At 39.0% G+C, this 72,089-nt stretch overlaps 3 protein-coding genes and 1 non-coding gene across 5 annotated transcripts; 2 read left to right on the plus strand and 2 right to left on the minus strand.

Moving 5' to 3' along the window:
• Positions 1-7,753: 7,753 nt before the first annotated feature.
• Positions 7,754-9,249, plus strand: LOC142168936 (uncharacterized). Its single transcript, XM_075230113.1, has 2 exons — positions 7,754-7,851; positions 8,577-9,249. The coding sequence occupies exons 1-2, from the start codon at positions 7,754-7,756 to the stop codon at positions 9,247-9,249; spliced, it is 771 nt and encodes a 256-aa protein (XP_075086214.1).
• A 6,534-nt stretch (positions 9,250-15,783) lies between these two features.
• Positions 15,784-15,888, minus strand: LOC142169313 (small nucleolar RNA R71). The gene has a single exon (XR_012699021.1). It is a non-coding gene; the product is annotated as a small nucleolar RNA R71 (small nucleolar RNA).
• A 21,924-nt stretch (positions 15,889-37,812) lies between these two features.
• On the minus strand, positions 37,813-38,172 carry LOC142168937 (uncharacterized). The gene has a single exon (XM_075230114.1). The coding sequence runs from the start codon at positions 38,170-38,172 to the stop codon at positions 37,813-37,815; it is 360 nt and encodes a 119-aa protein (XP_075086215.1).
• Positions 38,173-51,244: 13,072 nt separating this feature from the next.
• On the plus strand, positions 51,245-55,692 carry LOC107832657 (vicilin Jug r 2.0101-like). 2 transcript variants are annotated; one of them, XM_016660519.2, is made up of 7 exons: positions 51,245-51,726; positions 52,575-53,483; positions 53,602-53,777; positions 54,107-54,187; positions 54,290-54,559; positions 54,801-55,125; positions 55,244-55,692. In XM_016660519.2, the coding sequence occupies exons 1-7, from the start codon at positions 51,297-51,299 to the stop codon at positions 55,450-55,452; spliced, it is 2,400 nt and encodes a 799-aa protein (XP_016516005.2). In that variant the 5' UTR covers positions 51,245-51,296; the 3' UTR covers positions 55,453-55,692. The 2 variants fall into 2 exon arrangements, with proteins under 2 accessions (XP_016516005.2, XP_016516006.2); XM_016660520.2 differs by having other exon boundaries at positions 52,578-53,483.
• Positions 55,693-72,089: the final 16,397 nt, after the last annotated feature.

The following is a 72,089-nucleotide window of genomic DNA, read 5'->3' on the forward strand; positions in this document are numbered from 1 at the left end:
GGTCGCGAACGCGATGAGTTGGGGGTGAGGGATAGGGGAGTTATTTGGTCTATGCGAACGCATGGGTAGTTTCGCGATCGCAGAAGAGTAACTATGGGGGGCTGCAGTGGAGCCTACACGTTCTCTATAGCGGTCTCGCGTTTGTGGTGTGTCTAGCCTGGAAACCTTCGAATTCGCGAGGTGTTTTGCCGTGTTCGCAAAGGGGAAATTGAGGGTAGAAGGAAGACTGTTCTTTTCGATTGCGTGGCTTTATCCACGATCGCGAAGGGTAACACCTGGGTAGAATATGATTTTTATACGGGACATAGGCTTATTTTTCCCATTTCTCTTTTGGCTTGGGCAAGTTTGGAGCTCTTTGGAGGGGGATTTTCATCGAGCATTATAAGGTGACTGATTTCGACCTAATGTAAGTTAAGTACATAGATTATGGGTATATTGTAACATAGAAATTAGTAGAATTATGGGATTTTGTTGAGAAACCTAGGGTTTAGTTAAAATAGAATTTGACCACGAAATTGATTATGGAATTGGGTATAAGTTATATATTTGAGTTCGTAAGGTCATGAGTAATATTTATCTTCGAAAATTTCCAGAATCCTAGAGAGTGGGCCCGCATTTGACTTTTATGGACTTTCTGAGTTGGGTTGGAAAATTACTCTAATAGCTAAATTATGAAATTTTGAGCACATATTGATTGACTTATACATTCTTTGATTAGTTTCGGGTTGTTCGGCGTTGTTTTGAGGCGACTAGTGAGGTTTGAGAGCCGAGTAAAGGGCTTGGAAGCGAAGTAAGTCTCTTTCTAATATTGTAAGAGAGAAATTGTCCCCGCAGGTATTCTAATTGTTTTGTGCTACTAGTTATGAGAGATACGTACGTTTGAGGTGACGAGAGTCTGGACATAGCTAAAATCATGTTTATGTCCAGATAGGATTAGAACTTTACCATGCCTTATTTGTACTACTTGAACTGAACTTGTTAGTTTAATTACTTAAATTTATAATTAAGTTTGGATTAAAATTTATGTTAGACCGAGCCTCTTTACCTAAGTTTTGGCAGGATACTTGATTGTCGGTAAAAATTGTGTTTTCCTTATATTCCTATCCTTATGTTGTGTTTATGTGACATGTAGTTCGGATGTTCCTCTATTCCTATGGATCAGGTCGTACGCTTTGGCAGTACTATGAAATAACATTATGGATCGGGCCGTACGATCTCGGCTGTATAGTTGAGATGCATCTATGGATCGGGCCATACAACCTTGACAATGTACACTATTATTATGAATCCGTTCGTACAACTTCAGAAGAATTCGTGCGTAGTATCGCTAGGAGTCAGAATATACTATGGGTGGGTATAATACCGACCGAATCGAAAAAATTGACCGAACCGTAAACTTCGATTCATCCGGTTTTGATTTTTCGGCGTATTCGGTCAGTTTGTGGTATATGTTTTCTATAATTTTGGTGTTTGGTTTAGTGCTCGATTTTGCAACTTCGGGTTTTGGTTAAACCGAAAACCCGAAGTTTTCTAATATGGGTCATAGCCTCTGGGCTCCTCTTAAGTTGTCTAGCCTAACTTTTCCACATATTTACATTATTAAATTTGAAGCCCAAACACAAATAAAGTCCCACATTTTAAAAATTATCCCTTTTTATTTGCCAATGCATCTTTAGTCTTTGTTTGCTTGCGTGTCACCGATGTTGCTGTCTACGAGATAGTAATATTGTATGTAATATTTATAAAATAAATTTATATTTTCTACATCAACTAAATGATTTGACTAATCATATTATAAGTATCGCGTTTTCGAGTTTTAGTTGCACTAAAATATGAAATTACTCAAATGTTTAATAGAAAAAGTCTGATTTAAAAGCTCAATACGACAAGACCAAAACCAAACCGACCGAATTAAACTGAAAATCGACCGAACCAAATTAGAAAAAACCAAAGAAACCAAACTAATTTTGGTCCAGTTATTGGTGCACCAAATAGAAAACCAAAAACCGAACAAACCCAATCGAACTTCATGAAAACCGAACTGAACCGGCCTACGCCCACCCCTAGAATATACATGAGATTTCCTTCTTGACTTGAGACTTGACATGTACTTGATGTTCCTTATCTCTTTGAGATAGCACATGGTATTTGAGGATTTTACGTTATTATTATGTTGAAGGATCGTGTTAGTTTCAGTTACTTATTTCATCGCTACTTATTGTGTTTCATGCCTGTCTATGTTTCATGTACTTTAATTCTTGGACCACTAGCAAGTGTTGATGTCAATCCCTCGTCACTAATCTTTCGAGATTAGACTAGATACTTACTGGGTACGCGTTGATTTATGTACTTATACTACACTTATGCACTAATTATGCAGGTACTGAGGCAGGTACTTCAGGCGGTCATACGGATGCGCACACGCACTATCTAGAGACTTAGTGGTGAGCTGCTCTCCATGCTCCGATCTGCAGCACCCGAAGTCTTCTTCTCGTTATATTTATTATTTATGTCTATTTTATTTTAGACAATATCTATAGGGGTTTGTATATTCTACTAGATTGCTCGTGCACTTAAGACACTGGGTTTTGGGGATTTCTAGTAGATGATTGTAGTTGTACCTAATATTATCATCATTTCGCTTTATGTTTCATTAATACTTTATGGACTTGTAAGAACATAAGTATGTCTCCATGGTTTCTACACTTAATTTCATTTACTTAATGAAACCCATGATTTCAAAAGTATAATAATGGATAATTAAGTTGATGGTTCATTGTTGGCTTGCTTAACGACAGTGTTAGGCACTATCACGACCTATGCTAGGAATTGGGTCGTGACAACTTGGTATCGGAGCACTAGGTTCACATACGTTTCACGAATCATGAGCAGGCCTAGTGAAGTCTTGTGGATCGATGAGGAGACGCCTGTACTTATCTTCGGGAAGGTATAGGGTGTTAGGAAACTTCTTTTTCTTCATCCCCTATCATGCAGTTGATGTTGTGCTAAGTATTTTTCTCTTATTCTCTCACAAATGGTGAGAACGCACACGACGACATTACCTGGCGGAAGAGGGCTGCTCCCCCAGTCGTCAGAAGTAGAGGTAGAGGCCGAGGGAGGACCACAACTCCTGCTAGAGGACGAGGGCATCCTATAGTTTCTCTAGTGAATAAGTGAATCCGGTAGAGGACACTATTATTGAGGAGCAGGATGAGGTTCCTGTAGCTGAGCCAGCCCCGGCAAACTTTATGACCACACCAGGCTTTCGGGACATATGGGCCGTATGTTGTTGTTCATAGATTATATGACTTAGGCTGGACTATTTCCAGTAGATCCGGCCATTTAAGTGGGAAGGGAAGCACAGACCCCTACCGCTCACGCACCAGGGCCCGTTGCTGTTGTGTATCATACCCTAGGTGCAGAACCTGCAGGTAGGGTTCAGCCAGTTGCAGCGGTTAGAGTAGAGTCTAGACCGGTCATGACTGTTGAGGAGCACAAGTAGTTGGATAGATGGACTAGGTTTTATCCTCCTGTCTTTCATGGTGATCAATCAGAGGACCCATAGAATTTCATTGACCATTGTGGGGGTAGTGGAGTCCAATAGGATGGACTTCATCATATTCTATCTTGAGGGGAAGGCTCGCAGATGGAGGTGGTCTTATCTCCAGAACAGTTTAGCAGGTTCACCTCCCTTGACTTGGGATCAGTTCACACACCCTTTCTTGGAGAGATATATTCCACCCTCATAGCGGGAAGAGTTACAGGGTCAGTTCGAGTGGCTCTAGCAGGGTCAGATGTATGTGGCCAACTATGAGGTGAGATTCTCTGAGTTGTCTCGTCATGCAGCTATTATACTCTCCACAGATGCAAAGAGAGTGCAGAGGTTTATTGTGGGATTGCACTATGGGATTCGGGTTTCTATGGCCGGAGAGGTAGAGATGGGGACTCCTTAAAATCAGGTTATGGAGATAGCTCGGAGGATCGAGCGTATCCACAACCAGGGCAGAGAGTTCACATCGAGGGATAAGCAGCCTCAGCATTCTGGTGGATTCAGTGGTGCACCGTATGGGGGCAGAGGCCAGTTCATGAGGGGCAAGCCTGGCAGGCCCATGTATTCATCACAACCGCTTGTTCGGGGTGCTCCAGCACGGCCTTACTTCAGCACCATTCTAGAGAGAACCTACCATTCACCAGCTATTCGAGGGTCCTCTAGTGGGTATTCAGGTCATCAGGGCCACACTCAGAGTCAGCAGCTTTTCGCACTGAGAGACTGCTTCAAGTGTGGGGATCTTGGTCATGTGAGGAGGGTTTGCCCCAGACTTCGGTGCTAGGTAGCACAGCAGGGCCATCAACCTATGATTACAACACTAGTTGTCGCACCGCCTGTCCGGCCAGCCAGAGGTGGAGGGCAGGTGTCTCCCTAGAGGTGGAGGCTAATTAGGTGGCGCTCCGACTGGATTCTATGCCTTCCCAGGCAGACCAGATGTAGTAGTCTCCGACGCCGTGATCATATGTATTATTTCTATTTGTAGTAGAAATGCTTCGGTACTATTTGATCCAGGGTGTACCTATTCCTATGTCTCTTCTCTATTTTCTCCTTATCTTGATATATCTCGTAAATCCTTGGGTGTTCTTGTATATGTGTCTACACAAGTGGGTGATTCTGTTGTTGTGGATCAGGTTTACTGGTCCTGTGAAGTGACTTTTTGTGGTTATGAGACCAGAGCGAATCTTCTATTGCTCGATATGATCGACTTCAAAATTATTCTAGGCATGGACTGGTTGTCTCTTTACCATGCCATTCTCGATTGCCATGCTAAGACTGTTACCTTGGTGATGCTAGGGTTGCCTAGGTTGGAGTAGAGAGGCTCATCTATTAGTACATACAATCGGGTTGGCTCGACACATGGCAGAGAAGGGTTGTTTGGCCTATCTAACCTTTGTTTGATATACTATTGTAGAGACTCTCACGATAAATTCAGTGTCCATGGTATTGGAGTTCTCCGATGTATTTCCTATGGGTCTACCAGGAATTCCACCGGATCGTGATATCAATTTTGGCAATGATTTGGCTCCAGGCACTTAGCCTATCTCTATTCCACCTTATCGTATGGCTCTAGTGGAGTTGAGAGAGTTAAAGGAAAAACTTCAGGAGTTGCTCGAGAAGATATTCATTAGGCCAAGTGTGTCATATTGGGGTGCACCAGTATTATTTGTGAAGAAGAAGGATGGGAGTATGCGGATGTGCATAGACTACTGCCAGCTGAACAAAGTCACCATCACGAATAAGTATTCGTTGCCGTGCATTGATGATTTCTTTGATCAGCTTCAGGGTGCTAGAGTGTTGTTGATAATCTACTTGAGATCTGGGTATCATCAGCCGAGAATTCGTGCTTCGAATATTCCGAAAATAACCTTCTAGATTAGATATGGGCACTATGAGTTTCTAGTGATGTCCTTCGACTTGACTAATGCCCTGACGACGTTTATGGATTTGATGAATCGTGTGTTCAGGCCATATCTTGAATCATTTGTTATTGTTTTCATTAATGACATAATGATCTACTCGCGTAGCATGGAGTAGCAAGAGCATCATTCGAGGATAGTGCTTCAGACTTTTAAGGAATGATGTTGGGCATATTTCTATATGTTTTAATGTTACTTTACCCATGTTTTAACCGCTTTTTGGTGCTTTTTGGTGTTAAAAATGGTCAACATGTGTTTATTATTTGTTTTATGACTGACTAACTTCTGTGTGATGATTTAGGATGTTTGGAGTGCAAAAATATAAAGAAAATATGCCCCAGCTATAGGAGAAGAGGGTGGATGCGTCGCATGCAACCTTGGAAAATAGGCTATTTGGAGCACCCTTAGCAGTGAAGTCTTAAGAAGGCATCCACCTTAGCATCCACACTTGGGCGCAGTAAGGTTGAGGGAACAGAGTGTGATGCTGAGAAATTCAAGTTGAGGCGGACGCGAAGCATCCAGCTTAGCATCAAAGTCAGCATCAATCCCTGAAGTTGATTCGGAAAAAGAAAAGGAAAACATTGGCTCACGACTTTTGGACGCAATATATAAGCCAAAAACGCCTCTTTTAGGTCATCTAACACACGGGGAAGCGGGAAAAAGCCATCACAGAGATTGGAAACCACGGAATTCGCTTTGAGTTCTTAATTTTTCCTTCTTTTATTGACTTTTATGTATTCTTGGGAATTACTTGAGATTTCTACCATGACTATACGTGGCTAAACTCATTCGTTTTGGGGTTATGGGTGCTACATGAATGTTGGCATTTGAAGTTTAAATTGACGAGTTTGATTTTATCATGTTGGTTTGTTTATTTACTCATGTTATTAATTATTTTGCTGCATAGCTAATAGTGAAATACTATCTACGAATCTGGAGTTGAACTCGAAAGTGGGAATTCTAGATTGCATATAGGATTAAATAGAGCAAGTGCTTGAACTCAAGCATCGGGGAACGAATTCGCAATTAGGATAGAAATATACCTAATTGTCTTGCCTGGTTGAAATACAGGAAGTGTAAATACATTCTTGTTAGTCTTAATTCCATAGACATATAGGCACTAAGTTAACTTGAATAGGTGAGTAAGAACTCGACAAATTCTTACGACTAACATTAACCATGTCAATTAACAAACCAGATACAATTAGTCAGTTTAAGCCGAGAATGCAACAAGATTGTTAGCTAGCCTATGACCCTAGAATATCCTCTCCTATTGATTTTTATCCGAAAATGGCTACGTGTTTCAGTCAATCTCTAGTTTATTTAACTACTTGATAGTCTCTTTATTTGTTAATTAATCACCTACACATTTTGAGAAATATCTCTTGAATAGATAATTTGTTTGAGTTTGAATTAGTCAACAGTTAATCACAAGTTTTCGTGGGAATGATATTTTACTCACTACTTTATTACTTGGCGACCACGTTCTCTTTCTTGAGTGTTTGGTCGCAACAAGTTTTTGGCGGCGCTGCCAGGGACTTAGAAATTAGCTACTTGTCTGAGTCAAGCTTTTATTCGTTATTTGTTCAAGTTTTTAGAGTGCTTTATTTGTAGAAGCGCAAACAACCTCCTTCCTCTTGATCCTGAAATAGAACAAACACTTCTCAGGTTAAGGAGGAAAGTCGAAGCTAGAACTAGAACAGAAGAAGAGTTGGACATCGTAGTCCAACCACAACCACTAGAGATGGCAAGTAATAAAGAGCGACCAGTGATAGAAGCCGCAAGGCCTAATCTTGCTAATATGACTCAAGCTACTGTGAAGCCTGATATCACGGGTCACTTTGAATTCAAATAGTACATGGTGCAGTTGATTCAATCCATAGGACAGTATGTGGGTCTATCTCATGAAGATCCGCAGTAGCACATTCAGAACTTCATGGAAATTACGTACACTTACAATTATCCGAACGTTTCCAAGTACTGCGTTAGGATGACATTGTTTCCCTTTTCACTATTGGGGGAAGCCAAATAATGGTTGCAGAAGGAACCCGCGAACTCGATCCACACTTGGGATGATGTAGCACGAAAATTCATAATCAAGTTCTTACCCACTAAGAAGACAAAGTCGCTGAGGAGCCAGATTCGTGGGTTTTAACAACGGGATGTTGAGACTCTTCGTCAAGCTTGGTAAAGATAAAAGAAGCTACTCAGAGACTGCCCACATTATTGTCAGACTGATGAGGTGTTGGGTCACACTTTTGTTGATAGGTTGGACGACACATCAAAGATGAATCTTGACTCAGCTTGTGGGGGTAGTTGCATGACAAGGCCGTATAGTGAAATCCAGATCCTGCTAAATAGTTTCACTGCTAATGATAATAATTGGTAAGGAGATGTGGAATCACGAAGATCACTTAAACAGAAGGAAGCAGGTGTAATTGAGCTTGATGATATCTCGGCCATGAGAGCAGATATAACAAAATTAGCAAATCAGATGAATAGAATGACAATTCACCAAGCGAAACAGATGCAACATGTGAAACAAATATCTACTTGCTGCGAGTTATGTGATGAAGGTCACACGATTGATATATGTCCCACGAATCCTGAATCCATCTATTATATAGGGCAACAGAGCAAAGGTCCGATAAATCAACATGCACAATATGGGAACACTTACAACCTAAATTGGAAGGATGGCCCTAACTTCTCCTAGGTGGAAATCAACTGACTCAGAATTAGTATAAGCCCCAAGGAAATTATATCCAACCTCAGAAGACACCACAACAAGTAGAGCAGAGTACGAATGACCTATTGAAGAAGTTGTTTCTTGGCAATCAACAACTCAGGACTGATTTTAGAAATTTTGAGAGACAAGTTGGGCAGTTAGCGTCAAATCAAAATATCAGGCCTGCAGGCACTCTTCCTAGTGATACAGAGTCTAATCCTAAATCTCAAGTCAATGCGGTTTCATAGAGAAATGGAAGAGTATTAGAAGAATTTCCAAAGAAAAAGAAGTATACGGCTAGTCCTGAAGAAGAATCAGTTCCCAAGCAAGTTGAGGAGAATGAGAAAGAGAGTGAAAGATAAGAGCCATGAATTGTGACAAGGACACCACCTCTGTTTCCACAAAGACTGCAGAAGCAAAAAGATGATGCTAAGTACAAGAATGTCTTAGATATTCTGAGCCAAGCTCATGTGAATTTGCCTTTGGTGGAAATTTTGCACGAAGTGCCTATGCATGCAAAGTATCTCAAGGATATTGTGGCAAATAAGCGAAGACATACAGAGTTAGAAATAACTACACTTACTGAAGAGTGCAGTGTTAGAGCTCAGAGTAAACTTCCTCCTAAGTTGAAGGATCCTGGGAGTTTCACAATTTCTCAGTCTCTTGGGAAACAAGAAGTTGGTAGAGCTCTGTGTGATTTAGGGGCTAGTATAAATTTGATGCCATCATCTTTGTTAAAGCAACTAGTATTAGGGATCCTTGGACCAACTACAATCATTTTACAGTTAGCAGATAGGTCAGTAGTGATGCCAGAAGGAATTATTGAGGATGTGTTAGTTCGAGTAGGAAAGTTTATTCTTCCTGCTGATTTTGTTGTTCTTGATTACGAGGCAGATGAGGAAGTGCCCATTATTTTGGGGGGACCATTCTTAGGTACTGCTGGAGCGATTATTGATGTAAGGGAGGGGAAGTTGAAGATGAGAGTTGGTGATAAGGAAATCATTTTTAATGTGTATAAGGCACTTAAGATCCCTAAGCATTATGAGAACTTGTAAATGATTTTTGTGGTGGAATCGAAGGGGTAGAGCAGAGTCCCGATGTGAATTGTAGTGATCTAGATGGAAAAATTTAGTTAGAGGAGGTGGTGTTGCAAGATGAGTGTGTAAAGATGATTGAGAAAATAGCCAGAGATTAAAGAGGAGATCTTTCTAGAGCGTGCAAAAAGGCTAGACTTTATGGGAGAAATAAGAAGCAAAAGTGCCCAGCCTAAGCATAGCAGCAGAGTCATACCGCGACGTTAAATCAGGCGCTTGTTGGGAGGCAACCCAACATGTATTTTATTTTTTATTTTTTTATTTTTTTTATAGTATCACGTTTTGTTTTGTTTTGTGTTTGTTTGAAGATTAGGGTAAGTCTGAGTACCCGAAGTTGAAGCTGAGGAGCATGTTTGAGCTTAAGTGTGGGGTCGTCCCGACCCTTAATATTGAGGATCATGTTGCTAGCTAGGCCCTAGAGGGTCTCAAGGAGTATTTCTCATCCTTGTTTTAATATTTGTCTATGTGATCATGCATCGAGGACTATGCATAACATAAGTGTGGGGTGGAGGAATTACTTTCTGAGTGTAATTGTATAAAACAATTGTCATTAGTTTTCTTTAAACTCGTAGCTAAAAGTAGTGTAGTTTAGAGTACTTTCTTCAACAAAAAAAACAAAAATACAGGAAAAAAATGTAAAACATTTTGGACTTTTTCCGATGATGGATTTTATTGGCAGCTTTCTTGAGGGATTAAGGTCCAATAAAAAAGATTATTTTTATTTTTAGTTAGTTGTAGGTCGACAATAATCTCTCTTAGTTTTTCTTTGGGCACCGGTTCTTTGAAGGGATGAATTTTTGAACCGGATATTTTTTTTTATTTTTAAATTAGTGTAGGATATAGAGACTCAGGTTTAATTCGACATATTTAGTAACTTATTTGATACCAATAGAGTTAGACCTGAGCATATGGATTATAACTTTCCTCATGAGTTTTCGAGAACTACTTGTGCCTTGAAAAATGAAATAGCTTGTTTGTGATACTTAGGCTCATTTTCTTGTCTCTTGTATTAATTGTTGTTCCTTGTGCATTAAAATTGTGGCTTAACTTTGTACTTGCTTTGATTGAGAGTTGGAATGTAGCCATCCTAATTGAATTATGTGCTATTATGTAGTGTGATGTTAGCGTAGTTCCATGTAGTATATTTGTGTCTAGAACTTGCCCTGCATGTGAGTTAAAGCAAAATCCTAGGTTTTGCTCAGTTTAAAAAGTGATTTAAGCCTTCCTTGACCCGTTTGAGACTTTCTAGCCTACTCTATGTTATTTGACCCTAGTCATCCCTGTTGAGCCTAGTTCCCTTTTATTTGGTAACCATATTGTAAGTTTTGACCTTTTTTGTGCTAAATTATCTATCTTTTGAACCCTACATCTTTGAGCACTTATAAAAGCATAATGAGCTAATAGCTAAAGTTGAAGTGAAATATTGGTTGAACTATGAATTAAACCATTTAAAGGTGGAAGGCTAAGGAAAAACAAAGTTTATTTGCAATAAGGAACGCAAGTTGTACAAAATAAAAAGAAGAAAAGAAAGAAAAAAAGAATTTTGCATGAGAAAAATGCGTTGAGAAAGAAACAAAAGAAGGGCGTCCTTGTTGTATAAAAAAATTAAAAATAAATAAATAAACGGAGAGATTGGGTGTTGAGAAGAATGTATAAAAGGGAGGTACTTGAAGAAGAGGAAGTGTGTTGTTAGTTATTATGTTGTAAGTGCTTGGGAAGCTTAGTCACTATTATCCATATTCATCCTACCCGTCCCTTGGCTTACATTGACCCTTAAAAAGTCCTAAGTGATTTTAGACTGAGCAGGTCTACATTAGTAGAGATTTACCTAACGGACATGCCTATGGTAGCTTTTGTGCGCATGTGAACTTCTTTGAGAGAGTGAGTATTTTTTCATTGTTTGAAGTCCTTAAACAATATTCGAATCGTATTTGAGTGTGTGGACTATATCTCTTTATTTTGTGGTGAGGGCACATATTTCATGATGGATAGGTGACTTTATTAGGCTCTTCAGTCACAGTAAGTAAGTCGCCTGAAAGTAGTTATGCTAGGGAGTTAGTTTTTGAGGTTGAGATATCTCGGATTTACTATTTGATTATTTTGAACTGTTCAATACTGGGATTGGCATGCTTTTAACATAGGGAGGTAAGTAAAGAATGTATATGAAAAGAGATAATTGTTGGTATCAACCAAAGTCATGCATGCTTGAGCTTAGTTGAAAGTTATGGCTTGATAGTGATAAGCTTGATTTTGTTCGGTCTATTGTAGGTTGATTTTACTTTGTTCGAGGACGAACAAAAGTTTAAGTGTGGGATGGTGATGTTGGGCATATTTCTATATGTTTTAATATTACTTTACCCATGTTTTAACCGCTTTTTGGTGCTATTTGGTGTTAAAATAGGCCAACATGTGTTAATTATTGGTTCTATGACTAACTAAGTTGTGTGTGATGATTTAGGATGTTTGGAGTGCAAATATATGAAGAAAAGATGCTCCAGCTATAGGAGAAGAGGGTGGATGCATCACATCCAACCTTGAAAAAAAGGCTATTTGGAGCACCCTTAGCAGTGAAGTCTTAAGAAGGCATCCACCTTAGCATCCGCACCTAGGCGCAAGAAAGTTGAGGGAACAGAGGGTGGACGCAAAGCATCCACCCCAGCATCCGATGCTGAGAAGTTCAAGCTGAGGCAGACGCGACGCATCCAACTCAGCATCAATCCTTGAAGCTGTTTCGGAAAAGCAAAAGGAAAACTTTGGCCCACGACCTTTGGACGCAATATATAAGCCAAAAATGCCTCTTTTAGGTCATCTAACACACATGGAAGAGGAAAAGAGCCATCACAGAGTTTGGAAACCATGTAATTCGTCTTGAGTTTTTAATTTTTCCTTCTTTTATTGACTTTTCTGTATTCTTGGGAATTACTTGAGATTGCTACCATGACTATGCGTTGCTAAAGTCGTTCGTTCTGGGGTTATGGGTGCTACATGAATGTTGACGTTTGAAGTTTAAATTGATGAGTTTGATTTTATCATATTGGTTTGCTTATTTAATCTTGTTCTTAATTATTGTGTTGCGTAGCTAACAGTAAAATACTATCTATGAATCTGGAGTTGAACTCGAAAGTGAAAATTCTAGATTGCATATATGATTAAATAGCGCAAGTGCTTGAACCCGGGCATCGGGGAACGAATTCACAATTAGGATAGAAATATACCTAATTGTCTTGCTTGGTTGGAATACAGGAAGTGTAAATGCATTCTTGTTAGTCTTAATTCCATCGACATATAGGCATTAAGTTAACTTGAATAGGAAAGTATGAGCTCGATTGATTCTTGCGAGTAACATTAATCCCGTCAATCAACAAACGAGATAAATTAGTTAGTCAGTTTAGGCCAAGAACGCAACAAGATTGTTAGCTAGCGTATGATCCTGGAATATCCTCTCCTATTAATTTTTATCCAAAATTTCCTACATGTTTTGGTCAATCTCTAGTTTATTTAATTGCTTGATAGTCTCTTTGGTTTTTAATTAATCACCTACACATTTTGAGAAATCTTTCTTGAATAGATATTTGTTTGAGTTTGAATTAGTCAAAATTTAATCATAAGTCTCCGTGGTAACAATATTCTACAAACTAATTTATTGCTTGACGACCACGTATACTTGCGTGCGTGTTTGGTCGCAATAGAGAAATAAAGCTTTATGTTAAGTTCTCCAACTGCGAGTTCCGGTTAGATTCTGTGGCTTTCTTGGTTCATGTTATATCAAGTGAAGGTATTAAGGTAGATCCCAGGAAGATCAAGGCAGTTCAGAGTTGGCCTCGTCCTACAACGGCGACCGAAACCAGGAGTTTCTTGCGGTTAGCAGGTTATTATCGTCGGTTTATGGAAGGTTTCTCATCTATTGCAGCTTCTTTGACTAGGGTGTCCCATAAGGGTGCTCAGTTCAGATGGTCTGATGATTGCAAGGTGATCTTTCAGAAGCTCAAAAGTGCGTGACTACAACATCGGTGTTGGTTTTTCCCTCTAGTTCAGGGATGTATACTGTGTATTGCGACGCTTCACTCATCGATTTGGATTGTGTAATAATACAGGAGGGACGAGTTATTGCATATGCTTCATGCCATTTGAAGACCCACGAGAAGAATTACCCTGTGCAATGTTTGGAGTTGGTTGTGATAGTTCATGATCTTAAGATATAGAGGCATTATCTTTAGGGAGTGTCGTGTGAGGTTTACACCGATCATCACAGCTTGCAGCATTTGTTTAAGTAGAGGGATCTTAATTTGAGGCAGCGCAGGTGGCTTGAGTTACTGAAGGATTTTACTGGTGTTGAGCTTTAATTGGTAGTGTTTTTCACTTATTGTGTATTTTATGCCTTGCAGAAGTGATTCCGAGTTATGTAGGTGTTGCAGAGAAAATTCGAGCTATTTGAAGATTTGAAGTCTAAGTAAAAGCCCAAGGGATTAAGCCGAGATCATGTTCGGGGGTCGAGGACCACGTCTGGACATCAAAAATCAAGTTTGGAGCCGCACTCTGAAAAATTTACACTACTGCGGCGTGTGGGGCGGCGCAGCAGTGCAATTCTTGCTGCCTGACAGATGTTGAGCTCTCTAGATTTCTCAACTAATGCCCCGCATGGCGCGTCGCCCCACGCGGCGCGCCTATGTATTTTTCATAGAATTATTTTCCTATTTCAGCTAGAAAAGGGTGGTTTTGTATGGGCCCAACCCTACTTGGTATAAATACATGGAAAAATATTATTTTCTGGACTTTTGACATACTTTCGACCTAAGGACGCTAAGGAGGAGTTGGAAGAACACAAGCACGAGGATTTCATCATTCTTTCCTCACTCAAGGCCTGAGTTTGGATCGAAGTTATGTTTTCTTATACTTTAATTATATTTGTGATGAATTTCTCCATGTATATGGAGTAGTTCCCTTTAGAGTTTGATGGATCTGGTGTATTGATGATTGTTTGTGGATTATAACTCTAGTTTTATGTATTGAATCATTTTGGAGGATTTAATTGTTGCATCTATATTCACTAGTTCATGTAATTGATAGAGGCATAACTTGTGATATCTTTGCATTATACTGTTGGTTGAGTTCATAGGTAGTTGCATTATACTAAGTAATCAAAAGAGGCTAGTTCAATCATTGATTAAACCTAGTTAGGAGAATAATCGAAAGAGGTTTTCCTAAGGACCAATCCACTACACATTCTTGCATATATTCACAGTGCTTAATTTGGTTCATCTTGTGAGGTTGAAACTTAATCGAGAGAGGAGTTTCTACTGAATGTTTGAACTAATAATTGAGTGAATTCGAGAGACTCACCTGAACATTAGAAGTGAATTATCTAGAGTTAGATCCCAAATAATTATCTTACACCTACCTAGTCAAAACCATATCGTCTCCCACTGATAACGTTATTTGCTTATTCCTTGTCTCGATAGTCACTAGTCAATAGCTTTAGATTCTGAGTTAATTTTAAGTAGTAGTCATATAAATCTCAAATGTTGATCCTCCTGGATAGCAATCAAGCTAGAAACTACAAGAATATTATTTAAATCCAATCCCTGTGGATATGAAATTATACTATATTATCTTTGATTAGCGACCATAATTTAAGTGTGTGTTTTGCGCACGTCAAATTTTGGCGGCGTTACCGGGGATTGGCAATCTATAGTGTTTGAAATAGTTTGTAGTGCTAATTCAAAAATTTCTCTTTTTATATTTTCCCTTTTTACATTTGGTGTTCTTTGACTGTGCGCATGTTGCAGGTTAAGATTGGTGCATGACTCAAGCTTCTGCGAAAGAAGTGCTACCCTATGAGCCAGAGCTAGAAAAAAACTGCAACAGCTAAGAAATGGAGGATATCTGAACGAGACGTTAGAAAAGGTTGGGCAATCCTCAACCAAAGAAACTATGGCTGGAAACGGTAATCATAATGTAGATTTGGCTGCAAGAGAGGCATCCCAACAATGAGAAAAAGCTGCACGGGATATTGAGGAAGCAGCTATTAGAGCTGCATAGATTGTCTATGAAGAAGAGAGGGGTCAGAGAATTAATCATATTCAACCCTTGGCTGCAGACCAATTCGAAAATATAGCTCCCGAGCTTGGGAGATCACTTGGCGATTATACTAGACCGGTCTACAATAAAGGATTATCAAGTGTTAGACCACCTCCAATTGCAGCTAACAATTTCGAGTTGAAGCAAGGGTTCCTTCAAACCATTCAGAACTGTTGTGTCTTTAGAGGGAAGATGAACGAAGATCCAAACATACATCTTTTGGACTTCGAGGAGATTATGAATACCTTTCAATACAATGAGGTATCACAAGATACAATGTACTTAAGAGCATTCCCCTTTTCACTTAAAGATGATGCAAAACAATGGCTTTGAAGCTTGCCCACGGGATCGATTAGAACATGGGATGAGATGACCTGAAAATTCCTTGATAACTATTTCTCCTCAGCTAAGAAGAGCAGGTTTAGAAGAAAAATCCATAACTTTTTCCAAAAAAAAGACTGAAATTATTTTTGAAGCATGTGAGAGGTTTAAGGAGATACTTAGAAAGTGTCAACATAGCGGAATTGAACTTTGGATGCAACTCCAGGACTTTTGGGATGGATTGACACCGGCCTCGCGTAGAATATTGAGCAATGCAGCCGGAGGCCCTTTGATGAAGAAGACTCCAGAGGACATAGTTACAATTCTTGATTCGTTATCTGAAGATGCTAATTAGTGGCCCTCTGAGAGTTCTGAAATAAGAAGATCAACTAGTGTTCACCAAGTTGATGCTAATATATCTGTACATGTACAACTTGATGCTATGGCTAAAGAAATACGAAAGTTGACCTTAGCCACGATACAAAATGAGCCTCACGCAGCTTGTGATATATGTGAAAGAGGACACCCTACTCATGAGTGTCAAGCCTCAACTGAGGAAGTAAATGCTGTGAGGAATTATAATTTTAATACAATGGGTCAGAAGCACCCCAATTTTTTATGGAGTTCACCTGGGGGTACTGTAAATGTATGACAATAAAATAAGCCCATATTCCAAGGACAAGGAGCTCCTGGTTTTATGAATCAGCCGAGGCAGCAGTTTCAGCCTCAACAGCCCACTCAGTCTGGCCTAGAAGATCTTATGAAGGCCTCCATTGTGAAAACTGATGAAAGATTTCAAGTACAAGAGGCAGCAATTCGAAATTTAGAGAAGAAAGTGGGACAGATTGCAACGATATTATCTGAGAGGATTCCAGGAACTCTCCATGCTGATACTGAAAGAAATCCCAAAGAAATAGCGAAAGTTGTAACTTTGAGAAGTGGGCAAGTGTTGAAAGATCTCACCCCAATCCAAAAATATATGAGACTTGAAAACGAAAGTAGGGAGCAGCTGAAAAGAGATGTTGATAAGAAGAAGACAGGCCAGATGAAAGCTGAGAAAAAGAAAAAGGAAGAAAACTCGAGAAGGGAGGAACCTGAGGAGAGCAAGCATATGCCTGCTCTACCTTTCCCCCAAAAGCTAAGTAGAGAAAAGCTGGACAAGCAGTTTGAGAGATTTCTGGATGTACTGAAACATATTCATGTTAACTTATCATTCACATAAGTGCTCTCACCGATGCCGGCGTATGCTAAATTTTTGAAAGAAATCCTTACAAAGAAGAGGAAAATAGTGGAGACCTCACTGGTCAAGCTCACAGAGAATTGTAGCGCGATATTACTATACCTTGCTCTTTAGGAACTATTAATTTTGATAAATCCTTTTGTGATTCTGGTGCCTCAATTAATTTAATGCCTCTATCTATCTACAGGAAACTGGAGAAGGAGATTGGAGAGATAAGGTCTGCACCCAAATCTTTGCAGTTGGTAAACCAAACAACTATAATACCCGAGGGGATAGTAGAAGATGTGTTAATTTGGGTGGATAAGTTTGTATTTTCTATGGATTTTATAGTGGTAAATATGGAGGAATACAAGGAGGTCCCCATCATCCTAGGAAGACCATTCTTAGTGACGAGTAGAGATATATTAGATATACACGAGAAAAAACTCATGCTTAAAGTGGGAGATGAGACTGTGACTTTTAAGATGGATGTAGCGAAGGGGGCATAGAAGGAAAAACCAGCTCTGAGTGTTGAGTGGAAAGTAAAGGGCTCGAAAGAGAAGGCTGCAGTGAGTGAGAAAGATAAGTGTGGGGTGTACCCTTAGAGGGCCGACAAGAAGTTGTCTGCATGGATGTGTGCATTAGTTCGGGCGCGAGGAATGGAGCCCAACTTCGACTCAGACCCCGACTAGATGTTCAAGGAAGTTTCCTTTACCTTATGCTTTTTAATTGTATGTCATGAGAACATGCCACAACTTGAAGTGTGGGGTAGGGAATATCTGTATGTATGTATGTATATGTGTTTCTCTTTGTTAGTTTTAGAAGTTAGAGATAGAAAATAATTGTGTTTAAAATAAAAAATTTAAAGTTTTGATTTTTCCCGATGATGGATATCATCGACAAGTTTCTTGAGGAATGAAAGTCGAAAGAAAAAGATAAAAAGATTTTCTTTTGTTAGGTAGTGTAACATGTCCCCCTTGGTTTTTCTTTGTGCCGCGGTTCTTTTTCAAGAGTTTTGTTTGAACCGGGTGTAGTTAGTTTTTTATTTTTTCTTAGGAGTAGGAAACATTGTGCTATGATTTGAATTAAAGGCAATATTGCTTGACTTTATTATACCTTGAGAATAGTGAGTGCTTTAGTTTTGACGCTTAGGCTCAGTTTTTGACTCTTGTATAAGTACCTTAAATTGTATGATCTTAACTTTGCTTAACTGTTTGGACTAGAGTGTCTTGATGAGTCCGATCCTGAGTGAGTTATGTGCCATGTGTGTATGAGGTTTTGTGTATTTTGTGCATTGCATTTGATGTCTAGAACTTGCCTTGTGTGTTTGCACAGCGAAATTGTAGTTTAATTCAGTCTAGGAAGTGATATAGGCATTTCTTTGTTGAGCTAGTTATAGACTTTTACCCACCTAATTGTTATGTATCTTAGTTAACCCCTTGGATTCTGTAATCATGTTTCTTTGGCAACCACATTACAAGCCTTACCCATTTGTTTGAATTGACTATTTATTTGAACCGTTTACCTCTCGTGAGCACTTAAAATTGTTATGAACTTTGTAAAAGTTGAAGTTTGGGGTGTTGGTTTGGCTTTTGAGTGGAACTATTGAAATAAAGAAAAAGGTGCACTGTTTTAAAAAAGTAAGAGCCGCTTGAATTGAAAAAGAAAAGGAAAAATAGTTGTATTATTGTGCAAAATATTCCTTGATAGTGGTGACTCTTGATGTATTTATGCTTAAAGAAGTAGGGAGTTAATGTATATTGATGTGAAGGTGGAATTATAGTTTCACATAAGTGTGGAGTTTTGAACGGTTAAGTGTATGTATTAAAATGCTTAGGGACGTGTAGTCACTCTTATATCCAAATGTATCCTACCCATCCCGCAACCTATATTACAACCAAATAAAGTCCTAGTTGATACTTGACTGAATGAGCTCAATTAGTAGAGTAGTACACTACGGGAAAGTCTATGGTACATCTTTTGTGGCACATGAATGTTATTTCTGAGAGTGAGTGAATTCTTTCTATCTTGAGTTCCTAATTGTGCTTAAATTTTATTGTGTGTGGAACTACTCTCTATTTTTGTGTGAGGGCACTTGATTCATGAAGTAAAGGTAATGTCGTTGACCTCTGTGTTAGAGTAAGTTAGCGGGTTGGAAAACTGTGTGGTGCTTTTGAGTCAAATCTTGAGGCGAGGATGTTACGCTAGAGTGCTTAGTCTGTTTTAAATATTCTTGGTATGATGAGTTAGGAGGGTTGTTTAAAAAGGTCATGTCTATGTGAAGTGTAATTTGATTGCTCGAGGACGAGCAATGGTTTAAGTGTGGGGTGTTGATGGTAGGCTATAATTCTATATTTTAGTCGCTTACTGCACTCTAATTCATTGCACCTTACTAGTGGTGAGCTTTAATTAGTAGTGTTTTGCACGTATTGTGTGTTTTATGCCTTGTAAGAGTGATTTTGAGTTATATAGATGTTGCGGAGCTAATTCGAGCTATTTTGAGCTTTGAAGTCTGAGTAAAAGTCCAAGGGATTAAGTCGGGATCGTGTTTCGGGGTCGAGGACCACGTCTGGACATCAAAAATCAAGTTTGGAGTCGTACTCTGAGACATTTAAACTACTGCGGCGCGTGGGGCACCGCAGCAATGCAATTCCTTATGCCTGATAGATGTTGGGCTCTCTAGATTTCTCCACTGATGCCCCACATGGTGCGTCACCCCATGCGGTGCACCTGTATATTTTTCTCATGGCTATTTTCCTATTTCGGCTATAAAAGGGTGGTTTCGTCTGGGCCCGGCCCTACTTGGTATAAATACATGAAAAAACGTTGTTTTTTGAATTTTTGACATACTTTCGACCTAAAGACGCTAAGGATGAGTTGGAAGAACACAAGCATGAGGATTTCATCATTATTTCCTCACTCAAGACCCGAGTTTTGATCAAAGTTATGCTTTTCTATAATTTAATTATATTTGTGATGAATTTCTCCATGTATATCGAGTAGTTCCATTTAGGATTTGATGGATTTGGTGTATTGCTGATTGTTTGTGGATTATAACTCCAGTTTTATGTATTGAATCGTTTTGGAGGATTTAATTGTTGCATCTATATTCACTAGTTCATGTAATCGAGAGAGGCATAACTTGTGATATCTTTGCTTTATATTGTTGTTTGAGTTCATAGGTTCTACTAAGTAATCGAAAGAGGCTAGTTGAATCATTGATTAAACCTAGTTAGGAGAATAATCGAAAGAGGTTTTCCTAAGGACTAATCCACTACGCATTCTTGCATATCTTCACAATGCTTAATTTGGTTAATCTTGTGAGGTTGAGACTTAATCAAGAGAGGAGTTTCTACTGAACGTTTGAACTAATAATTGAATGAATTCGAGAGACTCGCTTGAACATTAGAAGTGAATTATCTAGAGTTAGATACCAAAAAATGATCTTACACCTACCTAGTCAAAACCCTATCTTCTAAAAAGCTTGACTATTGTAAAAATGACCCCGAAACAGTGTCTTGATGGCTCCAATAGGTTTGTATTGTGATTTTGGACTTGGACGTATGCCCGAAATTGAACTCTAAGGTTCCTAGGTTGATTTGGCTTGTTTTGCCGAAAGTTGGTAATTTGTAGGTTTAGAAATTCCTTAGGTTTGACTATTGTTTGACTTTATGGCTGTCGGGCTCAGATTTTAGTTTTGGGATTTGGAATAGGTCTGCTATGCTATTTTGAAGTTATTTGCAAAGTTTGGCGTCATTCCGAGCTGATTAGATAGGAATCGGACGTGTGGTTATGTTTTCAGAAGTTCTTGAGTTTCAATGTAAAATTTCATGCATATTGATGTCCAGTTCGCGGTTTTAGATGCTATTTTGATATTTTGATTGCGCGAGTGAGTTCATATGATATTTTTAGACTTGTGTGGATGTTTGGTATGGATTCTCGAGGGCTCGAGTCAGTTTCGGACGTGTTCGGAGTGTTGGAAGAGTTTCAGTTTTTGTTGCACAAGTATTGTAGGCCTCGCAAATGCGAGATTTTGTTCACAATTGCGACCTTCACATTTACGACCTTTGCATTTGCAAAGTGGGCATCGCATTTGCAAATGTGTATGGGGTCAATCAGGTTTGCATTTGCGAACATTTTGTTCGCTTATGTGATGGGGATCTGGGCTAGGCTGGATCGCATTTGCGATCATCATGGTCGCTTTTGCGATATATTCCTTGTTCGCATTTGTGAACTTTTTGTCGCATTTGTGATCTTAGTATGAGTGTGATGAGTATCGCTTTTGCAATCATTATTCGCATTTGCGGGGTTCTCAATTGCCAACCCCAAGTTGCATTTGCGACAGTTGCGCCTGAACATAAAGGCTAGAAGACGGGATTTTAGTCTCATTTTTTATATCTTTGAACCCTAAACTCCGTAGTAGGCGATTTGGAGATGGGATTTTTCACACACAATCATTGGGTAAGTGATTTTAATCAATTTCCAACTATATTACATGATTATATATGAGATTTAACACCAAAAGTTTTAGAATCAAAGTGAAATTTTTTGAATTTTTGTCTATATTTTGAAATATAAAATTTGGGATTTGAGAGTTGAATTGAACTCAGATTTGAAAACAAAACATGTATATGGACTTGTGGGGTTATGGGTAGTCACCTATATCAGTCCAGGAGTATGAATCTTTATGTTATAGATCATGTACATGTATTTTTGTATACCTTCCTTATGTGCGTAGATTGGACGGGTAGCATGTGAGTTGTTCGTGCGGATTTAAGGTATTGTTACTACTGGCACGTGAGTTGTCTGTGCAGATCTGAGGTATTAATGGTGTTGGTACGTGAGTTGTATGTGCAGCACGTGAGTTATCCGTGCACTTGTGATTGATAATATGGGCACGAAATGCCATGTGACCCCGATTCGTGATTTGGGACTCGTGATTGTGGTTATGAGGTGTGGTACCTCGAGGTGATTCTTGTGTAAACCTTGTGGAAGAACGGTTGATTATTTGGTTGTCAATTGTGTTCCTTAATTGTTTTCACTACTACTTAAACTGTGATCTGATTACCTTGCGGCATTATCACATGTTTTCTCCTTGTTGCTATTTGTTGCTTGTACCTTCCATTGTTAGCGTTATATTGTTATTCTTTCCATGTTTAGCCTGATATTGATATTCGTTCCTCTATTAGTTTTATATTAATACTTGCATAGGTTATTATGTCTAGTAGGTGTCTTGATTGTAACTCGTCACTACTCCACCGAGGTTAGTCTTGATACTTATTGGGTACCGTTGTGGTGTACTCATATAACACTTCTGCATATTTTTGTGCAGATCAAGGTACCTCTGAGCGTGCCGGTCATTAGCTAGCTGTTGGAGATTCGCTACGGAGATTTCAACGTATAATTTCCACTGTGTTCGTAGGCCTCGAAGTCACCTTTCAGAGCTTCACTTAGTTACTGTTTACTTATATTCCAAACAGTGATGTATTTGTTATTCTTAGTAACTCTTAGAAAAGCTTATAACTTTGTACTACCGATTTTGGGATATTGTATATCTACTGATGGTTGTTGGATATGTATGGCAATTACTGGTTCATGTTAAATGGTTAAATGGTTTAAATATGTTAATAGTGTTGTCGCACCCTGAATTCTTGCAAAAGCGGGTTTCGACATGTGAAAACTCTTTTAAATGGGTATTAAAATAGAAGAGCCACCACCTAACGATTTTAAGATGTGTTAGGGTACCTATTTGCAAATAACTCTATTTTAACTAGTCTATATCACCAAAGATCGGGTAAGGGCTCAAATTACCTCAAAGAGAAGGTGTTAGGCACTTTTCGAGGTCCACGAATATGGGTCCCGAACGAAATTAACGATACGTGATATTATTGGATTGTCTTATGTGATCATGTAAGTGAAGGAGGACAGGGAATTTAAAAGTTCTACTACGTTGTAAACAAGTGTAAAGAAAATCGCACAAGAATTAAACTATATACAAATGATCAGTACAAGTCTTTAGAGGTTACAAGATACAACCTAATTATTCTAAATTCAAGAAACAAGGCGCGAACAATAAACATATTAAGGAGGGGGGTCCTATATTTTTTAGCCTAAAGGATCACCCCATACAACATAAATAATACTTTGCAACTTCCTTAGGGTAGGGGGTTTGCACATATTATTCAGCGGGCATAGACTATCATCTCCTGCTACCCAATTACTATGTTGAAGTTGTTTACCTAAAGCGCTCTAATTCAATTCTAAACCGTGTCCTATGCATGCACTACCCGTCCCATGCCTATGATCCCGGAGGCTTTGGACCTACTATTTGGGTGGATCTAGACTTTACTTAGGGTGCTCAAAAATGATAAAACTAGGCGCACATTCAAAATACGTAGGACTACACATAAAGACAATAGATGGCTCAAGTTAGCCTCCGCATATAAGAAACAAAAGCACGCAGCAGATTTTGTATTAGGCAGTAGACAGTTTCAGAATTAAGGCGTTAATTCCTATAGACATGGCTTCTATGTGATCCCATCTTTAAACGTCCTACATGCAGTGCTGCTATTTGCAGATTACAAGTATTATAAAACCTATAGGCATGATCTCTAAATTATTTGTGCAATGGGACAGTGAAACCGTTTGAAAACTCAGAATTAACATCGCTTGATCCTATAGACATGCTTTCTAGGCAAGTAACAGTATCCTGTATACAGTATTTCTAATAGTTGGTGTTTTTAACTTGATTTTATCATACTTATTCCTATAGGCATGTTATTTAGGTGGCAGTGTAATAAAACAACAAAAATAGTCGATTAGTTGATTAATTAGAGCCCTATAGACATGGTATCTAGATGAGCAAAGACATATATTAGTGTGATCCTATAGGCATGTTATCTAGTAATCAAATTGCAATTACACGACTAAGCAAATAGTTGTTGATATTCGATTCCTATAGGCATATTGTCTAATATCACATAGAAGTGAAGCATGTAAACGAGTGAAACACTTAAACTCTTATAGGCAGCTTTCTAACTATGTACGGGAATAGGACATGTAAAGCAAGTGGAGTGCTTAGGTTCCTATAGGCATGTTTTCTATCAGTGTATAAAAATAGAGCATGTCAAACAAAGTAGCAAACAAAGCATGTAGACTCTATAGTCATGTTTTCTATCCCTTTATGCGAAAAAATAGAATATACCCATTTTCCCATTTCACTAACACTCCAATTGTTTGTTTACGGGCCCAAAGATAAAAGAAAAACAAGCTCAAATATTACAGAATCGAAATGACTACAGGACCAACAAATAGAGCAAGCCCAAGAGGAGATAACCTAGTACTGTCTGGGCCTTCAACAGTCTCATTCCTCACACAAGTAGCAGACCCAGACCCAAACTCATCTCAAACAATGGAGTGTATCGATTGCACAACTCAGGACCATACTTGGACCCATATCAAGCCCAGATGGAAGTCCCACTTACCCAGCAATTGCAGTTTAACAACTTAACTACATAAACTAATGAACCACACATGACAATCACTTAAATGATTCTGGAACCTACTAACAGCAACTCCCATAGAGACTAGATGGCAAGATGTACACGAAAGCATATTTTCATTTCAGAAGCAAGAGTGACAGGATTGATTAAATAAAAGAACATGAAAACTAAAAGAATCAGAATGGCTTAGTTTCAACATGGTAAGTTTGATATGGCAAACTAACAATACAGGTTCAATCATTCAGCATGTGATAGCATGATGAGCATGAACAACACATAGGAGAGTTGGGGAGGCATGCCATTTGGGGTTAGCAGGGTAAACATACTAGACACATACGAGATGAACATGCTAGGCTTTCCAGAATGAGTTCAGAATAGAGCATGATCCATAGTTAGCCTAAAAAGGATTTTAAACCTAGGAGTCTAAGTCATGAAGGTCAGACAGAGTCATAGTAAGAGAATGGCAATTACACATAACAAACAGGCGAGCAAGTAATCAATAAGAAGCCTAATCCTGCTGAGTATAACACAAAGATCCCCAAGTCCAAAGGTATCATGGCAGGAAGACATATTAACTTAAGGTTAAATAGAACAGGCAGACTCAGAACTTAACCCAGTCGACTATGCATGATCACAGGAACTAAATGTGTTGGGATTCGGCTAGAAGCATAAGCAATACCAAAGAATGCAAGAGTGACCAAACACCACATTAAGGTTCTCAACAACAAAGCAACAAGTTTGGTTAAAACATTGCGACAACAATAGGGTTCAAGTAAGCAGGTAAAAAGTAAATCCCACATAAAGGATTTATCAGGAGAAGTTCATTAAAGCAAGTTCTGGGTAGGAGATGATTCCCTAGTAATTTCAGCGCGAGAATCCAAAGCAAGGCATGAGAAAAACTCACAATAAACAATAAGTGATCAGAACAACAGAGCAGACTTAAAGATATACAAAATCATTGAAGTTGAACCTAATGAGCATGTATTAAAATCTAGGCAGGTTATGACACTAGGAGATTCAGAACTACAGAATAGCTTCAAAGCAAGTAAAATTGTCAATGAAAATAACACAATATTGAAGTCATATTGGTTCACAAAATTCAAACAACGTGGATATGCAGAGCACTGAACACAAGCAAAAGAAGATAGAATTGCAAGAGTCAAGATACTCACCAGTTTGCAGATTCAACAAACAAAATGGAAGAGAAGACTAAGTGTCAGCAACAACTTGAATATAAGTAGCAAAGAGAACAACCAAAAGACCCAAATCCTAGTGCGTCAGAGTTCACAGGAGATTCAAATGAGCCCCGAGCATTACTCGCACTAGGGAGGTCGATAGAGAGGATTCTGGTGGCCTTGGCTTTCTCCCGGCCACAATCAAGAGTGCAGAACAATATAGAAAGTGTAAGAGTGAGAGAATAATAGTATTCAAATAGTTGTAGCAATAGTTGTTTAGTCTTGGAGGGGAAATGGGGAAAGGGGGTTTATATAGTAGTAATAAATCAACACACAAATAGGGAAATACAGTAAATCGAACATAAACAAGGAAAGAAAAGCATGCATAATCGATCTAGAATCAATTTAGGAGAAAAATCGGGCAAACCCTAGTTCTAGACAGAGAACAAAATAGTCAAAGAATCTCGTTGAATCGGACCCATATAGCCTGGTAGTGAATGTATCGAGTCAAAAACATGGAGATACTACAGAATCGAAGTCGAATGAACTCCCATCGATTTAACTTCCATAAATAACTGAGTACCAAACACTATGACGTTAAGGAGATGGTGAGAATCTCCTGTGTGTAAAAAAGGAAAGAAAACATGGAAGATTCTCCATGTGATATCAGATTAGGGTTGGGATTTAAAGGGAGGAGGCTAGGGTTTCTTTCAGAGAGAAGGAGAGGATGACAGGTTTTTAGGGCGGCGGTCTCAGGGAAAATAGTAGGGTTTCAGGTGGGTTTGGTTAATTAAAGAGGGGAGATGGGTTGTGGGCCGTTGATCTCTCAAATCAACGGCTGAGATGAAAGGAAAAGTGGGGTGGGTCAATTTTGGGCCAACTTTTAAAATACTCGAATTTATTTAAAAATAAATTATTAAAATGTCTAATAAATGGTAAAAATATTATTATGCTGTGAAAATGGTTGAAAATAATAACTCAATATTATCAAAATATAAAATGCTATTTTAGCATAAATAATATAATAAACGCAATTATTTATATGATATAGGCTATTTATTGAAACAATTGTGTAAATAGCTCAAAAATACAAATGTAATTATATGAAATGAAGTAAAATGTTATAAAATATAAATGTGGACATAAATAATAAATTTGGATGATTAAATCACTCAAACATAATGTGAATGGATAATTAATAAATATCTGAATAAGTTAAATGCAAGAAAATCAATTTTAAAGTTTTACAAATTAAAGGAAATTACATAAAATATTTATATGACTCTTGTAAATTGGGTAATAATGCAAAAATGATATTTGGAAAGTGGATGGAGTGCTTTATAAAATATGAGGGAAAATTGGGTATCAACAGTTGCCACTCTTTACTCGGGAATGATGAAAGAGTTGTCGGGTAAAGAAAATGATCACAAATTTTGTCTGAAATGCGCGAGGATGATGTGTGTTTGAAAACAATGGGGCCGAACCCTAGTTCTTGAGTTGCCTACATATCCCTGGTGTTACAAAAATCAGGCCGTGTGTAGTTCTGGATCCAATGGCGAACGAAACCGATGGAGTTGTTATAAGAGTGGTCGTGTGTTTCGAAAAAGGATCTCTTGGATAGGATAGTGTCGTGAGTAATGAATAATTTCAGGTGGAGATATGAATGCGAATTTGAATGTTACGTATATTCAAGATAAATGTGTGGGCGGTTATGGAACAAAGAGTAATCAATTGCTGATCATTGGTTACGTTTGAGATAATCAAAGGATATGAACATTGTGAACGGAAATCGGAGCGAGAATTGCTCCCGTTTTTAGAACGATTACCTCCCGAGTTACCTGCAAAAATTAAAACACAATGCACGCGAATACATAGGGTTATTGGTAAAATTTAAACATGATGCAAATTCCCTTCGGACCATGAGAGTTGTCTTTGGACGATGAGGATCATGTCCTTCGACCATGACGTCCTATGCCATGAAGCGTATGATAAGGGATTCGCAGGCCATGAAATGGTGTCCTCGGTCCATGAGTATGGTTCCTCTGGACTATGATGCCTTTGGATAATGATATGCAGTTTCGAGAGATCCTCAGGCCATGGCATGATGTCTTCGGGCTATGAGGATGATGCCTTCAGACTATGACACCTTCGGACAATGTGGCGATGTTCAGCCCATGAAATGTAAAGATGCGGCGATATCGATCATTTGATAGAGGTAACAGGTGATTCTTAGTCATATACGAGAACGAGACAAGGTAGCACTTAGCCCATGTATGTGATGAGGGCGGTACTTAGCCCTATTAGAGGAAGGCAGCATTTAGCCTTATGCAATAGTGGAGGCAATACTTATCCTCATGCAATGTAATGGAGGCAGTGCTTAGTCTCATGCAAGGAAAGACAACATTTAGCCTTATGCAATAATGGAGGCAATGCTTAGCCTTATGCAATGTTATGGAGACAGTGCTTAGTCTCATACAAGGAAAGGCATCAGTTAGCCTTTTACAATAATGGAGACAATGCTTAGCCTCATACAATATAATGGAGATAGTGCTTAGTCTCATGCAAGGAAGGCAGTGTTTAGTCTTATGCAATAGTGGAGGCAATGCTCACCCTCATGCAATGTAATTGAGACAGCGCTTAGTCTCATGCAAGGAAAGGCAGCATTTTAGTCTTATGAAATAGTGGAGGCAATGCTTAGCCTCATGCAATGTAATGGATCCAGTGCTTAATCTCATGTGGAGGAAGCCAGTGCTTAACCTTATGCAATAAGGGAGGCAGTGCTTAGCCTCATGCGGAGAATGAGGGCAGTGCTTAGCTCTATGCAAAGAAAGGACAACGCTTAGTCTTATGCAATGATGAGGGCAGTGCTTAGTCTTATGCAAAGAAAGGAAATGATTAAATGTGAGAGGGAAAGTGGTCCTTAACTTGACGTGTTTGTGCTTGGTGACTTCTGTCAGTGTGAATATAGCATCCTGGTTATATATTCGTGGACATGCTTGTTATGTCCGTTATGCCTGCATCCAAAGAAAAATCGTAAGTTTTAGGGGGAAAGGTTGGTCCGTTCTTTTGATTCCTCATTTCGCCTTTGCTCCCTGTCTTGATGCCTTGTTCGAGTCACCTTAAGTAACATCTGACTAATACAAAAATGAAATTTTTGAAAATATACATTTGCGATAAATTACTTATTAGGAATGCAGTTGTTCAAAATATATGATGATGCATAAAAACAAATGATTTTGTCGAACCATAGACTATGACACGCTTTGAGACATTGCGGCCTTCTTAACTCGGCATCTCCCGGCAATACACTTCTTGTCTATCCTTAACGTAATGAGATTGATGAAAACTCAAGATTTGCCTCAGTTCCTGACCGTAGATGGGAATGAAAATTTTATTATGATGTGACCGAACCCACAGGGCTACCTATGTATCCCCTCTTAAATGGGAATCAGGTCAATCGTAGTCAGGTTACATCAAAAGAAAGTGAAAATACAATATTAAACATAATATCTCTTGACGGCATCCGAATTGATAGGTTTTGGCCATATTTCTCCATCCATCTCTGCAAGTATAAGTGCTCCTCCTGTCAGTACTCGGTGGACCATGTAAGGACCCTTGCCAGTTAGGTGAGAATTTTCCTTTTGCTTCGTCCTCATACGGGAAGATCCGCTTTAACACCAATTGCCCCGGTGTGAATTGCCTCGATCTAACCTTTTTGTTGAAAGCCCTTGCCTTTCTATTATGGTATAGTAGACCGTGTCACACTGCGTTCTTTCTCTTACCGTTAATCAGAGCCAATTGCCCATACCGGCTCTGTATCCATTCTCCATCACTGAGCTCGGTCTCCTGTATGATTCTTAGGGAAGGAATCTCTACCTCGGCGAGTATAACAGCTTCAGTACCGTAGACCATTAGATAGGGGGTCGCCCTAGTTGACGTACGAACTGTGGTACGCTACCCGAGCAAAGCAAATGGCATCTTCTCATGCCATTGCTTGTAGTTGTCCACCCTCTTCCTTAATATCTTCTTGATGTTCTTGTTGGCGGCTTCTACAGCTTCATTCATTTGCGGCCTATATGTTGTAGAATTTCGGTGCTTAATCTTGAATGTTTCATACATGGTTTTCATTATATCACTGTTGACATTGGAGGCATTGTCGTTAATGATTGACTCATGTACTCCAAATCGACAAAAAATTCGATCCCGAACGAAGTCTGCTACCATCTTCTTAGTCACAACTTTATAAGAAGCGACTTCGACCTATTTTGTGATGTAATCTATAGCCACCAAAATGAACATGTGTCCATTTGAAGCAGCGGGTTCAATTTGTCTGATGACGTCCATGCCCCAAGTAGAGAAATGCCAGGGTGAACTCGTTGCGTTGAGTTCATTGGGTGGCACCCATATCATATCAGCATGTACCTGGAATTGGTGGTACTTCTGTACATATTTGATGCAATATGTCTCCATAGTCTTCTAGAAATACCATGTCTTAGTATCTTCTTTGCTAAACCTATCCCGTTCATGCGAGGTATACAGGTCTGGCATCTATTTCTTCGAGCAATCCAGATGCCTCCTTGGCATCGACACATCGCAGCAATCCTATGTCAGGAGTCCTTCTATACAGAATTCCTCCGCTCTGAAAGAAGTGGTTGGCCAATATTCAAAGCGTGCGCTTTTGATTGTGTGTAGCATTTCCTGGGTATTCTCCTTTCTCCAAATACTCCTTGATATCGTGAAACCATGGATTTCCATCGAACTTTTATTCAACATGAGCACAATAAGTTGGCTGCTTACGAATCTCTATCAAGATAGGATCAATGAAATTCTTGTCTAGATGTTGTATCATGGAAGACAAGGTAGGCAGAGCATCTATGAACTTGTTCTGAATCCTCGGGGCTTTGTTTATTCTATCTTTGTGAGCCTCTTGATCAAATCTTGCACACAATACAAGTATGGTAATATTTTAGTATTCTTGGTATCCCATTCTCCAAGTACTTGGTGTACTAGTAGATCTGAATCTCCGATTACCAGTAACTCCTGAATATTCATGTTGATGGCCAATCTGAGTCACAAGATACAAGCCTCGTATTCTGCCATATTGTTGGTGTATGGGAACCTGAGCTTGGCAGACAACGGGTAGTATTGACTGGTTTCTAATACTAAAACAACTCAAATGCCCACTCCTTTGAAATTTGTGGCTTCGTTGAAAAACATCCTCCAACCATCATATGTTTCGGCAATATATTCCCCCACAAACAACACCTCCTCTTCGGGAAAATACGTCTTCAATGGTTCGTATTCTCCATCTACGGGATTCTCTACCAGGTGATCGTCCAATGCTTTCCCCTTGACCGCCTTCTAAGTCACATAGATAATGTCGAACTCACTTAGCAATATCTTCCACTTTGATAACTTACCCGTAGGCATGGGTTTCTGAAAGATGTATTTTAGTGGATCCATCCTTAATATGAGATATGTAGTGTATGCGTAGAAGTAGTGTCACAATTTCTGGGCTATCCATGTCAAAGCACAACAGGTGCATTCCGACAAAGAGTACCGGGCTTCGTAAGGTGTAAACTTTTTACTCAAATAGTATATCGTCTACTCCTTTCTCACGGTTTCATTGTGTTGCCCCAGGACGCAACCAAACACTCCATCCATCACGGATAGGTATAGCAGTAAAGCTATTCCGGGCTCTGGCGGGACCAACACGGGTGGCTTAGAAAAGTACTCCTTAATTTTATCGAAATCCCTTAGACATTCTTTGTTCTAGCTCGTCGCAACATCTTTTCTCAGCATTTTGAATATCGTCTCACATATTACCGTTGATTGTGCTCTAAAAGGGCTGATGTAATTGAGGTGTCCTAGAAAGCTCATCACATCTTTCTTGTTCCTCAGCGGTGGCAAGTCCTGAATGGCTTTGATTTTTGACGGGTCTAGCTCAATACCACTACAACTAACGAAGAAACCCAACAACTTCCCAGCAGGTACTCCAAAAGCAAATTTTGCAGGATTTAGCTTCAGATTGTACTTTTGAAGCCAGTCGAAAAACTTCATCAAGTCTGTTACGTGATTCGAACTCCTCTTAGATTTGATGATGACATCATTCACGTACACATCTATTTCCTTGTGTATCATATCATGGAAAAGAGTAGTCATGGCCCTCATGTAGGTAGCCCCAGCGTTCTTCAAATGGCATTATTTTGTAACAATATATCCCCCATGGCGTGATGAAGGCTGTCCTTTCGGCGTTTTCTTGGTCCATCCAAATTTGGTGGTATCCTGCGAAGCAATCTACAAAGGATTGGAGTTCATGCTTGGCATAGTTGTCGATCAGTTTGTGTATGTTGGGCAAAGGGAAATCATCTTTAGGACTTGCTCTATTCAGATCTTGATAGTCAACGCACACTCTGACTTTTCCATCCTTCTTTGGAACCGGCACAATATTGGCTAGCCAGGTTGGGTACTCGACCACTCAAAGGGCCTTGGCTTTGATTTGCTTGGTAACCTCTTCCTTTATCTTCAGACTCATATCTGGCTTGAATTTCCTCAGCTTCTATTTTACCGGCGGACATATAGGGTTGGTAGGTAGCTTGTGAGCCACTATGGACGTGCTTAACCCAGTCATGTCGTCGTAGGACCATGCGAAAATATCCTCATATTCTTTTATAAATCTGATGTACTCTTCCTTCTCTGATGGCGGTAGATGAATGCTAGTGCGATTTGACTGTTTCAGAATCCCCTAAGTTAATTGCCTCAATTTCTTCCAAATTGGACTTTGGTTAGTTCTCAAAATTCTCTACCTCTTTGACAATTTCCTCAGGTATTATATCATCTTCCGAATTACTTTCCTTACGTTGAGTTATCTCATTACATATCACAGTCATAGGTTCATCAGGATATGTAATAATTATGCTGAAAGGAATGTAGAAAGATAACAATAAATAAACGAAAAGCAATAATGCATTAATAAAACTTAAAATTGTCAACAAGTACGACTCAATGTCTCGAGTAATTATTTCCAAAAAACATACTGAAAATGTCTTTAATGCCCAAAAACAATTTTAAAAATAAATCACGCTAATTCTGCCAAGGCTACCCAGGTACTCGGCGAGCCCGGGATTGTGTAGTAGTCAAGTTCCTGAGAACAACTCCTTCTCCCACTATCTGAATGGTAAGGTCTTCCTCCTCCTCCTCCTCTAAGATTGCACTGCAGTCTATATCCTCCTCGTCCAGAAATAGCTTCCTCATACCGGCCAAAACCTCATCTTCCTCAGATCCCCAAAGCACATCAGTCTGGTGGAATGTCTGGTGCAGTGGTGGTATGGGTTGTTCCAATAGATATTAAGGGGCACGCCATGACAGTATCCAATCCTGATATTCTTGCACGATATACTCATACCCGAGACCGAAGGTTGTGCCATGATATTGTGGCCGTACCGATTCTGTGATCCATTGAAGATTTCGTCTGAGACCCTTGCATGGTTCATACCCCAACCACATCAGTATGCTTTCTATTTTATTGCTCCACCATCGACCCTTCTCAATTGTGTTTACCCGCTCAATGCGGTGATATGTTTCTCCTCCCAATTTCCTCCTGTTCTCGATAACCGGCACAGTCTGGTTGGTGTAGATAGGGTTGCCTCCATATCCATGAATAATCACCTCTTGATGGTTCCACTCGAACTTCACATCCTGGTGCAGAGTAAAAGCGACTTCCCCAGTTGTGTGTATCCATGGTTGTCCTAGTAACAAGTTATAGCTAGTGGATATATCTAGCACCTGGAATTCAATGTCGAACCAGGTTGGGCCCATCTACAGATCAAGGTTGATTTCGCCGATAGTGGCTCTCTGAGACCCATCAAACGCCTTCATGTTCATGCTTCCCTTCCGTATCTCATGCAAGCCTATACCTAGCCTTTTCAAAGTAGTCAATGGGCATATGTGCGCATCTGAGTTTTGCAATAGCGATAAGATGGATATCTGGGTGGGAGTCTTGTTCAGGTGATCAACAATGGAGTATTCCCTCATCTGTACCTTTCTCCAAAGATCATGAGAGCCTGTCTCCACGACATGTGGCTTAGATGTGGTCTCTTTGCTTGTTCCTCCAAGATTTTCAAGTATGTAAACTTTGCTAGTTCTGGTCATTCCTTGCACAGCACCTGTCTCTTCCATCTTGGCTTTTTCTTTTCTTCTTCCATCTGCCACATAATCCCATGGGACAATATCAGACTTATAGGACTGTGTCGGAGCTACCATCATAGTGAAGGGCGTAGCTACCTCGACCTAAAACAGTGTCTAGGTTTGCACCACAATAGGCGAGAGGGTGACAGGAGATGTTTTCGGAGCGTCCCCCTTCTCAAATAAGTCTGAAGGTTCCCTCCTGATCCCATTCTTCATCAGTTTCTATCACATTCACTCCCTCGCCCCTATGATCAGGAAGAGGGTTATTGAGGACATTTGGCGCGACCTCCTTTACTTGTATAACTTTGATGTCAATCAGCGTCTGGATCTTGTCTTCCAACATGCGGCATTCCTCAATGGAATGACCCTTCATACCTGAATGGTAGGCACAAGTTTTGTTGGGGTTAACCCACTGGAAAGGGTTTTCAATAGAGAAAACACGAATGGAAGTGACATAACTAGCGGCCTTTAGTCTCTCATACAGGTTGGCTATGGGCTCAGCGATAGGGGTGTATTTACTAGGAGCTCTACGGTCAAAGTTTGATCGTGGCTTTAGGTAGTTTTGGCGGGCGGTAGGAGGTGAATGGTAATATGCAGGTTGGGCGTTATAGGTATGGTAGGTGGTGGTAGGGTATTGGTATTTTGGAGGTTAGGGTTGGTATGTAGGTGGAGGTGTTTGGTAGGTAAGAGGAGACTTAGGGCCCTGGGCTACCATTACGGCACCTACTTTCTTCTTCTTCAAAATACCTCCTGACTGTACGGCTTTGTTGGTGGCTTGCAGTGCCTCGAAGTTGGTCACCATACCGCTCTTGATCCCTTCTTCTATCCTTTCTCCCAACTTGATGATGTCGGAGAACTTGTGATTCTCTATAACCATCATTCTTTCGTAATATTGTGGATCCTGAGCTCTGACGAAGAACTTGTTCATTTGTTCTTCTTCCAGTGGCGGCCTCTGATCTCCAACAAGTAGCATACTCGCGAAAGATTTCTGTTGGCTTCTTCTCGAGGTTCTGGATATAGAAAATGTCTGGCGCGTTCTCTGTGTTGAACCTGAATCTATCGATAAAATCGGATGCCATACTTACCCATTTTGTCCACTTTTTTGGATTCTGGCTAATATACCAAGATAATAAATCACCTGTAAGACTTCGCATGAACAGTTTCATGCGGATTTGCTCATTATTTCCAACTTCTACAAGCTTGTCACGGTAGGTTCTCAAATGCACCTTAGGATCACCGTTGCCATCAAACAACTCAAACATAGGAGGTTTGTAACACTTTGGCAGTTCCACATCAGGTTGGATACACAAGTCTTTTAGTTCAAACCTTTAACGCCCTTCCCTCCATCGACACTCTCGACTCTCTATGTAAGTTTCTTTAGCTCCTCTACCATGTTTCGGATGAGCATGTCCTTCTCGGCCGGTTCAGGTATGTATATGGTTTATTTCAGGGTATGGGGTAGGGTTTCCACGTATATCGGGTTGCCTTGGTATGTTCTTGGGACTTGGGTATATGAGTGATCATTGATCGAGGTTTGAGGGGGATCGGGGGTAAGTTGTGGTGCATTTTGAGGGGTGTGATAAATGGTGGTTTGCAGATATTGGGTTGGGCGATGGTGATGGTGTTGAGGGGTTAAGGTTTTGAGGGGGTGCGGGATTGTGATACTGGTGCGTTGCGGGATGATTTTGTGGAGCTATGGGTGGTGGATTTTGGGCTTGGGTGTTTTGCAGTGGTGTTTGGTTCTGAGTGGTTGTGTTTTGATGGTTGATGTTAGGAACATTTAGAGTGAGGGAGAGGTTTGCAAGATTTCGGACCTGCTCAAGCTCACTTTGTAATTCCAAGATTTTCTGTTCCAAATGTAGGACCAACTCATTCAGTCCTGGCGTACTTCTTCCATCTGAGGTTTCAACATTCTCTGTCATAGTAGCATTTGGCCTTTTGTTAATGTACACTATCTTGTTATGAATGAAATGGCAATGACTAATTTTAAATGCAAATTTAAGTTGAGTTGCACTTCCATATTGTGTTATAAATGAAATGCAAATTCTTATTCATGAACTGAAAACATAACTGCCCAAACATATTCATGAATTGAAAACATAACTGTCCAAACATGCAATTGCATCATGTGATGAACTAGAACAACATTGAAGCTCAAAAACAGAGCATTGGTTTGGTCTACAAAATACAAAAACAGAGCATTGTTTTCCCCAAACAAATAACTTCCCAAACTACTAAGCTCTAACAGAGCATAGTGTATCAAACAGAGCATAACTGCCCAAACAAAAACCTGGCAGTGACATCTTAGATAACATAAACAAAAGCTGGTTTGCTTCATAGTGTAGATGCAGCTGAACTTGTTTGATTTGAAGGGCTTTTTTTCCTTGCTACACTGATCTGCTGAAGTTGTGACCTTGTCACTACATTTCTTCCTTTAAACTTCAATCTGGGGGGCTTAAATCCAATGTCTATGTTAGTTGCAGATGTATCCTTGAATGTCCCACCTGATATGACTCTCTCAGATGATATATCAAGCTGTAAAATATAATGAATTAGTAAAAACACAAACAGAACAATTCCAGCCCACAAACTGCATTACAATAAACTATACACCCTTACATTCAGGATAGTAGTTCCAGTCATAGTGTCAGTGAAAATTCCAAAACCAGTATGCCTTGGCCCTTTATGTCCAATGGTTGTTGCATTAGCCGAGCCTCCTCCTAGTGCAGTTCCTCTTCCTTTTCCCCTGCCTAGTTCAGGGCCTCTTCCTCTTCCTCTTCCTCTTCCCCTACCAAGCCCAATTGATTGATTGTTGCTTTGTCTTTTGACAACACTTGTATCCTCACATATAGATGATGGATTGCATTGTTGAGATGATATTTCCTGAGATGATCTTGGTGGATGTGGTTCCATATTTTGACTTTGTTGAGGAGCACTTCTTGGAACATGATGACAAAAGTAAAAGAAAAGAATATCAGAATTGCAAAGAAAAGAATGTAAAAGACAGAAGTACAAATATCAGAACTTACCATGTTCCTGCATCCAGATTTGTTGTGGCATGTTTGTTGGCAGTTTGAACAAGTCATCTTTACCCCTTTATTGGATAGTTTACCATACTTTTTTCTTGGTTCATCCTTGGCTTTTCTCCTACATCTCTTTGGTCTACCTGGCATAGGTTTAGGTTCAGGAGGCTCTATACATGGATTTGTTGATTCTGGCCACATCTTCATGTTAGGAATTGGTTGAATGAAATGCTGGTAAGATTTAAGGAAAGTTTCCTTCCTATACCAGTGGGCAACATAATCATCTGGGTCCATTTCTCTATCATAGAATGCACATACTGCATGTTGACATGGAATACCCCTCAACATCCATGATCTACAAGTACATGTCATGGTCCTAAAATCAACAATGAATCTGTACACACCTTCATCAACTTTAAACCCATGTCCTGCATTCCACATATCCTTACACCTCCTAAAGAGGGCTTTGTTCTCTTCCAGTATCATCCTAGCTATTGGTGCAATGTCAGTAACCCAAGTCCCAGCAAACTTCCTCATTTCAATGGTCCTATTCATGATTTTGTGTCTAATTTCTTCCAACATAGTTATAACAGACTTGTGCCTAGGACCTACTATCCACGAATTGAATGTTTCACACATGTTATTCTCAATGACATCACACTTTGAATCTTCTCTAAAGTATACCCTACACCAATACTCTTTATCATACTTTAACAAGTCTTCACATATCTTATAACCAAGCTTATTCATTGTTTCTAGTTCTTCCTTGAATTTCACTTTATATGATGCTTTGGCACATCTCCATAATTGTTTTCTCATTTCTTCACCTCTCCGGTTAGACCAAATGTGTCTAGCACACATTTTGTGTTCTGCCATTGGTAGTAATTTCCTTATAGTTGGTACTAGTCTCTATAAAAAATAGTAATAACTATTAGTGGAGAGTATATATAAAGCAGGAAAAAGAAAAATTAAAAGTTGATTGTAACTTTGCCTTTTGCATATCTGACATAAGAGTTAAGTCAACGGCATCTCTTAACTGTAAATCTGCAAATCAAATATGTGATGAACCATCTCCAAGAGTGTTTTGTCTCTTGATCAACTACAGCCCATGCAATAGGAAACATTTGATTGTTCCCATTTCTACTAACTGCAACAAGTAACTTACCCTTGCAGATTCCCTTTAGAAAACAACCATCAAATCCTATGATCCTTCTGCACCCTTCTAACCATCCTCTTTTCAAAGTATCTAAACATAGATAGAAATAGACAAACAGATTCCTGCCAGGAAGAGTCTCACTATCTGTTCTAATCCAACAAGAACTCTCAGGATTTGTTTGCTTAATAATATCAGCATAATCAGCAAGTCTGTTAAATTCCATCTTCCGGTCACTCATGAATTGATGTATCACCCTACACTTAGCCCTGTAACAAACAGTCCTTCAAACATACAAACCTAACTTATCCCTAACCAAATCTTGAATCTCCCACAACTTAATATTTGGCTCGGAAATAATCCTATCTTTATACTTATTGGCAATGTACTTAGAAGTACATAATTTGTTCTTGTTTTTGGTGTTGCACTTATGAGCTGGATGGTACTTCTTCACAGTAAAGTCACATGAATCCCCATAATTGCTTGCATACAATTCCCAGTTACACTTGGCTCCTTTACACTTAACTCTAACCCTATCCTTTTCATTAGGCCTAATTTTTAGTTGCACTTTGTTCTCCACAGCATATGAGGCTACTGCTTTTCTAAACTCTACAGTATTTTCAAATACCATACCAAGCTCAAAAATAGAAAGGTAACAGTCAGGGTCAAACCTTACCTTTTTACTTCTCCTTCTATGAGGTAAGTTAATACCCCTTTCAGCTAAAACATCTAAGTCATTTGTGCTATCATCACTTCCAATATCAGAACTGGTGTAGTATTCATCCCCTCCTAATTTTCCAGCAAACATGTCCTCCTTAGATGGCCTGCCAATATCCTCAAAACCTTTATCTATTCCAGCTTCTCCCAGAATAATCTCTTCTGGTGGAGTAGGTTTCTTTCTTTGTTTCTTCTGTTTTTTCTTGTTTCTTCTTTCATGCCTTAATGAAGTGAGCTCTTCATTCACATCATTATCATCTTCATCAGGTATGTTATTTAATTCAGACTCACTACTTGACAGATCTGATGCCAAACCATCATCTATGTTGGTTGTTTCTTCAACCCCTTGTAAATTCTCACCTGCAACCCCAACATCAGCTAGATTTTCCTCAGCCACAAATGTGTTGTCTACAACACTTTCTTGGATATTTATATCCTCTCAAACAGTAGATGTTGTCCTAGCCTCTTTATTTAATGTAGTTTCACTTGGTTCAACAACTTCTAGCCCACATAAAAGGCCATATGGGACAGTCTCATCAACCAACAAAGGCTCATTAACTACATGCTTAATAAACAAATCCAAATGATCAAGATGATTAAGGTGACAAACTATATTATACAGTTGTTCATCATTTCCAATCAAGACAAAGTCATTAGATTTCGGATTAATTAAATAAAAACCCTCTACCTCAGCATACCCCATATCCTTTGTGTAGGACAAAAGCTCAAAAAGAGAAAAGTGATCTTTGTCTATCATGTGACCATCCTCACCCCTCCTCTACATATCTCGGGTCAGGATCCTTAATAATATGTCTACCATGGTGAAAATCGACAAGAATATATTCGTCTTCAGACATGTCTAGATTTACTACTATATTGAAAAACCAAAAAGCGAAACAGAGGATGTCAGTAGATTCCTCGACCCAAAATTATAAAAAAAAATCCCTAATTTTCACAAACTCCAACAAACTAAATTACAACAACCAAAAACAACTAAATATTCTGTAAATAAAAGCTTACCACAAAGGAAACCTTAGATTGAAAGAACATAAACCACGAAACTTCAGTCACGACCAACTCCAGTCACGACTAGCTCCAGTTACGACCAACTCCACTCACCACCACGGTCGAAAAAAGAAAATGATTACTCGTATTAGTAATATAATCGACCAAGTTGTTGACGGACAGTTGAATCTAACTCAAAATCGATGAAGATTCCATCGGGAATTAGTCTCAATGTAGTTCATTTGGCACGCCGTAAAGATAGTGCCTCCAAATCTTCAGTGCGTGAACAATGGTTGCCAGCTCTAGATCATGAACATGGTAATTCTTCTTGTGAACCTTCAGCTGCTGTGAAGTATATGTGATAACCTTGCCACCCTGCATCAACACTATACCCAGAACAATACGAGATGCATCGCAATATACTGTATAAGATCCTGAACCTGTGGGTAACACCAATACCGGTATCGTAGACAAAGCTGTCTTGAGCTTCTGAAAGCTCGCTTCACACTCGTCTGACCACCTGAACGGGGCACCCTTCTGGGTCAATCTAGTCAACAGGGCTGCTATGGATGAAAACCCCTCCACAAATCGACGGTAATAGCCCGCAAAACACAGGAAACAACGGATCTCTATAGCTGATGTGGGTCTAGGCCAGTTTTGGACTGCCTCAATCTTCTTAGGATCCACCTGAATACCCTCTGCTGATACAACGTGACCCAAGAAAGCAACTGAACTCAACCAAAACTCGTATTTTGAGAACTTAGCATATAACTGGCTGTCTTTCAGAGTCTGAAGAACGTTTTGAAGGTGCTGCTCATGCTCCTCTCGACTGTGGGAGTAGATCAAGATAACATCAATAAACACAACTACAAAGGAATCCAAGTAGGGTTTGAACACCCGGTTAATCAAATCCATGAATGCTGCTGGGATATTTGTCCGCCCAAATGACATCACTAGAAACTCATAATGCCCATACCGAGTCCGAAAAACTGTCTTAGGAAATCGGATGCCCTAATCCTCAACTGATGGTAGCCAGATCTCAAATAAATCTTTGAAAACACCTTGGCACCCTGAAGCTGATCAAATAAATTATCAATCCTCGGCAATGGATATTTGTTCTTGATGGTGACTTTGTTCAACTGCCGATAATCTATATACATCCTCATCGATCCATCTTTCTTCTTCACAAATAACACAGGTGCACCCCAGGGCGAGACAATAGGTCTAATAAAGCCCTTATCAAGCAAATCTTGCAACTGCTCATTCAATTCTTTCAACTATGGCGGGGCCAATATGGCGAGATGGAAATAAGCTCAGTGCCCGGAGACAAATCAATGCATAAATCAATAACCCTGTCGGGTGGCATCCCTGGCAGGTCTGCAGGAAACACCTCTGGAAACTCACGAACAACCGACACTGAATCTATGGAAGGAACCTCCGCACTAGAATCGTGGACATAAGCCAAATAAGCTAGACACCCCTTCTCGACCATATGCCGAGCCTTCACATAAGAGATAACCATGTTGGCAGAATGGCCAAGATTTCCTCTCCACTCTAATCGAGGCAACCCCTGCAAGGCTAAGGTCACTGTCTTGGCGTGACAATCTAATATAGCATGATAAGGTGACAACTAATCCATACCCAGTATGACATCAAAATCAACCATGTCGAGAAGTAGGAGATCTACACGAGTCTCAAGACTCTCAATGGTGACCACACACGAACGATAAACACGATCTACAACAATAGCATCTCCCACTAGTGTGGACACATACACAGGAGCACTCAAAGAATCATGGGGCACAACCAAATAGGAAGCAAAATAGGATGACACATAAGAGTAAGTAGATCCCGGATCAAATAGAACTGAAGAATCTCTATTGCAAACTGAAACAGTACCTGTGATAACAACGTCACATGACTCATCCTCAGGCCTGGCTGGGAAAGCATAACACCGGGGCTGGGCCCTACCACCTTGAACTACATCCCTGGAACGGCCTCTAACTGGTTGATCTCCACCTCTAACGGCCTGACCTCAACCTCTAATAGTTTGGCCTCTACCTCTGGCTGCCTGACCCCTGACTCTGGCTAGCTGGGTAGGTGGTGCAGCAACTGGTGCCGGAACCATGGCACGAGAACTCTAATGCTGTGAGCTGCTTGTTGCCCGAGGGCAAAATCTAGCAGTGTGCCTCGGATCACCACAAGTATAACATAACTTTGGCTGCTGTGACTGCTAACCCTGAAACTGACCCTGTCGACCTGAATAACCACCTTGATAACTCTGGAGTGGAGGTACACTAATAGGAGCTGGTGGTGCATTGTAGGCTAGTTGGTCGGAATAATGCATATGAGGGTCACGACCACCTAAGGCACCGTGGGATGCCTGGAGCGCTGAATGAAATGGCCTGGGAGGATGGCCTCTACCAAAAGTACTCCTGCCTCTAGATGAGGCACCGCTGAACTCACCGGAATGACGAGGTCTCTTGTCAAACCCCTAACCTCCCTGAGTAAGAACCAGTTAGACTCGTCTGGCGACATTAGCAGCCGCCTAAAAAGAAATCTCACTCCCAGTCTCCTTAGCCATCTGCAATCTGATAGGCTGAGCAAGTCCATCAATAAACCTCATCACCCTCTCTCTCTCGGTGGGAAGCAGAAGAATAACATGACGGGCCAAATCCACAAAACGGGTCTCATACTGAGTAACAGTCATACTGCCCTGCAGGAGACGCTCAAACTGACGGCGACGCTCCTCTCTCAATGTGATAGGTAGAAATTTCTCTATGAAGAGGTGAGAGAACTGGTCCCAAGTAAGAGAAGGTGACCTATCTGATCTGCTCAACAAGTAATCTCTCCACCATTTCTTGGCGGAACCAGTCATCTGAAATGCAGCAAAATCGACCACATTGGTCTCCACTATACCCATGTTCCGTAAAAGCTCGTGACAACTGTCAAGATACTCCTGGGGATCCTCTGAAGGAGCACCACTGAAGTGAACAAGAAAGAGCTTGATAAACCTGTCCAATCTCTATAAAGCCTCAGAAAACATAGCTAGCCCATCTCCTACCTGTGCCGCAATAACCGGCTTAACTAATCCGACTAGCTGAGCTGCTGGAGCCTGATATTGGGGAGCTATCTGCCTTGGAGCGGGAATGGTAGGAGTCTGGGATCCTCCTCCAGCCTGAGAGACTATTGGTGCCATGGGAAATGCGCCAGACTGGGTCACACTCTCCATAAGGCCCACCAAACGGACCAAAGCGTCCTGAAGTACTGGGGTAGCAATGAACCCCTCCGGAACCTGAGCTGGTCCGGCAGGAACAGTCTGGGCTGGAACCTCCTCGTCAAGCTCTATCTGAGGCTCCACTGCTGGGGCTGCTGCTCGGGCTCTAGGCTGAGCCCTGCCCTTGCCTCGGCCTCGACCTCTGCCCCGCGTAGGAGCTGCCACTAGAGGCTCTGGCTATTGCTCAGCTGAGGAAGCAGTACGTGTTCTCGCCATCTGTGAGAGAATATGAGTAGAAGAGTTCAATCAGAATTGAGAAATCAAAACCGCACGACGGAGAAGAATAGAAGTGAAACTTGTTCCTAAACTTCATAGCCTCTGGAAGATAAGCACAGACGTCTCCGTATCGATCCTCCAGACTCTACTAAACTTGCTCGTGAATCGTGAGACCTAGGCAACCTAGTGCTCTGATACTAAGTTGTCACAACCCGAAATTCCCACAAACGGGACCGTGATAGCGCCTAACATTCCCCTTGCTAGGCAAGCCAACGTTAGAGGATCAATAAATCAATTCCTTATTTCCATTCAATAATTAACTAAGATGAAATATAATAAGTGCAAAATTTTATAAAACTATATTAATTACTACCACCCGGATCTGGAGTCACAATTCACGAGCATTCTAGAATTTACTATAAGTAATAGTCTGAAAGAAATACAACAGTCTGAATGAAAGAAAATAACAGTGACATAAAAGGTAGACGGGGACTTCAAGGTCTGTGAACGCCGACAGATCTATCTTGAGTCTCCGGACAGCAGACCAATAGCAAAATCTCGATCAACCTGAGCTGGTATCAAAGTCTACACAGAAAGTGTAGAGTGTAGCATCAGTTCAACCGACTCCATGTACTGGTAAGTGTCGAGCCTAACCTCGGCAAATTAGTGACGAGGCTAGGATAAGACACCCACATATGACCTGAATAGTATAATCATGCTAGTGGCAACAACAATAAATAAAGAAATAACGCAGAAATAATAGGAATGGGACATACAGTGGGGGAATACAACATAAAGAGTGAATATAATAAAAAGACATAATTAAACCGAAAATCCTTAAACGAATTGAGCAATTAAAACAGTAAGAAAACCTGCACGGCATCACCCTTCGTGCTTTTACTCTCAACCTCACCAAATAAATAAATAAATAGAACGGCACGACATCACCCTTTGTGCATTTACTCTCAACCTCACCAAATAAATAAATAGAACGACACGGCATCACCCTTCGTGCATTAAACCTCTCATAATATACACGGCATCACCCTTCGTGCTTTAAACCTCTCATAATATACACGGCATCACCCTTCATACTTTACACTCTTCCTCACAATATAAATAATGCATGCACGACATCACCATACGTGCTTAACACTCATCCTCACCAATCACAGAATCAATAACAACGGATAGATAAGAGTATCACAAAGAAACCAGTATTTTACCCATAATCAATAGCACAATGTAATCTCAACCTTGAATCAATATTCGAAAGTTACCAAATCTCAGTGAAACCAGATATGAATCACCCAACATTTTAAATAACCCGCTAAGCATGGATAGTAGAATTTAAGGTTACAAAATAGACAAGAATAGAATTTCACTCGCATGCTATGACTCGACAACGACGCATAGATGCTCGTCACCTCACCTATACATCGTATTTAACAACCAAACATGTAGCAAATGAACACATAGTACATATTCCCTCAAGCTAAAGTTAGACACGACACTTACCTCGCTCTGAAGGCCACTTAATTCTCAATCACAGCTTTTTCTTTGGAATTCACCTCCAAACCACTCGTATCTATTCAAAAATGACTCAATAATATCAAATATTCCTAAAGGAATCAATTATATTTCCTAAATTAAATTTCCCAAATTTTACTCCAAAAAGTCAAAAAATCGACCCTGGGCATGCTTGGTCAAAACCTGAGGTTCGGACCAAAATTCTTTTACCCATTCACCCCCGAGCCCGAATATGTAATTAGTTTTGGAATCCGACCTAAAATTGGGGTCTAAATCCTCAAATTTCCGAAATTTCTAGTTTCTACCCTAACCCCTAATTCTACCATGAAAACTCTAGATTTTAGATTGATAATTCATAAAATGTAATGGGTAATTGAAAGAAAATGGTTTAGAATCACTTACCACCACTTTGGGGAAGAAAATGGCTCTTGAAAATCGCCTCTACCCGTTTGGTTCTTGAAAAATGTTGAAGAAATGGCTTAAACCCGTGTTTGGAGTCTGTTTTAAGTCACTGGACAGGCCTTCATCGCGTTCGCGAGAGGCCTGTCGCTATCGCGATGCACAGCGGCCTAAGGCCTTTGCGTTCGCGAGTCTATCTACGCGTTCGCGTAAGGCAGCTCCCCCCAAGCCTTCGCGTTCGCGACCCAGTAGACGCATTCGCGTAGAAGAACATTACTCCCCTCCCTCAGGTCCCTTAGACTATCGCGTTCGCGTGAGACAGATAGCGTTCGCGAAGGGTACCACCCCCAACGCTTCGCGTTCGCGACCAGTCCATTGCATTCGTGAAGAAGAAAATTCCCCTGCCCCCATTTTACCTTCCGCGTTCCCGACACTACCTACGCGAACGCGAAGAAGGGCACACAGGAATAGCTGCTGCAGCTAAAATCTCAGATTTTCTAAGTCCAATACATCTCGTGGCCTATCCGAAACTCACCCGAGCCCTCGGGGCTCCAAACCAAACATGCGCACAAGTCTAAAAATATCATACGGACCTACTCGTGTGATCAAATCGCCAAAATAACACCTAGAACTCTAAATTTAGCACCAAATCAAATAAAATTCTCAAGAACACTTTAAAATTTCTATTTTCTCAACTAGACGTCTGAATCACGTCAAATCAACTTCGTTTCTCACCAAATTTCACAGACATGTCTTAAATATCATAATGAACCTGTACCGGGCTCCGAAACCAAAATACGGACCCGATACTAATAATGCGAAATATCAATCAATTCTTAAAAACAAATAATTTCCAAACTTTTAATTTTCATCAAAAATTCATAACTCAAGCTAGGGACCTCCGAATTCGATTCCGGGCATACGCCCAGGTCCCATAATTCGATACGGACCTACCGGGACCGTCAAAGCACGGATCCGGGCCTGTTTACCAAAAATATTGACCGAAGTCAACTAAAATCAACTTTTAAGGTAAAAATTCTTATTTTCATTAGTTTTCAACATAAAAGCTTTCCGGAAACTTGCCCGGACTTTGCACGCAAATTGAAGAGGGTAAAAATGAGATTTTTAAGGCTTAAGAGCACAGATTCGAGTTCGAAAATATAAAATGACCTTTTGGGTCATCACAATTACCCCACTACATTTGTAGTAATATAAAGATATTAAATCTTCATTATTTATAGTCTCAATATAACCAATCGCTTTCGCGAATACTTTAGAAAGTTAATAAGTTTTTTTGAGACTTACTACGACACAAAATAGTATAATTGGCTCTTGTAGAGCTCTCAATTAATTTTGTACTACCACTTATTCATCAACATCTATATGGTGAATAAGCTTTTAAGGAGTAAGTTATACCATTATGGTCATGGTCAAACTTATATGCAAGATCTGTTTCTTGCATTACTGTTGTCTTTTAATAATCATATTGCCAAAATATTTTGGCGTATAATAGGTACGTGACCAATGACCATTCATATCATAATAATGATATTATTTTCTTATTTCATCTCAAACCTTCTTCTAGAGGTGAGTGTGGTATATTCACTACCACTAGCACGTTCATATTCTTTCAAGAATGAATATGTATTCATAAATCAGATGTTGTCACATTCACATCATGAATAGACCATAATCATCTATATGTGCTTTACAAAATCTCATGTCAAATCGATGACAAATATTACTTTCACAGAGTGAAGGATTATTTTGAGAATCCTTATTATTCTCATTATCACAATGATGACAATTATAATTTTGTCTATTGTCACATCCACATCCATTGATATCTTTATGGTAATAATTTTATCTTCTTTCAAACTTATCACATACTGCTATCATATTCTCTTAAGGGAATGGGAATGAAGCAAATTAAACGGGACGGGTTTTCACTTCTTTGCCCACAATCATACATGAATTTGATCATGACAGCATAGAAATTTACCATTTCGGGTGGTTATAATTTCTTACAAACTCCATTAGAGTTATAATCAAAATTTATTGTCTTTGTTTGTATTTAAAATCAAATTATAGAATTTCAAGAATTCAAAAGAGAAAAATAAAGTAAAATACTTACTTTAAATCCAGAATTTAATCATGAAGGAACTTCATGGAATAATTGGCAATCATTATGCTCAATCACAAAGCTTCTACTCAATTGGTTAGAGTCCCGTGCTGATAACGTGTTATGAAATAATAAAAGAAGAAGAAGAGTATTGCAGAGAAAAATAGAGAGAGAGAATTCTTATTGATATGTGATCAATTACAATAAAATAGAACCCCTCTATTTATTGGGAAAAAGTGACTTAGCCATCAAGTAACAACCCTAAAATCTCTCTAAAATATAAACATTCACCATAAATAAAATACTATTTATAACAAGTATAAAAATTTCAGATTTTCGGATATCCAAAAATCCGAAGTACCAAATCCAATATCCAAAATCGAAATCTAAAAATTTTAAAAAATAAATTCAAAATTCAATCCGCAATTCGAAAATTCAAACAAAAAATTCAAAAAAATTGGATTTCGATTTGAATTTCGGATTTGCCAAAACTATGTTCACCCCTATATAAAATCAAACCTTTATATAAAAATATCGTTTGTTTTAATATAATTTGGCCTTTATATTAAATTATATCATTTGATTGTTATAAATGAAAATTATGTAAAACTATTTTTTTTTCTTTTTTTAATGTTACTTACACTACTAGAAAACTGCCTAAAATCGTCCAGAAATACCGACCGAAAATCGGTCAGAAAACTGAAAAAAATGACTAATTTCCGACCGACTTTAATCCGTCGAAATTAAGTTGGTCGGTAAAAAAAAGCGACCGAAGTCTGTCGTAATTTTCTACCGATTTTGGTCGGTAAATTAATTTTCACAAACGATCCAAAAAGAAAATTCTGTCAAAAAAACTAATCGAAGTCGTTCGGTATTTTCCGATTGAATTCGGTTGGTATTTTCAATTATGTAATTAAAAAATATACCGTCTGGGACTCGAACCAGGATCTGTACTATGACAGAATACTATTCTACCACTAGACTATTGGTACATTTTGGTTTATGACTTTCTTTTAATTTATTTGTACTCTTTAATTGTATTTTCGCACGAAAATAACTGATCGATTTCAGTCGGTTTTATTAAAAATATAAAATTACCGACCGAAGTCGGTCGGTTTTTTAAAATGACTCAGTGAAATAACCGACCAATTTCGGTCAATTTTTTGAATATTAATTTTAATTTATTTTATATAAAAAACCGACCGATTTCGGTCGGTTTCTTAAAAAATAAATTTCGCGGGATACGAAAATAGTTTTTCGCATTTTTGCGTAAAAAACAACCGACCGAAGTCGGTCGGTTTCGTAAATAAAATTAAAAATTAAAAAATTTAAAAATACCGACCGACTTCGGTAGGTTTTTTGACCGATCGAAGTCAATCGATTGGCCGCGGTCGGTTTTGACCGAATTTATAGTAGTGTTATATAAGATAAGAAATTATTTAAATTTAAATTTCAAAGATATGCGAATTAAGGAAAGCTAATATATTCATGTTTGGAATTAAGTCATGGAGTTTTCCGGCGGCTGGTACATAGTTTAGATAGCTAGATGTGTTTGATTCAATTATGATTTTGTAAATATTTACTTGGTGATTAAAAAGGTTTCTAATTAGCAAAAAAATAATATATTATTAATGAATCTATTGAAACTTTGCTTAATAAAAAAATATATGCACGATGAAAACTTTTGGCCAATGAAATAAAAATATACAAGCATATATTTTAATAAAAAGCTGTTATTGGGTCCGAGAAAATTTTGACTTTTGTATTAAATAACTATTATATAAAGGTGCAATTATAAAAAAATCAATTGTAGCTGATCGAACAATATAATAAAATTTAAATATAAACTATTTTCGAAAGTAAAAGCGTAAATAGGGTTAATTTCACTGACGGTCATTGAATTATCTTTCAATTTCACTAAAGTCATTTAACTATTTTTTGTCACTTAAAAGTAACTAAACGTTATCATTGTCACTTAAAAGTTATTTTGCCTCAAACCCCTACCATAAATATGATATGGCATTAAATTTTATGATAAAAATCCAAAAATAAATGCCAGATAAGCTAATATGGGTCATACCCATTTTAGATCCATTTATCCTTTAATGTGATTTGACCCATAATCCAAATGAGTTTCGATTAAAAAAAAAAATTAAGTTCCACATTAGTTTAAAATGATTATCCTATACTATAAAGTTTTACCTTTTCTGTTACATAATGCACATTTATAATTATTCTATACTAAAATAATCTATGTTAGAAAATTCTTATTTTGTTTGTATGCCCTATCCGAGTCATTTTATAACTCTGCTGAAACTAAAATACTATTGTATCCAAACTAATGTGCTAGAAAATTCTTATTTTGTTTGTATGCCCCATCCGAGTCATTTTATAACTCTGTTGATTCTAAAATACTATTGTATCAAAACTAATGTGCTAGAAAATTCTTATTTTGTTTGTATGCCCCATCCGAGTCATTCATAATTATTCTATACTAAAATAATCTATACTAAAAAATTCTTATTTTGCTTGTATGCCCTATCCGAGTCATTTTAAAATAGCTTCAGTAGAATTATATAATGACTCGGATGGGGCATACAAACAAAATAAGAATTTTCTAGCATCAATTATTTTAGTATAGAATAATTATGAATGTGCATTATGTAATAGAAAAGGCAAGACTTTGTAGTATAGGATAATCATTTTAAACTAATGTGAAACTTAATATTATTTTTTTATCGAAACTCATTTAGATTATGGGTCAAATCACATTAAAGGATAAATGAATCTAAAATAGGTATGATCCATATTAGTTTTTGTGGTATTTATTTTTGGATTTTTATTATAAAATTTAATGCAATATCATATTTATAATAGGGATTTGAGACAAAATAACTTTTAAGTGATAATAATAAAGTTTAAATACTTTTAAGTAATAAAAAATAATTAAATAATTTTAGTAAAATTAAAAGATAGTTCAATAATCATAGGTGAAATTAACCTAGCGTAAATATAACCCTTTTTAATTCTCTTTTAAAATCGTTTCAACTACAAAGTTAACAATACACACGCATCTATAAAAATTGTCTGGACGTGCTATTGTTACAGTGCATCTGCCCCAGGCCCGAATGTCTTCTACTTCTGTCACAGTGGGATGTAGCAAATAGCGTCATTTTTTGCATTTGCGCATATATAAGACACAAAGCAGAGGCAAACCTTCGTCCTTTCTGCATGCGTGGTTGTTGCCAAGTGTTAATTTACTTCACGTGTTCACGTTGGATCTAGCAGTGACATCTTCTTAATTCTGTTATTTTGCTATACTAGTTTGTTTGTTATTTTGCTACTATGATTTATGAAGACAAATACCTGCCTCATTATGTTTCCCCTGTCACTAGCTCTCCGACCAAACGGCTTAAGGGAAATAACACTCCAATATCAGCATTAACGAAAATTTAAACTCCATGAGTGTTGAATTAAAAAAAAAAGTAACTATATATATAAATTTAAATTTAACTTTATTTGTACAAGAGTTTTACACATATTTGTTCAATCATAAATTATTGAATTCTGCGGAACTCCCCACACTATTGCTAGAATTTTCCACTGCTAAATTATGCTCAAAGACTAGTGAGTTAATACTAGAATTTGTATTGTAGTAAGAGAAAAATGAAAACTTACTACTACAATTCTCCGCACTCACCCACCCATTTTTAAATGCATATAGTGCAATAATATCTTGGCTGAATGTGGTGTAATGGAAAAAAGAAAGGGGATAGCGATCAGCAAAAGCATCAATACTTATCAACTCGCCGCATATTTCCAGTGCCAGCTATGTTCATGTCCTTTACAAATTGTCCGTACACCGTACTCACGTGACATGCACGTAGCTAGCCTTATCACACTTCCACTTGATCACTTCATTTTCTTCTCCACGTTACTCTTCGTTCTCTTCATTATCAACACTTGTCAATTTGCATGCATGCATGCAATGTTTCAAACTCATCTTCCTCCACTATAAATCCCCACGAACAAAATCAACTTCTCTTCATCCCCATCAACGCTTCTCCATCACAGTTCATTAACTATGGCGATTTTTGCTAAACCGAAGCTTTTGTTTCTCTTCTTCTTGATCCTTTCTCTTTTCCTTGCTTCTCAATGTGATGATGAAAACCCTCGTGGCCAAGACCCGAGGCGCGAGCTCGAGAGTTGCTTACGGCAATGCCAGGTTCAGAGTGAAAGACAAGAGAGCCCTGAACAGCAACTCCAATGTCAGAGAAGCTGTGTTTTACGATATGAACGTCAACAGAGAGAGAAATCTGACGAAGTGATTGAGGACATACTGACTCATCACCGTGACCCCGAAAGAATTTACAGAGAGTGCCAGGAACGTTGTCAGAGGCAAGAACATGGACAGCAGAGACAGTGCCAACAACGTTGTGAGCAGGAGTATCGGAGAGAACAAGAACAACAACATCGTGGCCACCAGAGTGGAGAAGATAATCAAGGACGAGAAGGTATGGTGTTTGTAGTTACTCATCTATTTTATTTTACGCTGACAGAATAGAAAAAGGGTTTATTTATCACGTTGCATATATTATTTAAAAGTATTTTGACTTTTACTATTGTTTACATAATTTTAAATATAAGATTTAAAATTTTATTTTCAAACTCAACTGAAAATATAGTTATTTTGAATATCGTACATCGGACCATGCCATATAAAGTGGCATGGAGGGAAAATAGTTAATTAATTTGGTTTTCGTTCTCCAAAGTCATATAAAGTGGTTCATTACAGAGGTGTCATTTAATTTGTAATATACAGTACTGCCTCGGTGAACCTATTTTTTTGTCTGTTTAAAAAATAATGATTCTTTTTTAAATTTGAAAACAACTTTATTTAAAACTTATAATTCTAGCCTTAATGAGAAATTTTTTTAACCACACAAATACCATGATTCTTTTTAAATTGTTAAGAATCACAAATTTTAATTTTTTTTTTTTTAACTTCGTACTCAGTCAAATAAGTTCACATAAATTGAAACAGAGAAAGTATTTAATACCCGTAATTGGTAATATATGCAATAACCATGTATATTTCATCGGTACAGTGTCAAAATTAAGAAATTTGGATCTTGAAAATCCCAAAGTATCACATAAATTTGGGACATAGGTTAAAATTAAATTTGGGCTATAGGTCAAAATAAAGAAGTTTGAAGTTTGAATCTAAAATTAAGAAGTATCCCATAAATTTGGGACAAAGGAGTGTGTGTATATATATATATGTATACATATATGAAATTCGGCCGTACATCTATGCTTTATAGCATTTCTTAAATTCTGTTTTATTCTATTTCTTTCCTAGTAGGTCGTACGCAGCGTGAACCTGAGAGGAGATTCAGAGAGTGCCAACAGAGATGTCAACGACAAGAACAGGGCCAACAGCAGAGACAGTGCCAACAACGTTGTGAGCAAGAATACAGGAGAGAGCAAGAACAACAACATGGTGGCTCGGAGGAGATCCTAGAAGAAAATCAAGGGCGAGGCCAACGTGAGCCCGAGAGGAGATTCAGAGAATGCCAACAGAGGTGCCAAAGACAAGAACAGGGCCAACAACAGAGACAGTGCCAACAACGTTGTGAGCAAGAATACAGGAGAGAACAAGAACAACAGCGTGGTGGCTCAGAGGAGATCCTAGAAGAAAATCAAGGACGAGGCCAACGTGAGCCCGAGAGGAGATTCAGGGAGTGCCAACAGAGATGCCAAAGACAAGAACAGGGCCAACAGCAGAGACAGTGCCAACAAAGTTGTGAGCAAGAATACAGGAGAGAACAAGAACAACGACGAGGCGGCGAGGAGAGCCAAGAAGATAATCAAGGCCGTGACCCCCAAAGGAGATTCAGAGAGTGTCAGCAGAGATGTCAGCAACAGGAACAGGGACGCCAACAACGGAGACAGTGCCAACAACGTTGCGAGGAAGAGTTCAGGAGAGAGCAAGAACAACAACGACGTGGCCAGGAGACGGGAGAAGAAAGGGAGAACCCACAAAGAGAAAGAGAAGAAGAGAACAATCCCTACTTGTTTGAGTCTCAGAGGTTTAGGTCTCGATTCAGAGCCACACATGGTGATTTTCGAGTTCTTGAGAAATTCACCGAAAGATCTGAACTTCTCCGAGGAATAGAAAACTACCGAGTTGCAGTAGTTGAATTTGAGCCTCTGTCTTTCATGCTTCCTCATCACTGTGATGCTGAAGCCATATTTGTTGTGGTTAGAGGTAATTAATTTTTTCTATTTTGCTTATGTTCTTTGGGTAATAATTAAAACCAAGTGAAATGGTATTTAATTAAAACCAAGTGAAATGGTAATTACAGTAATGTTAACTTTCTTTTCAGGCAGAGGAACTATAAGTATAGCAGAACAGGATGAGAAGAACTCCTTCAACTTGGAGCATGGAGATGTAATCAGAGTGAATGCTGGTTCAACAGTGTACATGCTCAACAGGGATAACAATGAAAGGTTCTTTGTTTACGTGCTAGCCCAGGCTGTCAATACCCCTGGCCAATTCCAGGTAATCATAGTAGTATTATATATTGCGTGACAAAACTAAATTATTCTCAACAATAGTTTAAATTTTGGGGCTATTGCTTATGAGTATTTCTATCTTCACTAGTTAGAATTAGTCAAATCAGGACATGGTGTAGAAGTATTCAAGATAACAGCCTCCAAAATTTTCACTTTGAGAGGAGTTTTAAAGTAACCTCTAAATATTGTTGGGACGGAGATATTTTATAATTGTTCAATATTTCTAGTTTCACCTTTAGAATTGGTCAACTGATATTAGATACAAAATATTGTACCTACAATTTGTGAATACTGATGTACTTTATCTTGGTTCAGGAATACTTCAGTGCTGGAGGTCAGAATCCAGAATCCTTCTACAGAGCTTTCAGCAGCGATATCCTGGAGACTGCTTTCAATGTAAGCCCGCGTAATTGATATCCAACTAATTAATATTTCACTGGATCATTTTTATGTTAGTTGCAATTCTCACTGTGTATTTTGTTTATTATTATTCATTAGACCCCAAGGGACAGATTAGAGAGGCTATTTGGGCAACAAAAACAGGGGATAATAATCAAAGCATCTGAAGAGCAAATTAGAGCAATAAGTGAACACGCTTCGCGCTCCACTAAGCAACAAACTAAGGGTCAGACAACAGGTCCTTTTAATCTGTTGAAAGAACGCCCATTATTCAGTAGCAGATTTGGACAGTTCTTTGAAGCATCTCCAGATAGATTTGAACAGTTGAGAGATTTGGATGCTGCTGTTGCTTTCATGAACATCAACCAAGTAAGGCTTTTCACAAGTTAACTTATCAAAAAAGATGTAATCTTTAATTACTTTTCAATATTTTTTAGTCTGCTCTAGAACGTTATTTAGACTTATTCTCCAGGTTTACTATTTCATCTGTTATAGTTTAGTTACCTGCAATTACCCGATAACATACAAAATTTACACTGTCAAGTGTCAACTCTAAAACATTTGTATTCTTAGTGTGTTTTTTAAGATATAATTTGAAACATAATTGCAGGGTGGAATGGTACTACCATACTACAACACAAGGTCAACAAGGTTGGCAATGGTTGTAGAAGGAAACGGGCGTTTTGAAATGGCATGTCCTCATCTTGGTAGCCAAAGCCAGAGGCAAGGGTCCCGTGGAGGAAGAAGAGAACAAGAACGAGAACAAGAAGGTGGAGATGTCCATTACCAGAAAGTCCGTGGAACTCTATCAGTTGGTGATGTTTTGGTTGTCCCTGCCGGTCATCCTATTACCTTTATAGCCACTGGAGGTTCAAATCTCAGGATAGTTGGTTTCGGCGTCAATGCTCATAACAGCAGAAAGAACTTCCTTGCAGGTATATCAGTTTCCTCTGTTTTACAGTATTTGTGTATTGACATTGTGAAAATTTTAAAATATTTTAACATGTTATGAGAGTGTCTTATTAAAATTCTTTGGCTGGTTTGAAATTTTAGGACAACAAAACATATGGAGAAATGTGGACAGAGAAGCAAAGGAGCTTTCATTCAACATGCCAGGAAAGGATGTAGAAGAAATCTTGCAGAGGCAAGATCAGTCTTACTTTGTGGCAGGACCAGAACAGCACGGCCAGCGGCAGAGGGAGAGGGGTGAAGAAGGAAAGGGACAACAGTATCTGTCTTCAATTTTGGACTTCGTTTTCTAAGTTGTAGATTTGCACGAGGCACTAGCTAGTAATGATGCAGCTGTGAGAACTGAGAGCTTTGTGAGTAAATAAATAAAGGCTCTAAGAGTAGTATTGATATAACTACTACAAATAAATGTGGATGTGGGTCTTCCTTCTAAGCTAAGGTTGTAAGCGTTTTTGGCTTCTTGTAGTTCTTTATCATGTGCTATGTAAGTTATGTGAAATATAAATAAAACTCCTCTTTTAACCCCCAAAGAATGAGTGAGTGCCTTGCTCTGAGCTCCTCGTATTCCATTCTTTTCGTGAAAATGTGTTGGAAAATCGCGTTCACGAAATTTTCAAGAATTTGAGATTTATAGTTAGGTATGTATATCCTACATGGGAAAAGAAGATTTGACTTCCTTTGCGGAAGTATCAAAGTCTCAAAAAGTAACTAGAAAATGAAATTACTACCTATATCAAATAGGAGAACTTCAGAGCACATGAACATGGCTTCTCCGATTTCAATATTAATCACCAAAATTTTGCATATAATAGTCTCCCAAGGCAAACAAATCGAAGAGAGTTTGGACTTTGGAAACAGTTTGGTTTCTGAATGCGCAACGTTGTTTCTGGTTTTTCTGTATAACTTTTACTAGTACTTAGCTTTCACAACTTTCAGGAATCAAAATTAATACTCCCTTCATTTTATATGCTACTTTTCTTTTGGGTCTCTTTAGAAAAGATTGATACTTTCTTATTTGCATCTAATAAAAGTATCATGTCATATTGAAATTATTTAGCTCTATACATACACCCCAGAAGCTTATTTTATTGACAGCTTACTCGTTTTTAATACACACACATACAAATATATGTTGGAATCCTAATATATTTGTCTGCAAATGCTATTAGTACATTGCATCTGCCGGATGACTTTTTCTTTGGCCATAGCAGGATGAAGTAAATTATAGTGTCATTTTGCACATGTATATTTAAGACACAAATATTCAGAGGCAAACCTTCATCGTCTCTGCATGCGTGTTGGTTGCCAAGTGTTTTCTGTTCGCGCGTGTTCAATTTGGATTTACTTCTTCTGTAATTTAGCAATTGATTTTGAAGTGTCAACAAATACTTTAGCCTCGTTATGTTTCACCTGTCACTGGCTCACTAACCAAATAGTTTAACACTTACAATATGCATTAAGTTTTAATGGACACCGTGTAGTGTTCTCCTTGATGTATATATTCATCGACATGTAAGGTTAACTCCATTTGAGTCAACATGCATGTCTTGTTTGAATAAAGTCTCGCCAGAAAACTGGCAAAATCCGTCCACAGAATACAGATCCAAATCGGTCGGAAAATAGGTAAATTAGTCGCAAAAGTCAAAAAAATATTTCTCACAAAGTTACCGACCACCATCGGTCGGAAATAGTGGTCCCACAACAAAGAAACACAGCTACGTCTGACACATAAAAATTCTGAACGATGTCGGTCAGAAACTAATCAATCTTTGACTAAGACCTGATCACACTTGCATATTATCTGCCAAAATAAGTTTTAATTAAAAAAATTCAAATATACCGACCGAAATCGGTCGAAAATTTAAAATTACTTTTTCCCGCCTAGGGGCAATTAGATTTTTAATATAACAAAAATTATGTATATATAATTTACCGACCGATTTTCGGTCGGTATTATTGTTAGATTATTTGTTATTTACAATATCTACATATATATTTAGCAATACACACATATATAACACACACACACACACACACACACACATATATATATATACATACATACATACATACATACATACACATAATCTTGAATGTTTTATTCTCGATCATCTTATTAGTACTTTGCTCGGATACTTCATTAGTGGATCAATTGGAAATTCAATTATATTCGATTAAAACTTACTATAACACATTTAAAAACAAAGTGTATAGTTCTATAAGATGTAGTTCTATATTAATATGTCACGACTCAATTTCCCTTATAGGCCGTGATGGCGTCCAACGTCGCCGCTAGGCAAACCACAACGGTGAATTAGCCGTGTATTTATTCCTTTTAATAATTTCAAAGTAGTTGGTTTTTATTTATTAAATAAGAGAGAAGTGAAAAATTTAATAAAGTAAAGCGAAACTAATAAAAGAGCAAACGCAGTGAAATAAATGCTCAAAAGCCATAAAGTCTACTAGTATGTTTCCAAGACTTGATGTCACAAATGTGTGTGAACAACTAGTAGAATATACAAAACACTAAGCTATTGTCTGAAATAGAGTAGAAGAAAGTAAATGCAAAAGAGAGACTGCGAGTGCTGCAAACGGCCTCAGAGAGAAGCTCACCACTAAGTCTCGGGGTAACGTGGGTGCGCGCCTGGATGAATACCAGATGCACCTGCCTCAGATCCTGCACGATTACTACAGAAGTGTAGCGTGAAAATGTGTTGGAAAATCGCGTTCAATCCCATTCTAATTTATCCCGAAATTTTCAAGAATTTGAGATTTACAGTTAGGTATGTATATCCTACATGGGAAAAGAAGATTGACTTCCTTTGCGGAAGTATCAAAGTCTCGAGAAGTAACTGGAAAATGAAATTACTACCTATATCAAATAGGAACAACTTCAGAGCACAATGAACATGGCTTCTCCGATTTCAATATTAATCACCAAAATTTTGCATATAATAGTCTCCCAAGGCAAACAAATCGAAGAGAGTTTGGACTTTGGAAACAGTTTGGTTTCTGAATGCGCAACGGTGTTTCTGGTTTTTCTGTATAACTTTTATTATGTATACGGTAAAAATCGGTTAGTCATTCACACGAACCGGTCGAAATGGTAATGCTTTGGATTGGAGAAGCGTCTTCATAGTATCAGGTCGAGGTCCGAAGTCAGGCCACCAAGTTTCGAGCCCGAGGGACCGATCAATGTCGACCTCGATTTCATTATCGACCTCGAATCCAAATCGAACTACGAGGCAAAGTGAAGTTATCGAGCTTATGAGGCAGAGACCGACCAACACTGATCCCGAATCAATACAAGGATCCGAGTCAGAATCGAGCTCGAGTCAAGATCGAGAGCTCGAGTCAATATCGAGCTCATAGACAAGAGCCGTTGCAATCCCACTAGAGGAGAGAATCCTGACATGGTTTATGGAAAAGCTTATTTATCATGGGTCTCCCACTATGTATTTTTAATTATATCTAAAGTAGGATTCCTCCATTATAAAGGGGATGATTATTATTTCTGTAAGAACCAAGTTTTTGCATACATTGTAACTAAGATATCAAACACTCCTATTGAAGAGTTATCCTTTTTTAACTTCATAAATTGATTCATCTTGCTTAATCTATAAATTATTTTCTTCCCAACCTTACTTATTTTTCATTCTCTACAGTCAATGCTGGATATTTCTATTCATTCTTACGATTTGTGTCAAGTTATACCACATACCCTTAGAACTACGTACAAATTTAACTCAATCCGTTTTTAAGGTAAACAGTTTGGCTGTCACGACCCAAACCGATAGGCCGCGATGGGCACCCGGTACCTTACTCAACAGAGTACCAACATAACGTATCTTTTCGTATCATACTATCATAGATAACTGAGCCGGAGAGGCTGCCGTGAGATAGGTAGAATACAACATGTAATACGAACTTATACATAAGACATATGAGCCTCTAAGACCAAAATAACAACTCGTACACTGAACATAGGCCGACAAGGCCATACAATCGTTTACGTACATGACATCTGTCTACAAGCCTCTAAGAATACATAATTGTCATAAAGGTCGGGACAGAGTCCCGCCATACCAAACAATACACATCTAAATCATACTGACCAAACAAGCAACTCCGGAGCAAATGGAGTGCACCAATATCTTCCGCTGAGCTGATTACCTACTTGGAGGATTCTCGACCTGTCTATCGAGACCTGCGGGCATGAAATGCGGCGTCCCCGGGCAAAAGGGACGTCAGTACAAATAATGTACCGAGTATGTAAGGAATAAAAATCAGTAAATAATAGACATGAGAGAAACATTGAGTAAAAGACTCGACATGTACGTCTGCATAGCTTTGTGAATCATTTCATTTTTATAATGTCATGCATATGCGTATAAATGTCATATCGTGCATAGGTATATGTGTTCATAACATCATCAAGCCTCTGAGGGCATCCCAACATATCATTTCGGCCACTGTGGGCAAAACATCAACATATACCAGCTGATCAGGTGGTGGTGCGTATATAATATCATAACCTTTTTCCATATCCCATATACATATAATATACGCTTATATAACGCCATCTGGTCATGGGTCAATATACATGTATAAATGCATGAAATGCATAAGAAACACGTTACTTAAGATTTCTCGGAATAACATAAAATGAATATGCCTTTCAGATAAACTTTATCAAATATGTATTTTTCTGAGACCCATGAACAGAAGATATAATAATAATTCACATGGGGAATAAAGAATATAGACACCCCTAGTACTTCTATGAATAGAGTCATTTATGAAAGTTGCGTATTTTGCTCGTTTCATTTGTATCATTTGGATCATGCCAAAAAGAAAGAAGGGATAACTTTAACATACCTGGATCGATTCTCTTGACATTTCCTCTAATATAGGTCTTTTGCGAAAACACGTAACGGCGGATTGAAGTAGGAAAAAATCCGTTAGCAAGCTTAGCATCCAACGTTGCTCATGGAGATTAAAACTAATACGTTGCTTTCATGATTCTTAAGATAATGACTAATACGTTGCTTTCATGATTCTCAAGATAATGACTTATGTTGCTTTCAGATTCTTAAGTTGGAGATGTTTTAAATATGGAATGGTGGCTTAACCACATTCCTTTACCTTTAATCTTGCCACCTACTCAATAATGACTTAAGAGTCATATATATATTTGGGTGGCTTGTTGCCACGTTAAGGATGATATCCTTATCCAATAATTAAACACCAATCATCTTAATTAATAGTTAATCTTCCACTAAAATTAATAATTATCCGATTAATCACATAATTAAGAATTATCTCAAATTACTTAAAATACTACTCACTTTTAACATATCTTATACACCTCACTATCATGGTCATGTGGTACCTTGTATGACACTAGTCCATAATTACCGGATATTTTAGCTCGGGCCGTATTTTATCCCAACATGTTAAACTTTGACGAAAATTCATTTTCTTTGATTTGCTTACCCTCTCACCTTCACGAATTTACTCATCACTTATTTGAAATAGCATAATGGTTATAATCTCAAAATAATCTCATTCTCGAACTTACGTCGATTAGCTTATGACGGAATTTTAACATACAAAAATGCGGGATGTACCATCTCATTTCCGAGCTTCTATCAATTTACTTATGGCATACTTTCACGTACGAAAATATGGGGTGTATCATCATTCCCCCCTTTGGAACATTCGTCCTCGAATGTTGACTGATACACTTATCATTTTCATAATTTATGTCTTCCGAATACTTTAATATTCTCCTTGCCATTTAGGCAACTGTTCTTTGAATAAATCTAAAGGCCAGGGCATTCCCCCCCTCCCCTTAGGCCTCTTTCTCACACCACGGTCTGTGGTCGGAATTCTTCCAATCTCGTAACTCTTGCTACCTTCTGCCATGCAACCTGTAGGACTTTTTTCTTGCATGTGCTCCTATGCGACTCTTCCCTTCAGCTTTTAGCCATTCTTTAGGCCTCACTTTGGGAACATATACAGAACTTGATAAGATGTCCCTCTGGGCATCTATAGGTGTATTGAAATTCTTCGGTCGGTACTTTGTCGAACTTATGAATATTGCCATATCTCATTTGGTACTTTGTAACTTCTATCCATCTATTGTTGATTTACCTCAATTTTGATCTACAATCTACCACTGATATCTTGAAACTTCTTACATAAAACATTGCCACTAGGGCTTACATTGAATCGAGGAATATTCGAAGTGATTTTCCTGATCCACTTAGCGGTGATACTGTACTTCAATAACCATACTTTATAGCATCCTAACGTGACTCACTTACGTGGGTATTTTAATCCCGTACAATTTATGAAATCCCTTCAAATCATCACTCAATCGAAGGTCCAAACGCCATCCTTCATTTATCATAAGTATACCCTCATTTTACTACCAGGGCAACATTCCATCTCTTTTAAATGTTATTAGTCTTAGACTCCTTTGAGTTCATTCAGGCTATACTGAGCTTTCTATAACTTAGAGAAACCACCAGCTCTCTTGTTTTCATGGGCTTAATCCTAAGGACTTATCCATTCTCATCACCTTCTCACTCGCCCTTTCTGATCCTTACTCCTGTCTTCCTAAAACCTTGTCGCTTTACCATACTTTAGCTTGCGACCTCCACATATCTAGTTATACTACTCGCAACCTTCTTTCAACTTGCTTGCACCATAGATTTTCTTGTGTTATTTTGGAACATCAAGCGAGACATCACATCGTCTCAAACTCTTCTTTACTCTCTTAACTAGGCCTCTCGGTACCTAGAAACCATAGGCTGGAAGATATATGCCACTGACGATGCCGCTATCATTCCTGGATACTGAATCCCAGCGCTTCTAGCCTTCTATCCGAAGTATGGACTATTCACGATCTTCTGCATTTGAGTATCTCGTACGTTATTCACCTTTGCCTTACTTACCTTAAAATCTCGCATCACATCTTCTATCTCTTTCATGACCTCCCTTCCACATAGGTACAATTCACATCCGCGACTTGAAGCTCTATTATAATACTTGCACCTCTGGTGCATACACACTCCGGTGGGAGCTTCATATTGACTTCTTATGAGGCTGGTACTCTTCTAACTGACTTTATCGTAGACCATTATAGAATATGGCTACTATACTATCTCTCTTGTACCTCTGATATTAAGATCGATCCTGCAATGTTCTCAATCACGATTTCTATAATTTTCTGGGTCCAATAATCAGACTCATGATTTACTTTATTGTTGTAACTCTTTAGTTTCCTTTTCCTTCTGTTCAGCCTTTATGTAGGCTTAAGCTATCTTCTAATCTGTGGCTCATGGTATTAGTTATTACTTTAGCCTTTCATGGGCGCTATGGAATATCCATGATAAAATCTTCTGATAACTCAATCCTTTGTCTATGCCCTAGGCTCAATTCTTTCTTTTAACTTATACTGGAGTCTTCTACGGCTGTATGAATGTCAACATATATGGTGCATGGATATCACTCTGAAGTCTTAAGTGCATAATCCCTTTTGTTCCCTTTGAGCTTCCTTTAAACGTAAGCTATTACTTTTCCTGGTCTTTCTGCCTCTTTGTTGCGCATATACTTAGCTTATCTTAGTTCCCACGCATGCCGTAATTTTTGTGCAACTCACATGGTCTCGAATATTACTTTTGATTTTTCTTCCCGTTCCTTAGCCATGGTAGGTGCCACTTTCTCATGGAGTACATACAATGTTGTAGTGAGACTGTTTTTACATGACCATTTCCTTTTTAGGTTACTGTGCTTAGGTCGAAGACTTCTTCCTTATTTCATCAGCTAGTCTTTCGTTGTAGTACTTAGGGAAGACCTTCTGACTCTTGTGAAGCTGCGAGCTTATTACATCGTATACTTGACGAAATTTTTGATGTTCTTCCTTGCCTATAATTATCCGTAGTTACTTATTTCCACACCCTTGTGCTTGTAGGGTTGCTCCTGAACTGAAGTTTTGACTGTCTTCCTAGTGAGACTATCTTTTATTTCCATAACATTCATACGGTACCTTTAACTACCCCGACTCCTATCTAAATATTTCTCAAGTATTACAATGTCATATCTGCGAGATTGAATTCCCCATGTTGGGGTTCACTATGTTTATCTTGCACGATATGTTGATTTGTCTATATCCTCTTGTCTAGCCATAACTAGGCTCTTCCTGAATCAACTACTAACTACTCATTGGCTCATTCTCATATTAAAATTTTGCGTAATCTTTCATGGGTCATTTCCTTTATCTTAACTTACGTCCCGCACTGGCTCCTTATCTATCAATAACATCTCAAGCAGGAACCCTTACCTCCTCTCCTTGACGTCGTATTTGCATAATGTTCTGGAATCATAGCATATCTGTAGGATTTGAATAAGTGCAATCTTATCCCTTTCTCATTCTTATCACATTATTCCTTTATTAATCCATAGTTACTAGAACCACTTAATTCTAACTTAATGCCACATCACTCCATATTCCCCCCTTTAGGGGAGTACTAGGAGTTGGAGCCACAAAGATCTACCTATAGATATTTTACCTTTTCATCTTTGGCGTTTTTTTCAAATCATCGATGACCCTTACTCGCCTTGCGGCAATCCTTCTGTTTCAAGGATAATAAAATTCCTTATTCGCGAGGGTGACACTTAGTATAACTGGCACATACAGTCCCTTAAGCTTAACTTTGCTCACATTGCTTGCTTTAGGGAAGCGTCTTCCTGAATGACCATTCTCTGAATTTCTCATGAATCTTCTTCTGTTGTCCACTCTATTATCGCCGGAACGAAATCTGAAATTCTCATAATGCTGACTAATATCCAATCACTCAGTCCCTAATTCATGTTTAGTTTATCTTGTTCACCATCCCATACTGATTTCTATTATTCTGGGGTCTAACTTTTCCTTCCGGTAGTCGCGTTGGAGTCACGAACTTATTTCTTGAAATAAGGATATGACTTTATAGACTATACTCTTTTGTTGTCTCAAGGCCTGTCACCTCTCGTCTTTTCCTTCAATTGACTATAGACTCTGTAATATTGTCATCTTTTTGATCTACCGTTGTCATCCATGTATCATATCTTACTCATAATGCTTCATTAACTCTTTTCTTATTTCCCGCTAACATTTATGTCTATCACTTTATTCTGAAAACTCGATCAAGACATTCTTTTGCTTTTAGCTCCCCTTTGCTCTATCCAGTGGCTCTTCGAGTTGCTTAACGTTCTCGCTCTACTAGGGACGCGAGCCACACTAAGGTAATATTTATCCCTCCCAGGCTTTCCATGCCTATCTTCTGATTTGTTTTTCATGCTAATATTTACATCTAACTGTAATATTCTAGTGTGCACCATCTGGGTGCCTCACAAGGAGATCTATTAGCACCTTTGTAATATCCTTCGGAAATGTCAACTAACACAAACAATCCATTTACCATTTTGGGTTACTTTAACCCCAGCCGGATCCTAATATCCTGTCATTTTCTTAAACTACACATGTTAGCCCCCAATAGGGTATAACTGAGATGGGTGTGGACAATTCTACATACATCTGTTACTGTTGAAGGTAAGTTACAATGCTTATATTTTTCTGCCGGAGTTGAAAACACCGATAATCTTCATTAACTGGGTACCTCATACCCTTCTCATCTTGCTCCTTTTACTTGTTGAAACTTGTATCTATCTTCTGAATCTCTCATTGCCTTTCACCATAGAGGTGGATAGATATTCTTGCCTTAAGGCTCCTTATCAATAAGCTTACATGTAAGGTACACACATGTTCTGCTGAAGACCTCACATTTATCCATCATAGGAATGATGCAAACTCGAGTTCATCTAACTCAACTCTTCCACAACTATATCTCTTACCAACCATCTTTCTGGATGTAGATATCGTCGTATTATGAATTAGATCGAGTTTAGGAAATTGAGTTCTTACAACTGAGCTCTACCACACGATCTAGAGTAAGAAGAAAGAGTGACAGTCTTAAATGCCCTGTAGCCTCCTACTTATAAGTGTGGTGCACGACACACCCATAAACAAGACTCTACTAGACACGACTTGTAGACTCCCTAGGACAAAATTGCTCTGATACAACTTTTGTCACGACCCAAACCGATGGGCACCCAGTACCTTACTCAACCAAGTACCAACATAACATATCTTTTTGTATCATACTACCATAGATAACTGATCCGGAGAGGCTGCCGTGAGATAGGTAGAATACAACATGTAATGCCAACTTATACATAAGACATATGGGCCTCTAAGACCGAAATAACTACTCGTACACTGAACATAGGCCGACAAGGCCATACAATCTTTTACGTACATGACATCTGTCTACAAGCCTCTAAGAATACATAATTGTCATAAAGGTCGGGACAGAGCCCCGCCATACCAAACAATACACATCTAAATCATATTGACCAAACAAACAACTCTGGAGCAAATAGAGTGCACCAACATCTTCCGCTGAGCTGATCGCCTACTTGGAGGACTCTCGACCTGTCTATCGAGACCTGCGGGCATGAAACGCAGCGTCCCCAGGCAAAAGGGATGTCAGTATAAATAATGTACCGAGTATGTAAGGAATGAAAATCAGTAAATAATAGATATGAGAGAAACATGGAGTAAAAGACTCGACATGTACGTCTGCATAGCACTGTGAATCATTTCATTTTTATAATGTCATGCATATGCGTATAAATGTCATACCGTGCATAGGTATATGTGTTCATAACATCATCAATCCTCTAAGGGCATCCCATCATATCATTTCGGCCACTGTGGGCAAAACATCAACGTATACCAGCTGATCAGGTGTTGGTGCGTATATAACGCCATAACCTTTTTCCATATCCCATATACATATAATATATGCATATATAACGCCATATGGTCATGGGTCAATGTACATGTATAAATGCATGAAATGCATAAGAAACACGTTACTTAAGATTTCTTGGAATATCATAAAATCAATATGCCTTTCAGATAAACTTTATCAAATACGTATTTTTCTGAGACCCATGAACAGAAGATATAATAATAATTCACATGGGGAATAAAGAATATAGACACTCCTAGTACTTCTATGAATAGAGTCATTTATGAAAGTTGCGTATTTTGCTTGTTTCATTTGTATCATTTGGATCATGCCAAAAAGAAAGAATGGATAGCCTTAACATACCTGAACCGATTCTCTTGACATTTCCTCTAACATACGTCTTTTGCGAAAACACGTAACGACGGGTCGAAGTAGGAAAAAATCCGTTAGCATGCTTAGCATCCAATGTTGTTGGTCCATGGAGATTAAAACTAATACGTTGCTTTCATTATTCTTAAGATAATGACTAATACATTGCTTTCTTGATTCTCAAGATAATGACTTATGTTGCTTTCAGATTCTTAAGTTGGAGATGTTTTAAATATGAAATGGTGGCTTAGCCACATTCCTTTACCTTTAGTCTTGCCATCTACTCAATAATGACTTAAGAGTCATATATATAGTTGGGTGGCTTGCTGCCACGTTAAGGATGATATCCTTATCCAATAATTAAATGCCAATCATCTTAATTAATAGTTAATCTCCCACTAAAATCAATAATTACTCGATTAACCACATAATTAAGAATTATCTCAAATTACTTAAAATACTACTCACTTTTAACATACCTTATACACCTCACTATCATGGTCATGTGGTACCTTTTACGCAAACAGACTTAAGGGCCGACGACTAAAAAGCCTACGGGCTACATTACTTTGAGTTCGAATCATTCACTCGACCATTAAGCCTACGGGCTACATTACTTCGAGTTCGAATCACTCACTCGACTACTAAGCCTATGGGCTACCTTATTTCGAGTTCGAGCAAACACTCACTCGACCAAAAACCTACGGGCTATATTACTTCTAGTTCGAATCACTCACTCGACTACTAAGCCTACGGGCTACCTTATTTCGAGTTCGAATCATTCACTCGACCATTAAGCCTACAGGCTACATTACTTCGAGTTCGAATCACTCACTCGCCTACTAAGCTTACGGGCTACCTTATTTCAAGTTCGAGCAAACACTCACTCGACCAAAAAGCCTACGAGCTACATTACTTCGAGTTCGAATCACTCACTCGACTACTAAGCCTACGGGCTACCTTATTTCGAGTTCGAATCATTCACTCGACCATAAGCCTACGAGCTACATTACTTCGAGTTTGAATAACTCACTCGACTACTAAGCCTACGAGCTACCTTATTTTGAGGTCGAGCAAACACTCACTCGACCATTAAGCCTACGGGCTACATTACTTCGAGTTCGAATCACTCACTTGACCATTAAGTCTACGGGCTACATTACTTTGAGTTCGAATCACTCACTCGACTACTAAGCCTACGGGCTACCTTATTTCTAGTTCGAATCATTCACTCGACCATTAAGACTACGGGCTACATTACTTCGAGTTCGAATCACTCACTCGACTACTAAGCCTATGGGCTACCTTATTTCGAGTTCGAGCAAATACTCACTCGACCATTAAGCCTACGGGCTACATTACTTCGAGTTCGAATCACTCACTCGACTACTAAGCCTACAGGCTACTTTATTTCGAGTTCGAGTAAACACTCACTCGACCATTAAGCCTATGGGCTATCTTATTTCGAGTTCTAGCAATCACTTACCCGACCATTAAGCCTATGGGCCACATTACCTCGAGTTCGAATCACTCACTCGACTAATAAGCCTACGGGCTACATCATCTCGAGTTTGAAAAATCACTCACTCGACCATTAAGCCTACGAGCTACATTACCTCGAGTTCGAATCACTTACTCGACTACTAAGCCTATGGGCTACCTTATTTCGAGTTTGAGCAAGCACTCACTCGATCGTTAAATTCTATGGACCACATTACTTCAGGTTCAAATAATCACTCAACTCGACTACTAAGCCTATGGTCTACCTTATTTCGAGTTTGAGCAAGAACTCACTCTGTTATAAAGGCTACAAGATCCAGATTCGATCAAATTGCCTAAAGCCTTATGAAAACCTTCATAAGGCATGAATAAAACAAAATCTTCTCAAGGCAGAGAATAAAACGGAGGCGAGTCAGGAAAAGAAATGCTCGTTATATATACAAGAATATTTGCAATGTCCGAACAGGACGCTGCGCAAAAAACCAAAATGAAAACTAAGGGCTATGTTTCTTGGTTATCTACGGGGGCAGTCTCTTCTCCATCGGGCTCCTCCTCACTCTTGCTCCCATCATTGCCATCATCATCATCATCATCATCACCATCATCATCATCTGAAGCCAAGGCTTCAGCATTGGCTTCAAGCTCTTTTGCTCTTTTTATCTCTTCGACGAGATCAAAACCTCGAGCATGGATCTCTTCGAGGGTCTCCCTCCGAGATCGGCATTTAGCAAGTTCAGCAACCCAATGTGCTTGAGTATTGGCGGTCTCAGTTTCCTCTCTTACTTGTACCTGAGTAGCTTCAGCATCCGCCCGATAAACGGCCACTAATGCATCTGCATAGGACTTTGCTTTTTCGGCATTAGATTTGGCCTTGGCAAGTTCGGAGGCCAGCCGAGCCTCGAGTTCCTCAATTCTTCTCGCTTGAACCGAGCTCTTCTCCTTCATGCCTTGAAGTTGTCTTGAAGTCGATGACAATTGGGCCCGAACAATCTCCTTTTCTGCAGCAAGACGGTCCATACCATCTTTCCATCCTATGGTCTCCGCCCTTATTATATCAACTTCCTCACGAAGCTGCCCGATCATCTCGAGTTTTTGCTACAGCTGTGAGATCGAAATATTAGCTTCCGATCCTAAATCAAGCCCATGAGTTCTTAATATTATCATTACCTGCTCGGTCAGGTCGGTTAGGTCTTGATGAGTCTTGGCCAACTCAGCTAGAAGGCCTTTGATTTTTTCTTCTCTTTGACCGGAAAGGAGTCTGAGGGCGTTCCTCTCCTCCGTAACCCATTGAAGGTCGGCCTTGAACCGATGCAGCTCAGCTCGAGACTGAGAACATGCTTCTTGATGAACCGCCATGGCCTGCAAAGAAAGAAGAAAAAAAGTGAGAAAAGAATAGCTAACATAAAATTAATATCAATGAAGAGAGTTAATTCTTACCTGATTCAGAGCTTACTTCACTTCGCAGAAAAGGCCTGACACATCACTAGGGCCAGCAACGTCCTCGACCACAGTAAACAAATCACAGAAGGGGTCCTCCCCTTCATGAGACTGGCTCATCTCAAGGGCCCCCAAAGCTTGGGCTTCCCGAATCGCCCCTTCGGAAAAGGCAGGGAGAGTGGGCGAGTCCCTGATTACTATTGCCCCAAGCGACTCACTTGGGGCGTTCTCCTCAGTTCGGAGAGCTTCAAGATCGGCCCCTTCCGACATACCCACCGTTTGTTGACTTCGGTGGGAAGCATCCTCGATCCCTAATGATTTGGGGACTCTGCCCGAACCTTCTTCGATACCTCCTCAGTCTGAGGCAGAGCTCTATAAATCACCATCGATTCAGCTGCCTTTGAGGCATCGATGGTTTTCTTCATTCGGGCCACCAGCACAGACCCGTCGTTTTCTTCTTATTCTTCTTCATCTTTATCCCTTAGACGCAAAATTGATTCTACGGTCAAAGGGATGGTATTCTTCCTCGACTTACGCGCCATCCTCGTCTTCAGTTTTAGATCTTCGGAGGCGGAGACCCTTTTTCTCTTATTATCCTTCACCAGCTTTGGATCAGAAGCTGAAGCCTCTTCCTCGACGGATGAGGGCCTCAAAACCGTATCTTTTCCCACACCTACATATAGGAAAATTGATTCAAGTATATAGAAAGCATCCTATTCGAACTGCCAAAGATACGAGAAAGAGGCTCACTATGATTTTTGGCCTCCCATCGGCACTTCGACAAATCACGCCACAAACGCTCGGCGTATGTGGAGGTCGAAGCTAGATCCCATACCCAGTTCTTGAGATCGGGGACTACACCGGGCATCCAAGGAACTGCTGCATCATAAAAAGGGGGATATCGGTGAGAAAAGGAATGAAGGGACAAAATAGTAGGAGATAACAGCAGAATTACACTTACGCTTCATGTTCCACTCCTCGTAAAAAGGCATCTTTTCAGTCGGAATCAGGTTCGAAGTCTTTATTCGAACGAAGCTGCCTATCCAGCCTTGATCCATGTCCTAGTCTATACTCGAGAACAGAAACTTGGTAGCCCGACGCTGAAATTTTATTAACTCGCCTCGAAAGAGGTGAGGACAGTACAATCGGATGAGATGGTCGAGGGTGAAAGGCATCCCCTCGATTTTTTTCATGAAGTAATGGATCAAAATAATGATCTGCCAAAAAGAAGGATAGATCTGGCCTAGGGTTATTTGATATTGACGGCAGAAGTCAATAATAACAGGGTCGAGGGGACCTAACGTGAAAGGGTAAGTATACACACTTAAAAACCCTTTCACGTAAGTGGTGATATCTTCTTCAGAAGACGGTATTATTATTTCTTTGTTCTCCCAATTGCAATCTCTCTTTAGCTGTTCGAGGTGCCTCTCGATTATCGAATGCATATACCTCGATACAGGCTCACATCGGCCGGTAACCGACGAGCCTTTGTCGACCTTAAAATCAGACGTAAGAACACACGTCCCACGAACGCATTCCTCAGGCCGTGGCTCCGCCGGTGTTTTGTTGGCGGCATGCTGTGAAGAAGAAGCTTTTTCTTTCTGAGGAATGATTTTTGATGTTTTCGCCATTTTTTGGATGTAAAGATCGAGAACAGAAGGAGGTAACAAAGATTTGGTATTTTTGAAGAAAGGTTTTGCAGAGAAGAATCATAGATTTGCGAGTGAATTCAGAAAGTGTGAGAAAGAAGTTAGAAAATTTAGAGTTTGGAGATGTAAAAGTGATTAAAAGTGAAAAAAGGTTATTTATAGGTATAACAATGGTGGTTCGATTTCGATAATGGCCGACCACCGTCTAACACACATTAAATGCCTTGAAAAACTAAACCGACGGGACAGCTATTACGTGCGTCATGATCGAGCCCAATGTAAACGTCATCTTGTATTTGATCGAGCCATTGGGAAATCATGTCGTTTCTCGCTACATCCTTCCCAAGAAACGAGGGGATTATCTGTATACGGTAAAAACCGGTTAGTCCTTCATACAAACTGGTCGAAATGGTAATGCATTGGATTGGAGAAGCGTCTTCATAGTATCAGGTCGAGGTCCGAAGTCAGGTCACCAAGCTTCGAGCCCGAGAGACCGATCAATGTCGAGCTCGATATCATTATCGAGCTCGAATCCAAATCGAACTATGATGCAAAGTGAAGTTATCGAGCTTATGAGGCAGAGACCGACCAACACTGACTCCGAATCAATACAAGGATCCGAGTTAGAATCGAGCTCGAGTCAAGATCGAGAGCTTGAGTCAATATCGAACTCATAGACAAGAGCTGTTGCAATCCCACTAGAGGAGAAAATCCTGACAGGGATTATGGAAAAACTGATTTATCATGGGTCTCCCACTATCTATTTTTAATTACATCTAAAGTAGGATCCTCCCACTATAAAGGAGATGGTTATTATTTCTGTAAGGGCCACATTTTTGCATACATTGTAACTAAGATATCATACACTCCTATTGAAGAGTTATCCTTTTTAGGTTCATAAATTGATTCATTTTGCTTAATCTATAAATCATCTTCTTCCCAACCTTGCTTATTTTTCATTCTCTATAGTCAATACTGGATATTTCTATTCATTCTTACGATTTGTGTCAAGTTATACCATATATCCTTAAAACTACATACAAATTTAACTCAATCCATTTTTTGGGTAAACATATTAGTACTTACCTTTCACAACTTTCAGGAATCAAA

Source organism: Nicotiana tabacum, chromosome 14, assembly GCF_000715075.1.
Source record: "Nicotiana tabacum cultivar K326 chromosome 14, ASM71507v2, whole genome shotgun sequence".
In the NCBI taxonomy this organism is placed as follows: Eukaryota; Viridiplantae; Streptophyta; class Magnoliopsida; order Solanales; family Solanaceae; genus Nicotiana; species Nicotiana tabacum.

Coding starts and splice junctions, on each gene's coding strand:
- LOC142168936 (XM_075230113.1), top strand. CDS start 7,754: ATGAATCTTGACTCAGCTTGTGGGGGTAGTTGCATGACAAGGCCGTAT. Junction 7,852..8,576: donor ACTGCTAATGATAATAATTG/GTAAGGAGATGT, acceptor AATTGTGACAAG/GACACCACCTCTGTTTCCAC.
- LOC142168937 (XM_075230114.1), bottom strand. CDS start 38,172: ATGGAATTTAACAGACTTGCTGATTATGCTGATATTATTAAGCAAACA.
- LOC107832657 (XM_016660519.2), top strand. CDS start 51,297: ATGGCGATTTTTGCTAAACCGAAGCTTTTGTTTCTCTTCTTCTTGATC. Junction 54,188..54,289: donor TCCTGGAGACTGCTTTCAAT/GTAAGCCCGCGT, acceptor ATTATTCATTAG/ACCCCAAGGGACAGATTAGA. Junction 55,126..55,243: donor CAGAAAGAACTTCCTTGCAG/GTATATCAGTTT, acceptor TTGAAATTTTAG/GACAACAAAACATATGGAGA.